Consider the following 59703-nt stretch of genomic DNA (forward strand, 5'->3'; position numbering starts at 1 on the left):
CGAACAGGAAACTCAAGAGCCCAAACCCCGTTCTCACAGCTGTGAAAGGACAAGCTGGTGAGAAATCACGTCCGCTCTACAGAGTACACAGCATTTCTCAGTGGAACTCATAACGCAGGTGAGCAAAGGAGAAACCCCCGCCCGCCTCACTGGAGAGTTTCCCTAGCAAGGGCCCTGGAGCAAGTGGGGCTACAGAAGTTTCCCACAGGGCTGTGCGCGGCGCGGAAGGCTCAAACACTCACGCTACCGCTGGTTGCCAGGGGACACTTCACAGCCACCTCCTCCAATCAGAACTCATCTCTCTGTGCCCAATCACAGAAGCCAAGAGAGCTGTAGTCGGAGGTGAAAGGTCACGCTGCTGTTTGGCGGCCATTTCTCTGGAGGCTCCGCGATTCGCGCCTAACTGTAGCTACTCCAGTCACGAGGGACGGACGACAGCTGGGTCGGCGGCGAGTGGCCTGCAGCATTTGCTTATAGTCGCGATGGTAAGCAGGAAGAAAGCGACCGGAGTCGAAGAGCCAAGGGAGAGCGGGTGACCGGCCTCGCCGGGCCCGGGGCTTGGTTCGCTCGGTTCCCATTCATCCGCGTGGGGAGCCGCGCACCCGTCGCCTGCCTCTTTTTCCCTGCTCTGCGAATCTGAGGCGCGCGCTCTCCTTCCGATGCCCTTCCCTCCCCAGAAGTGCCCCTGACCCTATGCCCCTGTTCGTTTGAATGTGAGCCTGAGGTACCTTGCTGTCTGGGACCACAGGGTCGAGGTAAAGATGAAGCGGTCTTTATGCCCCACTTATCCCACTCCAAAATCGGCTTTAATTTCATCATGTTGGGATTCCTGGCCCTGCAGCCCACTGGAACACAGAGTGCAGGCTTTGGAGCATTCATTTGTTTGTTTAGCAAAAAAAATTTTTGAGCGCGCGCTACCAGATACTGTTCTAGGCGCTAGAGTATAAGGTGAAAAGTACTGAGGTGGACCCTGCCCTAGCTTTACTCAGCCGGGTGTGAGAGATAGACTTTAATCAAATAACATAAACATGTAATTACAAATAATGTGAAGTACTGAGAAGAGAGCAAACAGGATGCTGAGAGGGTGCAAGATGGTACATTAGAAGACAGGTCAGGGATGGCATCCCTGGTAGGATTTCACTAACTAAATAGGAAATAGGAAATCCAGCCCCTTAAAGAGGAAACGTGTACGAAGCACGGGGAACACGAGCATATGGGCCCCAAGGCTGGAAAGAAAGCTTGACCAGTTGGAAAAATTGGCCTAAAGCTACACCGCTTGAAGAACATGGTTATGAGATAGGATGGGGAAGACCCTTAGGTGGTGTTAAGAGGTCTGGATTCTACTTCAAGTGCAATTGAAAGCCATGGAAGCATTTTAAGTAGAGATATCACATGATAAAGATAATACTTACGTGCATAAGTTGGAGAAAGACCAGAGTGAAAACTGGAAACCCATTAGGAGGTCATTGCAGTAGCTCCCATGTTCTTTGGGATTACACTGCATATGCTTATCTTAGAGGGGTTTAGTAGCCAAGTTCCTTGGTTCTTTTCTTTCTTTGAGCTGATGGGTGAGCAGATGAGAGAAGGAAAAATCTGAATTCACTGGGAGATACTACTACTGGTTTGTTGAATAAAAACTATCGATTGCCCATATGTAGCCCGGAGGCTTTACTAAGTCAAATAAGACCCAGCAGACCACCTAGCTCCTGGATTCAAGTGAAAGACTGAAATGTCATCTGCCCCCTCCTTACCTCTGTAGCCTCCTGTTTGGGACTCTGACATCACTGGATTGTTTGTCCCTGAGATCGACTTGTTGCTTCACTCTTTACTCCTTTTACATAGGTAGCCTCTTGTATCTAGAACAGCCCTTTCTCCCTCTAGAAATACCTCTCATCCTTTAGAACGGAAGCATTACTTTGGGCAACCTCTCCTTTTGACTTTGGATTGACTGGTACCCTTACACATGCTATCTCTTCTTACTATATTGCAGTGCAATACCTATTTGTATGTGTTTTGCCTCTCCCCCTCCCAGTGTGAGCTTCTTGAGGACAAGGACTATAGTCTACATTATTTTTTTCGCAGCCTTTGTTTTTTTACAGCCTGGAACAATGAGTGATGTATAGTAGGTATTCATTGTTTAAGGGAATACTGAATGAAATTGTCTAACCGGGTATTTAAATTTCTCATATGCTCTTCAACAAATAAAAGTGAAAATTAATGCAGTAAGCGAGAGTCAAGAGCTTGCTTTATTTCGATACCATAAAATATTGGTGATTTCGGTAGAGGGGAGTAAGTAATGAAAACTGAGCTAAGGAAAAATAACTGATTGAGATCTTTTTTTATTCTTTATGCAGAGTTTGCCCCTCAATCCCAAACCTTTCCTGAATGGATTAACAGGAAAGCCAGTAATGGTGAAACTTAAGTGGGGAATGGAGTACAAAGGCTACCTGGTATCTGTAGATGGCTATATGAACATGCAGGTAAGCTAAGGAGATAAGGATCATTAAATTATATTTATTTTGCTTTACCTTAACTCCTCAAGGGCTTATAAGAATACAGTCAACTAAATTGATAAACATAAAACAAAATTCAAGAAAAAAAAGTCAAGGTCAAGAAGGCTGTTATAATTGTGATAAACTGTGTACAAGACCTGTTAAACCAAAATTCAGCCATAGAATTGACTTCTAGTGGTTAAAATAAAAAGAACTCAGATACTTGATTCATAGTGGTATAAAGGAAACACAAATGGTTTTTTGGTTTTTGGGGGGGGGGGTTTGTTTTTGCAGAACAAACAAAACTCTCCAAGCATTTAGCTCTGAAAGACATTTTTCAAGTGACATTTTTAAGTCTTTTAATGAATGCTAAAGACACAAAATCAAAGTAATTCAATAAAAGTATTTCTTGAGGGAGAGTTTAGGCCAAGCCAAAGGAATTGTTGAACTGACTGCATGTGTGTTAAGCTAGCTTCTGTAAATGTTTAGGACAGGATTTTTTTGTTTTTGTAATTGAGGTAAAACATATGTAACGTAAAATTTACCATTTTAACCATTTTCAAGTATAGAACTCCGTGACATTAAGTACATTCACATTATGGTGCATCCATCACCATTATCCATTTCTAAAATTCTTATATCATCCCCAACTGAAACTATACCCATTAAAAGATAACTCCCCATTTCCTCTAACCCCTGGTAAACATTATTCTTTCTGTTTTCATTCTGGGTACCTCATATAAATAGAATCCTACAACATTTGTCCTTTTGTATCTGGCTTATTTCATTTAGCATAATGTTTTCGAGGTTCATCCATGTTGTAGCATTTATCAGTTTCATTCCTTTTTGTGACTGAAATAATATTCCATTGTATGTATATACCACATGTTAATCCATTCTTCTGTTGATGGACATTTGAATTATTTCCACCTTTTGGCCTTTGTAGTACAATGAACATGGTTATATAAATATCTGTTAGAGGTTCTGCTTTCACTTCTTTTGGATATGTATCCAGAAGTGGAATGATTGGATATAAAGTAATGCTTTGTTTAATTTTTTGAGAAACTGCCATACTATTTTCTATTAGCAAAACATAAAGGATCAATTTCTCCACATCCTCACCAATATTTGTTACTTTCTGTTTTGATAATGGCTATTCTAAAGAGCGTAAAATAATCTCATTGTTTTGATAATCATTTCCCTGATGATTAGTGATATTGTGATCTTTGTGTGCTTATGGCAATTTATACATCTTTGGAGAAATGCTTGTTCATGCCCTTTGCCCATTTAAAAACTGGGGTGTTTTGTTTCTTTGTTACTTTTGTTTCTTTGTTACTCTGTAGTAGTTTACAGCCAGGTTTTTGAGGAAAGAGTTTGAAATTATATTTTCCTGAAGCATAGGTATTTATGTGACTGATTAATGGCAGATGGATTTTAAAGGTAGTTGGTCAGTCCAATCATGACTCTAAGTATTCCAAACTGGTACTTCTTGTAGGAAGAGTATTAACAGGGGCACCTGTAGGCAAAAAGAGCTGAGATTTTCCTTAATTCAAGAGGTTACCACTTGAACAGATGATGCTTAGGTCCCCAAAGTTCTTATAGAACATGGTTTTGGCCTGGATAATTCTTCAGGCAGGAATCATTTACCAAGGCCATAGAAAAATCTGAAGAGTAATACCAGTCTGTTGAAATGTTCCAGACTTAAATAGTGGTAGTGATTACACAACTTTATGAATATATTAAAAACCACTGGGGGCACCTGGGTGATTCAGTACAGGTCACAATCTTAGGGTTTTTGAGTTTGAGCCCTACGTTGAGCTCTCAGCACAGAGCCCACTTTGAAGCCTCTGTCTCCCTCTCTCTCTGCCCCTTCCCACTGTCAAAAAATAAACATTTAAAAAAAATTCGGGGTGGGGGGAAAAAACCCACTGACTTGTATCCTGTAAAAGTGAATTTTATGCTGTGGGCATATATCTCAATAAAAGAAAGAAGTAAAGAATACCCACAGAATATTTGGTTTTAGAAGTAATGTAGTTCCTAGTGAGCCTACCAGAGTTGTGAAGTGTATCTGAATAATTACAACCACGTTAATGAGGCTTTTGAGTTTGTTTATTGAATGAAAATTTATTGACTGCCCATTACGTGCCTGGCTGTGTGAATATACCAATGAACAAAACAAAGTCCCTTCTTTGAAGGAGTTTATGTTTTAGTGTGGGAGATGGTAATATAATGTGATATCAGGTAATGATAGATGCTATGGAGAAACAGAAAGCAGAAACATAGTGTGCAGTGTTAGATAGAGAGCCAGGGAAAGCTCTGAGGAAGTAAATTTAATCCGAAAACAGAATTGAGTGAGGAACTGAAGAGAGTATCTGAAGAAAAAGCACCTCAGTTTGAGGGAACAGCAAGTACCTGGGCTTTGTGGCAGGAACTTATTTGGTGTGTTTCGGGCATGGCAAGAAATCCAAAGCAGAATGACTTAGAATGATAGAAGAATGGAAACGTAGTCATAGAGGACTTTTTACGTGATTGTGATTTGTAAAAGTTACAAATAAAGTTTTTTACCTGTATGTGGAAGGAAATGTAAACTTTTTGACGTAAAGTTGGAAATAATAGTTTCCTGAAATAACTATAAATTATGGTTACTCTGAATTGTTTAACTTTCTCTTAAGAACTTATTTCTGTTTATTAGCACATAATTTTTTAAAATTCTTACTCAGTTCTTTGGTTTGGTTGTTGACTAATATAAAAGTATTAGATATTTTAGCTGTAGATTTTGTACCCATTGGGTTCTTCAATGTGCTGTGGTGTTATTACTCAGTTAATACCTGGTTCCTTAGAACTGAATTTTTGGAAAGCATTTAAATCACAACTTATTCATAAATTGGAGACTGTCTTCCTTGACATGCTGCTTTAATGTCTAATACAAAGGAGTGTTACATAACTGAGAGATTTAAAAACTTACATTGAAACAAGCTTTATTATATATTCTATATCCATCGATGTTAACTTTACTGAATGTTTATATGAAACCCAAAAGTACTACAGTAGTAAAAGAAAGCTAATATCCTGTTAATTATAGATAAATGTGAGTTGTTGGTATAGAAAGGTTTCAGTTAATAAGTTGTCTCACCAGTATTACCTAACATTTTAGGTAGTGTTACACTATTTTTCTCCTGTATTATTATACTAATATACTTTCTTTTTATTTAAAGCTTGCAAACACAGAAGAATACATAGATGGAGCATTGTCTGGACATTTGGGTGAAGTTTTAATAAGGTAACAAGAATAGTAGTATATGTAAGGAGTTACTAGTGAGCACTAGAAATCCGTTTTAAATTAGTGTCTCAATTTCAGAATTACTTTCTTTAAGTCACTATTAACATAATATTCTACAGTTAGACTTAAAGAGTTTTGAAACCCTTAAACTTGTCAAAGAAGATGGAAATTTTTTGGAGTTATCCTTAAGATTTTTCTAGTGTTGATACTAAACTTTCTAGCTCTTGGTGTAACCTTTTTCAGTGGTTTAGGTGGAAGAGCTTGGTTTTGAATTTTAGTTGGGTCTGGCTGCTATTAGGGATTTTCACTATATTCATTTTGAAATAGTTTCACACCTTCAAATTTGAATCATTACCTTTGGAAGGTCATAAAGATACCATTTCATAATATCTACTTGGTAAATAAGTGCCATGTGCTTTTGCAAAACTTTTTTTTAAAAAAGAAAGAAATGATGCATTGTAAATTGTAAATATTGCAAATATCTAGCAATAGTAATTCAGATCTTAATGTGGTTTCCGGTTGGAACAACAAAATGGACTGTTTTTCTATTTACAGGTGTAATAATGTCCTTTATATCAGGGGTGTTGAAGAAGAGGAAGAAGATGGGGAAATGAGAGAATAGCATCTTTTGTGGGGAATTTTTTTTATATATATTTCTAGACAATAAACTTTTTTTTTCAACTTGTCTTGTGAACTATTCCTATTCAGATATTTAAACGCAGAGCTCAAATGTTGAAACAGTTGAAAGATTATTCACAGAATTAATGCTTTAAAAGACACTGAACTTCATTCAAGTTGGTTTTCTTTTATAAGCTCAGTATTCTTTTTTTTTTTTTCTATAGGGAGAAAATTATATGCTTAATAAACACTTATGAAGGTGAATTTCAGTGCTTTTCTTGTAATACTATATTAACTGAGACCTTTTAAAACAACTTTCTTTTAAAGTTATTGAACCACTTTTGTCATGTATAAAGTTAAATATTTCCTTAGAATTAATGTACACTGTTTCATTTTACTTAGTAGTCAACAAATTACCTGTTAATTTAAGTTTTAAACTCCTCAAAACCATTTAGATGTTTTAGAGTTATACACTGTTAAACTGTATACTCCACAGTGATAAAATGTACACTATGAACTGTGGACTGGTTGAGAACAAATTAGATCATTTAAAGTCCTAGATTGTTAGAGAATGCCATTATTGCACTTTAATGGTCATTCACCACATTGTTAATGTAATGTTAAAGGAATGTAACATAAAGTAATGTAAGTTAAAGTACACTTTGGATGTGTAGCTCCAACTGGGATAACCCAAAGACATAAATGTTTAGCTTATGGTATACTACTTAGGATATGGTAATAAAAGCCTTCAACAAAAAGAAAGTAACTCCCATTGCCAATCCTATAACCACGAGAATAAGTGCCTGTCTTCCTTAAATTGGTTAGGCCAGCATATGGGGCAGAATATTGCCATTACTGAAAACCAAAATCTACAAAATGCCTAAAACATTCTGGCAGTAAATGTCTTAGTGCACCTATTCAAGTGAAAAAATATTCTTCCTCTAGTGATTTTGTTCTTGTATCCTTGACCAAAAGTAGTTCATGTTTGTTACCAGATGGAGGTTTTGAACGGTAGGTAAGTCTTCTTCCCAGCTGAAACAAAAGAAACAATACTTACTATTTTTCATCATAACTATTTTCTATTGAATTATAAGTAAAATAATAACATTCACATGATTTTTCCCAGGAATTACATGGCTCAAAATAGTAAAAAAAAAAAAAAATCAGTTACAAAGGGATTGATAACCTAATGGGTGTCCAACATGCTAGGCAAAATTACATAATAAATAGAGCACCATAGTGTGCAAGAGACAGAGCAGTTAGGTTTTATGCGAAGTTGGGTGATTTAGGTAAAGTCATCAAAAAGCATATGTTTCACAATCAGCAAAACTAAAAGGCCACCAATGGAATAGGAGAAGATATTTGCAAGTGACATATCAGATAAAGGGTTAGTATCCAAATCTATAAAGAACTTCTCAAACTCAACACCCAAAAAACAAATAATCCAGTGAAGAAATGGCCAAAAGACATGAATAGACACTTCTCTAAAGAAGACATCTAGATGGCCAACCGACACATGAAAAAATGCTCAACATGACTTATCATCAAGGAAATACAAATCAAAACCATAATGAGATACCACTTCACACCTGTCAGAATGACTAACATTAACAACTCAGGCAAAAACAGATGTTGGCAAGGATGCAGAGAAAGAGGATCTCTTTTGCACTGCTGGTGGGAATGCAAACTGGTGCAGCCATTCTGGAAAACAGTACGGAGTTTCCTCAAAAAATTAATAGAACCACCCTATAACCCAGCAATTGCACTACTAGGTATTTATCCAAGGGATACAGGTATATGCTGTTTCGAAGGGGCACATGCACCCCAAGGTTTATAGCAGCACTATCAACATAGCCAAAGTATGGAAAGAGCCCAAATGTTCATTGATGGATGAAGATGTGGTATATATATATACAATGGAGTATTACTCAGCAATCAAAAAAAATGAAATCTTGGGGTGCCTGCGTGGCTTAGTCAGTTACGCATCCGACTTCAGCTCAGGTCATGATCTCGCGGTTCGTGAGTTTGAGCCCTGCGTTGGGCACTGTGCTGACAGCTCAGAGCCTGGAGCCTACTTCAGATTCTGTGTCTCCCTCTCTCTCTCTGACCCTCCCCTGCTCTCATTGTCTTTCAAAAGTAAATAAACATTAAAAAAAAATTTTTTTTTAAATGAAATCTTGCCATTTGCAACTACATGGATGGAACTAGAGGGTATTATGCTAAGCGAAATTAAAGACAAATATAGGACTTCACTCATATGAGGACTTTAATATACAAAACATGAACATAAGGGAAGGGAAGCAAAAATAATACAAAAGCAGGGAGGGGGACAAAAACATGAAAGACTTAAATATGGAGAACAAACATGGTTACTAGAGGGGTTGTGGGAGGGGGATGGGCTAGATGGGTAAGGGGTATTAAGGAATCCACTGAAACCATGTTGCACTATAAGCTAACGAATGTAAAAAAAATAAAAATTAACAAATTTTAATAATGAGAAAAATCATATGTTTCAGATAGGGCCAGCCTAGAAAAGCACCATATTTGAGGCCAACATTGCACTTCTCAGTACGTGCCATAGCCGGTTTCTCCCCCATTGGTTAGAAGAGATCACTTTCCTTGGCTGAATACCAATTGATTGGCATTTAAAAATCCTGTTAGATAAAAACGTGAGAAAACCATGTACATCTTCTTAAACATTAGTCATCCTGTCGGCTCTTAGATAAACCTTACAAATGCGAGGAGTGTGGGAAGGGCTTCTGTCGGTGTTCCACCAGGAGAAGCTTAGGGAAACCTTCGGTTTGTACCTATTCATTCCTTCTAAGGCATTGACTCAAGTATATCAATTATTCTTCTCTTTTAGTCTCTTTTTTTCCTCCTTTATTTTGTTTTGCTTCTATATCTGAATTTGTGTAAATTAAATGGATGAGAAAACTGTTCTATTGAAGATGAGATTTGATGGGACATCTCCAGTGTCTCAAAAGGGGCACTAACCCTATGTAAGACTGCCTCCTGCATCACAGAATTTGACATTCCTGGCCCAAGGTAACTAACAAGGCAGTCCTCCCCATCATTTTATCAACCAAAGTGTTCTTAGGGTCTAGAATCCCAGAATTCCTCATAACATCAACTTTTTTCTCTGTCCAAACAATTTCTTTTGGTAACCTTTGTCATTAATACTGAGAAAATTGCCAGTGATGAAGTGCCCTGACTGGGTAAGAACTATCAGAGGTCTTTGTACATTATCAACTTATCAGATTGCTATTGTTTTTCCATTTTTCTTCTAGTTTTTGTTCTCTCATTTTTAGCCTGTTAATTCAATTCAATAAGCATTTATTGAGTATCCACTATGTGCTAAGCTTTGGGGGTACAAAGTCATAAAAATTCACAGTTTGGGGTGCCTGGTGGCTCAGTCAGTTAAGCCTCATTGATTTTGGCTCAGGTCATGATCTCAGGCCAGTTGTTGAGATTGAGCCCCATGTTGGGCTTCACACCGACAGTGAGAAGCCTGCTTGGGATTCTCTCTCTCCCTCTGCCTGCACCCCACTCATGCACGTGTGCTCTCTCTCCCAAAATAAAAACCTAAAAACTCAAGGTCTAGAAGGAAAGATGGATATATTAAGAATAATCATTTCAATGTGATGAGTTTAGTGAATAGTGTGTATATGTGGATGGGTGATGAATGGTAAATTCTCCTTTGGGAGAAAGAGGACAAGTCAGGTCTTCATAGGAAAAGCTAAACTAGAGAAGTCAGGCCCTTTTAAAGATGAAATGCTTATTTAAATAAAGTAATTTAAGATCATCACTTTTTGACATATATTAACAGTTACCACACTTCAATTTTTTCAAGTACTTCGCTCAAAAGACTGGTTGTGAGGCACACAATAAACCTTCCCTGTAGGTTAGAGTTACTACTGTGGTAAGAATCAATGTCCATGGTGGCTTTGCAGATAACCATGGAATTGGCTTCTCCGAATATATTTCAGACCCTAACCCAGAGGAAGGAGAGTAGCAGATAGAAACACAAGGCCCTCCATACCCAGTGTGAAGTCATGGACCACATGGACTCAGTGACTACCCAATCCCATACTTATTATTGGACAGGTGATCTTGCAATATAAAGAACCTTGACTTCTGGTCCAGAATCTGCTGCTAAATCTGAAGCGACTCTAGGTAAATCATTTTAACTTAAACTATTAATCTATTTTTACAATATGAAGATTAGAAGACCCATCCAGTTATATGTAATTCTCTGGGTTTGCCGTCCTTGTTGAATGAAAGAAGCAAGGTTCATGGGTACTATTTGTAAGAAGGAGAATATATACAATAACTACATAGAACATTTCCAGAAAGATGCAGATGAAACTTAGGTGGTTGCATCCAGGGAGGGGAACTGAAAATGACTTTCCACTAAATACTCTTCTATCTTTTGAACTTTGAGCCATATGCTTGTTACTATCTAAAAAAATTATTTAAAGAAAAAATTCTCTGGTTTCATGAACCTGGAGCTAAAAGAAGTGAGGCAAAAGGTTTTTACTAAAAAGTGGGTCTAATGGAGAATCGTAGACCCAGATATTTGAATTATCCTAAAAGTAACAAGGAATCAGAGACCAACTGAAGCTGTGACCAGGAAAGACTATTTTGCTAAAGTTCACCCTTGATAAATTAGCTGAATTAGGTATTTCACAGAAGCATTCACATATTAGATGTAGCTGGACCTACTGATAACAAAACACAAACCTTTTTCTTTGGTTGTGCCACTGCCCTTTCCAGAGCAGCTTTTAGCCTTTCCTCTTGGTGTCTTTGTTTTTCTTTCATTTTATCTTCACGTAACCTGTCAAAAAAGGAAAACATTTTTGCAACTATAAATCACAAAAAGTAGAAAAAAGACCTATAGTATTTGGTAATGAACTACCTAAATATTTTATGATTTCCCTTAAAGTTAAATAATACTTTACCTTCACTCATACTATGGCTTTTGAATATTCAGGGGAAATGTCAACAACAGATCCTATTCGTGTTAAAGTGGGAGAAAATGCTTGTCACCATTTTGGAAGGAGTAAATCTATCTACCTAGATCTTGGTCTAAAACAACCACCTCAACAAAGCCTTGTTACTCCACTTCTGTTTTAGCACTTTACAGTTAATGTGGGCAAGGCCACTTGAATTAACACCCAGCCTCCTCCTTTAGTCTGTTTACTAAAGTATAATGTGTAGAAAAATGCATGAATCACAGTGTATATTATATAGTTCAGTGATTACCATAAAAGTGTACTTTTCCAGTTAATCTTTTTGAATGGAATCCTGAAATTAAGACCAAGAAATGCTATTTGTCTTGTTCTCTTTAGAGTTCTTGTAAGGATAAAATTACATAAAATGACCTCTGCATATTGGGCCAATGCCTAATGCAGAATAGGCGCTCAATAAGTGATAGCTATTTTATGGACTCCTATAATTGTAAGTGTAATATTTACTGAACATTTTTTATGCAAAATTAGGTTTATGTGTCTCTAACTCATGGGAAAAATAAAATTCGTTTTGATAAGAATGACAAGCAATTAGCATTAGATTCATGTATCACTATTGAAAATAAGTTGTAATTACAATCCAATGAAAATTATTTCCTATTGTAGAAAAGAGGCAAGTGCTGTTAGTGTAATCATTCATAGAGGTCTTCCCCCCATTTTCATTTTCATTTTCATTTTATTTTTATTTTTTCCATTTTCATTTGAGAGAGAGAGAGTACACAAGCTGGGGAGAGGGGCAGAGGGAGAGAGAAGGAGAATTCCAAGCAGACTCCACACTTGGCACAGAGCCCAAAGCAGGGCTCCATCCCACAACCCTGGGATCATGACCTGGACCAAAATCAAGAGTTGGACCCTCAACTGACTGAGCCACCAGGTACCCTAGTCATAGGTCACCTTATGGAAGGAGTAATCTTTTATTTACAATTTAAAAAAAAAAAATTTGCTTTATATTCAATAAAATCCCACCAAGATCACCTTTATATATACTCTGGACTTCATTTTTATATGGAGGAAACAATATCCCCCAGTAAGCAATAACAAAATATCTAACATTAATGCTAAATATTTGAATACTTATGTGTCAAGCATGCTTTAGTACTTTTACATAGATAATTTAATCCTCACAACAACCCTATGAAATACTATTATTAACTGCCATTTTAAAGAAAACAAAACAGACTTAAGAGAGGTTTTGTGGTCTACCTAAGGTCACAAAAGTTGTAAATGGCAGAACCTGCAGGTCAACTGTAGTGCTCGTCTGCCTCTTAACATGCGTTTTTTTTGCTTTAGCATGAATGTTTTTCCACCTATCAGCATTCTGTACGTGCCACATTATACTAGGGATCATATATTTATAATCATTGCCTGAAAGGTAGTATGTACATAAAATCCTTGGGGCACCTATGTAGCTCAGTTAGTTGAGCGTCCAACTTTGATGACTCAGGTCATGATCTCATGGTTTGAGAGTTGGAGCCTAGAATTGGGCTCTGTACTGGCATTGCAGAGCCTGCTTGGAATTCTCACTCTGTCCTCTCTCTCTGCCCCTCCCCTGCTTGCACTTTCTCTCAAAATAAACTTAAAAAATTAAGATCTTTATTTAACTCGGTATGGAAATTTGTAAATCAGTGCATTCTCCTGGAAAGGCCCCCAGGTAGGCAAGGCTGTGAGGGTGGGAGGGGGTGCTGTTTGAGGGATGATAATCCTCATGTAGTTGTCTTGAGGACCCGAATGAGTTAATATGTAAATGCTGTGTGTGTGAAGTGTTGGCAGTTATGCATTGAGGAAGAGTTATGCCCTCATTGCATGGCTCTTTCAAACAATTCCTTCATATGTAGTCTCCTTCCAGTGAAAGGCTCTAATTCCATGCTTTGGGCCCTCCATGACGAGTGCAATTCCCCTTCCACAAGATAGCTGTTCAAAAATTTTTGTGTAAGTAGTGAATATTCATTCTGAAAATCCATATTTTCGGGGTAAAATGACCCTTCACCCATCCCAAACTGGATCAGTTGCCCAGGTGAACCAGTGCTCATTACCATTGCTAGTGATACATTATTTCATAAGAATATTTGATGACCGTGTCTCCCACATTAAATAATAGCTGTATGAGAAGGACATACTCTACTCATACTCATTGGGTCTACTGCATTTCTATCGCGATCCTTGCCATGTCATAGGGGCTTGTTCAGTGTTTGTGGAATCCCAGCAAAACGTTTCTCAACTCATTAAGTCATTCACTACCCTCATATCATAAGACTTTGACTATACTTTTGCCGCCGTTCTTTCTGTTTTATCCTCTCGATTGTCTCCACATTTTCTTTGGGAATGGATTCAATGAGATCACTCAATTCCACCAGGCGAGACTCTACTTTTACCAGCTTTTGAACTGGGTTGAGACTGCCAACATCAGCATCTCCAATGCAGACCTTGTATACTTGATTAATTTTTTTACTAAGAGATTCTATCAGTTTTTCCTGAGATTGAAAAGGAGAGCAGAAAACATAAGATCTCATCACTATTTCCTTGTTCATTCAATAAATGTAGAATCCCATTTTACTACATTGCAATGAAATATAGTAGCTCTTATATGCTACTAAACATTTCTTTTTAAAAGAAAAACTAATAGAACAGTGAGACGATGTAACAGTGATTATATCATAATTTATAGTCACATTATTACTATAGTAACACCTTGGATTATTTTAAAAATATTTCAGCCTAGGTATAAAAAGCAATTTTAATATGACAATACCTTTTTGCTTGAGTGTTTTCGTGTATCTGATTCCTTAAGCATTCAAGTAGAGGCACCATATGTATGCATTTTAAATCCTTTTTTGGCCACTCCAATGCATTTCCTTGCAACGCAGCATGTGAGCATCCTTTTTTTGCACTTATTACTCTTAATGAAACTGTAATCATCCTGTATGCAAGCTATCTGTATACATGCCTTATCTTCCCTTCTAGACTGTAAACACCTGGAGTTATTTTGTACATTTACACGTATATCTAAAGCAGCACTTTGCATATAACTATGCACTTAATAAATGTTTGCTGAATAAATGAGTGCATTCTCTCTGAGGGGAAAAAGAAAAAAAAAGTTACCAGCAAACAGATTCCCAGGTTGGCCTGCAAAGCCTACTGAATTTAATTTTCATTCATTCCATTGGAAGCCATTGCAGTATTCTGATGCAAGCAGAGGTTTAGGCCAAACCTTGCTGATCCCTGTACCTGGCCACTGCGCTGTTTTAACTGTTGGTAGAGATGCTCGAGCTTGTAGGTAACGTGTTTCAAGACCATAAAATTCTTATTCTTTCTCCACCGTGTACCCGTCATTCGCAGTTAAGAGGACCTCAATAAACTGCTGGGCAAAGTAAATCATTCTCCAGGTAGCATCCTGCCCCCATGCCTGCTTCTGCTCAAGAAGATGAGAATCATCATAAAGCCAAGGACAAATAACACTCAAGACGTGGCTCCAAGCCATGGGACACCCCTCCTGGAATCAGACTCCTTACAGAGCTACCAACACTTCATTGCAAGTCAAGATCTGTTACTAATGGTTTACTTCCAACAGCTTGTCCCTCCCACCTCCTGGTTTAACCACCTTTCTGATGGTCCCATTTACCACTAATCACCCTTTTTTTTTTCTCTAAAGTAACACCGTATTTCCTGTTTATATTACAAACATGTTCCTTTTTACACCTGAAACTAATATAACTGTATGTTATACTATACTGGAACTATACTGGAACTTAAGTTTAAAATTAAAAAAAAAATTATCCTTTTAGAAAATTGGAGAAGCAAAAAGTAATATTAAAGGAAAAAGTAAAAGAAAAAGCAAAAGGCCTATTTGCCATAAAGCTCCTTTTTTCTCTCCCTTTCTAAATAACATTAATTTCCTATTTATATTAACACTTCTAGGAAACTTTAGAAATAGAAAAACTATAAAAGGAAAAATAAAAGTATACCCATCCATCAAGGAGAAGTGTATATTAGGTATGTAAAAACAATTTTGCTGCAAGGGGAGTACATTTAAAAAAATTTTTTTTTAATATTTTGAACACTGATGCTGAGAAAAAGCAACTTTAATATGAGAATGGTTAGTAGTTGATGAAAATTTCTGAAAGAGACCTTTTGAACACTTAGAGTTTCAGAGGTGGATGGACTTTCAGGATGTCTTCTGTTTTTCAGAATTTTTTTTTTTTTTTTTTTTTTTTTTTTTTTTTAAGTTCCCCCTGTGAAACAGGAGAGGAAAAGACAAGGAGAGAGATTTTCTTGACAAGGTAAGAACAGCATAAGAAATAGGATTAGGTAATGAGGTTAAAAAATAAAAACTCACGTATGAGAAAGAGATTGAGGGCCTGGCCCAACAGTGCAGAGAGGCAAAGGAAGTGGGAAGCTCAAGCTACAGGCCTCCTGATGACAGAAGTGAAGTGTCCAATTCCTGGAGCTGCCACTAGATGGCAGGCCCAGCCCAGAGTCCCCCGGAATAGGGGCTACCTGAGAGTCTGCAAGGGATGGGAGGAGTTCCAGCTGCTCCCCGGAGGTGGAGTTGGCCAGGATTGTGGAAGACCAAAACTGGGATTAGGACTTTGTATGCCTTCCAAAAGGGAAAGGGAAATGATCTGACTAGAGCGATGCTTAGGAGTAATAATTACATCAAAATTGGATAGAGGAGCAGGAAGATGTCTTGATGTCAAAGGATTCTGTAATTCTAAGCCCTGTCACATTCTGCTGAGTGCTGACTGTAAACAAGTCTCAGTTGAACTGGATCAGCTCCCTGTTTGGAAGAATAAAACCAGAGATGAATACATTCTGCAAACTGCACAATAGCTTACATTCCATTTCATGTTCAATGAAAATGAACAAGTAACTGCTACACAAAACAACGTGGATGAATCTCACAAACGTAATTTTGAGAGAAAGAAGCCAGGTAAGCCAAATATATTACCTGATTCCATCGATTATCAAGTTCAAAACATGGAAGCTAATTGATGGTAATAGAAGTCAGGATAGTGGTCACCTTTGAGGGATGGTAGAGACTGGAAGGGGGCATGAGGATTTTAGGGGTGCTTATGACAGTCTATTCCCTAATCTAGGGGTTGGTTACATGGGTATGTTCACTTTGAGGAGATTTCTTAAGAGAGAATTTATAATTAGCTTATAATTTGAGCACTTTTCAATATAACTTTATACTTAAATTTAAAATTTTATTTTAAAAGTAAATACTGAATCCATAAAAAATGTTGTTAGGGATTAAATAGGAGTGTGGACATTTTAAAAGAATAAAATCTTGATTTTATAGTTACAGTTCCAAAGTAACTATGATGATTTATGAATATCAAAATTAGATACAACTATGTTTACTCATAAAGGATTATGTTTTGCACATTTTTTTTTAAATTTTTTTTTCAACGTTTATTTATTTTTTGGGGGGACAGAGAGAGACAGAGCATGAACGGGGGAGGGGCAGAGAGAGAGGGAGACACAGAATCGGAAACAGGCTCCAGGCTCTGAGCCATCAGCCCAGAGCCTGACGCGGGGCTCGAACTCACGGACCGTGAGATCGTAACCTGGCTGAAGTCGGACGCTTAACCGACTGCGCCACCCAGGCGCCCCCGTTTTGCACATTTTGAGATCTGAAAGAATGGGAGTGATTCTAAGGATACTTTTTCCCTATCAATTTTCCTGCTCTGTTCCCCCTTTTCCACACTAGCACTTCCCATCTGTAGGAAACACTATGAATTACTGGCCCCATTTTCTCAGAGTGTACAATACACGAATGCCAAAATTATATTTGTGACCAAAATTTATAGATAATCTTTTAAGAAGTAATTTTCAGATCAATCCTACCTTCTCTGTTTAGGGATCTGGTTGCCTCAAAATTTAAGAGTATTGAAAATGTTACTGTTTTTCACAGCCATCCTAAACATGGATGAAAGGGGTTTGGTAAGGGAAGGGTGAAATATCACTGATATTTATCTGACATTTTTTTTTATGTCAGTCAATTTCAGAATTATTTAAAACGATTGAAGAGTGGAAGCAACCCAAATGTTCATCAATGGATGAATGGATAAACAAAATGTGGAATATGAATACAATAGAATACTATTCAGCCATAAGAGGAACTAAGTTCTGACACATGCTATAGCATGGATGAACCTTGAAAGCATTATGCTAAGTGAAATAAACCAGACACAAAAGGACAGCTATTGTATGATTCCATTTATATGACGTACCTAAAAACAGGCAAATTTATAGAGACTGTAGAATAAAAGTTAACTAGAGGCTGATAAGATGGAGGTATGAAGAATAATTGTCTAATGGGTAGAGAGTTTCTATTTGGGATGATGAAAAATTCTATAGTGATGGTTACACAGTATTGCCAATATACTTAATGTCACTGAATCGTACACTTAAAATGGTTAAGTGATAAATTCTATGTTACGTACATTTTAACACACACACACACACACACACACACACACAAGATTTTAAAAAAAAAAGCCAGCATTGAAGAACTGCAAGGTGACTGTCATCACACTTCCTGCTTTAGCAGTGCATGACCCCACCCCCTCCTAACTCAGGGTACTATATACCACCCTAGGAAATGTGTGTGTGTAAACAAGCCATAAGCAACTTTTGCTTTTGTAACCCTGCCCATCTTATGGTTAGAGAGGACAATCATCTGATTGAGTTACCCCAAATCTACCTCTTTGAAAATCAAGTTCATAACCATAAATGTGTTATTAGCTTCACATATGAGATTTGAATTTTTATTTCATTTGAGATTTTTTACATGGAAATCATTGTTAGCTGAAGTTTGTTGTGGGTCTAGAAACTAATCATTCATTCAACAAACATTTATTGAGCACCTACTTAACAGGGACACTTAACATATCTAACTAGGAAGGGTAATACAGTCCCTGCCCTGGAGGGGTTTGCATCCAGCTGGGAGAGACTCATACATAAATAGATCCAATAATGGATCTATGTCAGCAAGAGAGGCTGACATCTGTTAAAAGCTCAGTGCTGGACTGATGTTGCAGTGCTTCATGTGTTAGTTATTTGCTCTTCAAATTACTAACAAAATGATCATAGACAATTAACTACTTCATGTGTATACACTCTTGACTAAAATATATTTATGGGCAGAACAATTTCAACATCATACTTTGTAATAATTAGAGCACATTTTAAGAGAATCCCAATGCCAGTTTGAATGCTTTCTATCTACTATGTAAATTGACTATTACATATGGACAAGATAACTCTAAACTGGTTTTCTACCTCTGTCATCAACCTAGGTCTTGTGGTGTGCTTTAACTCCCCATTCCAATGCTTAGTGGACAGGGAATGCAAATTATTATTAACATGAGCCAAAATAAAATAACCACTGGCAAAGAATGATTACCTGAGCATCTGATTTAAATTCTCCAAAACTAAATAGCCTGGACCTTAATTCCAGGTCTGCAGCTTTTTCCTCTTCTCTCACACAGTTAGCCTTGAGCATTTCCTTGTGCTCCAAAAGAAATGCTATGTTGCTATTTCTATTGCAAAAGAAGAAAGAGACCCATGTCTGTAATTTGTGGTTTAGAAATACACCATCATTCCAGAGCTTCAACACACTTTCCAGGTCATATGTTGGCATCCTATGTCTAGTAAGCCAAATACAAGTTTGTATTTTAAGATGTCAAAGTACATACAACTTTTCAGGTAAAATGAGAAAAATGAATGCACAGATAACTGCTTTTAACTTCCATCAGGAAGAATTTTCTTCCTTTGATTCCCCTGAGACCTCCAAATAGCAAAGTTGACATGTCAGGAACCCAACCAAGTTGTGGTGTGATCTAGAGATAGCTTCTGACCTAGATCCCCTTTTCCTGCGCAATCACACCCACTTCCTTCCCCAAACTCATATTGTCAGCATGCAGGTGCCATATGCTATGAGGATTGGGAGAGAGGAGGCCAGGATTAAAAGGATATACTAGCAGTAAAGGGTAGCTGTGAGATCATGATTTGTAGGGGCTTAACTTTTGAATAAGTTAATTTGCTCCAAAATTCAGTGTCCAAATTCAGACCTACTGTTTGAAAAGATTGCCATCAACTGGCTCAGAAAACTGTTCTGGAAAAGGCTTTACACATCTTTATAATGGGTGGATAAACAGATTTATTCTCTGCTATTTGAAGTTATTTTCCAAAATTATATAAAATTTTAGAGAAGGAATTTTGCGAGGTATCAAATCCAGCCCCCTTCCCCTGACAGAAATCCTTTTTATGAGAGCCCTGATATATCTGTATGTATGTTATAAAATGGTATAATATTTAAGTCACATAACTTTGTGAGAGTCACAGACAAGGAAAATGCATTTATTAGCATTATCATCTAAAGCCTGATTTGATTAGGCAGGTGGCAGAGTGAAAACTGCACCAGGGCAGTTAATGAATGAAAACTGAATGAATTGTGGAATGACTATGTTGTACACCTGAAAGCAATGTAATGTGTGTCAACTATGCTTCAGTATAAAAATAAAAATTAAGGCAGGTGATATTATAATTCTTTTTAATCTTCCAAACTGCCTTTTATTATTGCTAGCTAAGAAAATATTCTGACAAGTGAAAGGATGTAGGGACTAAAATTAAACTAAAGCAAGTCTACTCTATGTAATTATAACTTCTACATTTTACACCCTGCAATGTAAATTATTATTAATAAAAAATCCCACACTAAATCCAGAGAGACCGCGAGGAAGGCTCACACAGGAATAAGTTGGATTCCGTCTCTGGTTAGAGACAGAATTGATTAATAGAATAAATCTTACATACAGAATAAATAAATCTTACAATAGAATAAATAAAACTTACATTTTATCCTGTATAAGTTTTTCTCTTTTATTTATATCTTCAAGACTTTCATCTATATCTTGGGAATATTGTACCAAAGTTAGATTCTGCTCTTCCAGCTCTGTGAGGACTTGAAGTAACTCTTCTGGTTCTTTGAAATAAAGTTCTGGCTCCTAATCAACCAGTAATGAATATGATTTACTTAAAAATGTGCTACTTATGCACATATGACTCATCTAGAAAAATACAGTGGTGATGGTGGTGGGGAGAATACCATTCTGATTATAAGAGAGGCATGGGCAGAGAATGGCAAAGAGGCCTATTTCTATTTGAGAGGTGGCCTTCAAAAAGAGGACATTTGGGGTATTAGGGGAGATGAAAGTTATTAGAGAAGGGAAAAAGGAAGGTGGGGAAAAGAGAAAGGAGGGATGGAGCAGAAGAGGAGACAAAGGCAGGAAAAAGGGAAATATGGGTCTAGGGAAAGGCGGGAGAGAAGGAATAGAAAAAAGAAAAAGGAGGCCAAGTGCAGGTCATTTTCTCCCCCCGTTTTATTTTATATTTTCCCAAAACTTAATAAATACGTATTACTTTAAGTAAATTTAGTTTTTAAAAAGGTGACTTGGGTATTTGCACACCATGTTCATCGTATTTACTATAGCCAAGAGGTGGAAGCAACCTAAAAGTCCATTGATGGATGAATGGATAAAGCAAATGTGGTATATCCATGCAATGGGATATTATTCAGCCTTAAAAAAGAAGGAAATCTTGGCACATGCTACCACATGGATGAACCCGGAAGACATTAGGCTCTGTTACAAGGAGACAAAACACAAAACTTTTAGGATGGAGTTAGCTCAAAGTTAGCCTTATAACATTAAAGGGCTGTTTTGTTGAAGGTTGATTTATCTTACAGTATAGATACCCAGTATATCTCAAACTCCAATAAAATGATAAGCAATCAAAAAGTGGCATTTTTACAGGATGATTGTAGATAATATATATATATATCCTAAATTATTACCTTCTTATAAACATTTATTTTTCATAAAATGATGACAAAGATGAACTATATAGACAACTGGGAAACAGTATCAAAATCATAATTTCTTCTGGAAATATGTGGAATATTTGGAGTATGAAATTTAATTCTTAAAAAAAAATGAGCATTTATACTTTTAACCAAACGCAATATTCAAATCAAGAAAGATAATCTGATTACCAGATCATAGTCCATATCATCATCTAAAAAGAATTCCAAACTATCTTCTGAACTGATACTTTCAGTGAGACTGTAAAAGAAAGAAAATGCCTGGTTTCTGAGCCATTTTCAGAACAGATTTGCTTTTATTTCTAAGTTGTCTTTGGAACCTAACTATAATATAGTTCTTTTTCAATAGCCTTTTTAGCCTTTTAGGAAACTGCTGTTTGCAGGAATCAATGGATTTCACAGGTATGCAAAAGAAAATCCGATTTAGTCCCAGACAAGGCTGACATATGCAAACAAGTGAGACCACAAGGAAGGGCCAAACCATATGGTACCAATTATTTGAGGTGCATCTACAAAAAAATTTTATAAAGAAACACATGACAATGTACATTGCTGCATATGTTTTGTCACTTCTAATGCAGTCTTGACAAACTAAACATGTGCTCCAATGCTCAAAATAAAGCTCATTCCTAGAGTAATACAATATTTGTCTTCTGAAGAGCTGATTTTTTGAAAATATTTTCTGATCAGGCTGAGGAAATGTTGGTTGGTGGGATGGGAGATGAGGTACATTCTTTTTTTCTTTTAATATTTATTTATTTTTGAGAGAGAGAGAGAATGGAGAAGGGGCAGAGAGAGAGGGAGACACAGAATCTGAAGCAGGTTCCAGGCTGTGAGCTGTCAAAGCAGGGCTCCAACTCACAGACTGCGAGATCATGACCTGAGTCGGACACTTAACCTACTGAGCCACCCAGGCACCTTGAGGTACATTCTTAAAGAATAATTATGTGGTTTGCAAAGTGGCTCTGGAAAAGTCCTTTAAGAAGGATAAATTGAAAATGATTGTAAAATTAAAGAGGCATGGGCTAGGGAGAGAAAGCTGGCTATTGGCGTGATCTATGTAATTAAAACTTTTACAAAAAATACTTCAGGCTTCCACAGGGGCAAAGATGATGGAGAACTAGGGGGATCCATACTTCCCACGACTCTCAAACAAAGAAGTGCAGAAGCCAAAGGACTTTGAACACCAGAGTCTGAGAGGAAAAGAGACTGAATCTACTAGGAAGAAAATGGGAAAGCTGGAAAAAAGATAGGTGGGTAACTGCGAACTGGGGGAGATAAAAAACGGCCACGTGGGCACAGAGGGGAGGGACCCCTTTTTACAGAGAGACAAAGGGAAGAGAAAGAGTGGCTAGGGGAAGTGTCTGACCATATCTGGACAGGAGAAAGACCTGGGACTGAGACTGAGAGAGATCCGATCTCTAACTGTGGGGCTTTCTTCGGACTGGAGCTGACTCCCTGTTCACACACCTGGGGAGGAGGGGAGCCAGGCCTGGGTGTGGTGGTATGTCAGGGGCTCAGTCCACAATTGGAAAAAGTGGTTCCCTCCCTGTAAGGCTGTGCGATAGCACTGACCTGCCTGCATCTGCCACTCCCAGGCCCAGTGGCTGGGCTGAGGGCGCAGTCTGCAGGAGGATAACGCTGCTGATTCCCTGTAGTGCTGTGGGAAAAGACAAAGCCTGCCTGTGTCCACCACCCCAGGGGTTCGAAGTAAGGGTGGCGACTCAGTTGAAGTGAGGGCAGCGACTCAGTTCTCGGTAAGAGAAGGGGGTCCTCCCTGAAGTGCAGCCGCACAGACAAAGCCAGCTGGGACCACATATTGTCACACTGAGGGGCACTTCCCCAGTGCCAGAGTGCATGGAGCAGGACTTTGAATCCTAGCCAAGCGCAGGGTCAGGGGAGTTGGCCGAGCAAGAAGGACCACCTCATCTGTGCTTGCGGCACAGTGAGTATGACTCAAATGGAGTCCACCAGGTCCGGTTCCGTGGAGAAGAGACTTGGGGATCACCATTCCGCGACCCACCCCCACCCCTCCCCCCACCCCCCGCCAAGGCTGGGCCTCAGGGATCACTCCCGGGGCCCATAATAGAGATGGGTTCGGACTACGCCAAACCAGGCCCCTTGCACTGGGTAACTGCCTATCCACTGGAGTGACACAGACCCTGCAGACAGCTACTACCTACAAGCGATGCAGCATTGCCTGGATTAACTCTAGGTCAACTCTGGATATATAGATATATTCTTCCCCCTCCCCCATTTCTCCTCCTTATCTCTTCCCTCCCCTAGGCTGGTTACTCTGGTTATTGTTCTGTCAAAATAGACATTTAATCCATTGTCTTGATACATGTTCTACATCTCCTTTTTTACACTCCTTTCTCTCTCTGAAATAATCAAGCCATATAGTTTCTCTGTCTGGGTAACTTTATCTTCGTGTCATTTTCCCCACCTCCTTCTTTATTTTCCTTTCTCCCTCTCTGGATTAAGACTTTTAGTCTCTCTGCCTAATCAATGTTTATGTTTTCTTCCCCCTCCCCACCCCAGTCATTTCTCTCTTTGTATGTGCTCTTCCATCAGCACCACCTCCACCCTCTTCTTTACTTGTAGTCAGTGTTTTGGGTTTTTTGTTTTTAGTCTTTAGCTTTTTGTTTTTGTTTATTTGTTTGTGTTATTTGTTTATGTGTTTGCGTGTTTTGTCTCCAGTTTGTCTTTCTGTTTTCCTTTACAGGGCAACTCCAAGGAACAAATCAAAGCACACCTGGTGGAGGGTCCAAAATATCACTACGAGTAGGGTAATAAAATAACTAAAGTCACAACAACAGAGAGCAAGTAACAATCTCCAAAAAAAACACCTCCTGAAAGGCCAGGCCCTGGACAGTGTATGACCCTCCTTTAATATAGCAGTGCTCACAGGTGCAGAGCACACAACAAGCTTTTAAAACACATAAGGGACAAAAAAAACTAGCTAAAATGACGAAATGGACGAATTCTTCTCAAAAGAAATTCCAGGAAGTAGCTAATGAATTGATCAAAACTGATTTAAGCAATATAACAGAACAAGAATTTAGAATAATAGTTATAAAATTAATACCTGGGCTTGAAAAAAGCATAGAGGAGAGCAGAGACTCTGTTGCTACAGAGATCAAGGGCTAAAAAATAGTCATGATGAATTAAAAAATTCTATCAATGAGGTGCAAAATAAAATGGAGGCAGCTGCAGTACGGATTGAAGAGGCAGAGGGGAGAATAGGTGAATAAGAAGATAAAATTATGGAAAAAGAAGAAGGTGAGATAAAGAGAGATAAAAAAAATCCAGGAGTATGAGGGGAGAATTAGAGAACTAAGTGATACAATCAAATGGAACAATATCTGTATCATAGGAATTCCAGAAGAAGAAGAAGAGAGAGAAAGGGGATGAAAGTGTACTTGGCCAAATCATAGCTGAGAACTTCCCCAATCTGGGGAAGGAAACAGGCATTGAAATCCAAGAGGCACAAGAGAACTCCCTTCAGACATAACTTGAATCAATCTTTTGCATGACATATCATAGTGAAACTGGCAAAATGCAGGGATAAAGAGAGAATTCTGAAAGCAGCTAGGGATAAACGGGCCTTAACATACAAAGGTAGACACATAAGTGTAGTAGCAGACCTATCTACTGAAACTTGGCAGGCCAGAAAGGAATGGCAGGAAATCTTCAATGTGATGAATGGAAAAAACATGCAGCCAAGAATCCTTTACCCAGCAAGTCTGTCATTCAGAATAGAAGGAGAGACAAAGGTTTCCCCAAACAAACAAAAACTGAAGGAATTCATCACCACTAAACCAGCCCTACAAGAGACCCTAAGGGGGACTCTGTGAGTGAAATGTTGCAAGGACCACAAAGTACCAGAGACACCATTACAAGCATGAAACCACCAGATATCACAATGACTCTAAACCCATATATTTCAATAATAACACTGAATGTAAATGGAGTAAATGCTCTAACCAAAAGACATGGGGTATCAGAATGGATTAAAAAAAACAAGACCCATCTATTTGCTGTCTACAAGAGACACATTTTAGACCTGAAGAAACCTTCAGAGTGAACGTGAGGGGACGGAGAACTATCTATCATGCTACTGGAAGTCAAAAGAAAGCTGGAGTAGCCATACTTATATCAGACAAACTAGACTTTAAAGGCTGTAACAAGAGATGAAGAAGGGCATTATATAATAGTTACAAGGTCTATCCATCAGGAAGAGCTAACAATTATAAATGTCTATGCACCGAATACAGGAGCCCCCAAATATATAAAACAATTAATCACAAACATAAACAACCTTATTGATAAGAATGTGGTAATTGCAGGAGACTTTAAATCTCCACTTACAACAATGGACAGATCATCTAGACAGAGAATCAATAATGAAACAAGGGCCCTGAATGATACATTGGATCAGATGGACTTGACAGATATATTTGGAACTCTGCATCCCAAATCAATGGAATATACTTTCTTCTCGAGTGCACATGGAACATTCTCCAAGATAGATCACATACTGGGTCACAAAACAGCCCTTCATAAGTATAAAAGAATTGAGATCATACCATGCATACGTTCAGATCACAATGCTATGAAACTTGAAATCAACCACAGGAAAAATCTGGAAAACCTCCAAAACCATGAAGGTTAAAGAACATCCTACTAAAGAATGAATGGGTCAACCAGGAAATTAGAGAAAAAATTTTTTAAAAATATGGAAACAAATGAAAATGAAAATACAACAATCCAAATGCTTTGGGATGCAGCAAAGGCAGTCCTGAGAGGAAAATACATTGCAATCCACGCCTATCTCAAGAAACAAGAAAAATCCCAAATACAAAATCTAACAGCACACCTAACAGAACTAGAAGCAGAACAGCAAAGACACCCCAAACCCAGGAGAAGGAGACAAATAAGATCAGAGCAGAAATAAACAATATAGAATCTAAAAAACAGTAGAGCAGATCAATGAAACCAAGAGTTGGTTTTTTGAAAAAATAAACAAAATTGATAAACCTCTAGCCAGGCTTCTCAAAAAGAAAAGGGAGAGGACCCAAATAGATAAAATCATGAATGAAAATGGAATTATTACAACCAATATCTTAGAAATACAAGCAATTATCAGGGAATACTATAAAAAATTATATGCCAACAAACTGGACAACCTGGAAGAAATGGACAAATTCCTAAGCACCCACACACTTCCAAAACTCAAACAAGAAGAAAAGAAAATTTGAACAGACCAATAACCAGTGAAGAAATTGAATCAGTTATCAAAAATCTCCCAACAAATAAGAGTCCAGGACCAGATGGCTTCCCTGGGGAATTCTACCAGACATTTAAAGCAGAGATAATACCTATCCATCTCAAGCTGTTCCAAAAAATAGAAAGGGAAGGAAAACTTGAAGCCAGCATTACTTTGATTCCAAAAGCAGACAGAGACCCAGCAAAAAAACAAAAACAAAAACAAAACAAAACAAACCCAACCAACCAACCAAACAAACAAACAAACCCCAACAAACCGGAACTACAGGCCAATATCCCTGATAAATGTGGATGCAAAAATTCTCAACAGGATACTAGGAAATCGAATTCAACCGCATATAAAAAGAATTATTCACCATGATCAAGCAGGATTCATTCCTGGGCTGCAGGGCTTGTTTAATATTCACAAATCAATCAATGTGATACATCACAGTAATAAAAGAAAAGATAAGAACCATATGATTCTGTCAACTGACGCAGAAAAAACATTTGACAAAATTCAGCATTCTTTCTTAGTAAAAACCCTCAAGAAAGTTGGGATAGAAGGAACATACTTAAACATCATAAAAGCCATTTATGAAAAGCCCACAGCTAATATCATCCTCAATGGGGAAAAACTGAGAGCTCTCCCCCTGAGATCAGGAACACGACAGGGATGTCCACTCTCACCGCTGTTGCTTAACATAGTGTTGGAAGTTCTAGCATCAGCAATCAGACACCAAAAGGAAATCAAAGACATCAAAATTGGCAAAGATGGAGTCAAGCTTTCACTTTTTGCAGATGACATGATACTATACATGGAAAACCTGATAGACTCTACCAAAGGTCTGCTAGAACTGGTACATGAATTCAGCAAAGTCACAAAATACAAAATTAATGTACAGAAATCAGTTGTATTCTCATACACTAATAATGAGGCAACAGAAAGACAAATGAAGAAACTGATCCCATTCACAATTGCACCAAGAAGCATAAAATATCTAGGAATAAATCTAACCAAAGATGTAAAAGAGCTGTATGCTAAAAACTATAGAAAGCTTATGAAGGAAATTGAAGAAGATACAAATAAATGGAAGTTTATTCTTCTGATTGGAAGAATAAATATTGTTAAAATGTCAATACTACCCAAAGCGATCTACACATTCAGTGCAATCCCAATCAAAATTGCACCAGCATTCTTCTCAAAGCTGGAACAAGCAATCCTAAAATTTGTATGGAACCACAAGAGACCCTGAATAGCCAAAGTAATATTGAAGAAGAAGACCAAAGCAGGAGGCATCACAACCCCAGACTTTAGACTCTACTACAAAGCTGTAATCATCAAGACAGTATGATATTGTCAAAACAGACACATAGACAAAAACAGACACATAGACCAACGGAATAGAATAGAGACTCTAGAATTGGACCTACAAATCTTTGACAAAGCAGGAAAGAATATCCAATGGAAAAAAGACAGTCTCTTTAACAAATGATGCTGGTAGAACTGGACAGCAACATGCGGAAGAATGAAACTAGAACACTTTGTTACACCATTCACAAAAATAAATTCCAAATGGATGAAGGACCTGAATGTGAGACAGGAAACCATCAAAACCCTAGAGGAGAAAGCAGGAAAAAACCTCTCTGACCTCAGCTGCAGCAATTTCTTACTTGACACATCTCCAAAGGCAAGGGAATTAAAAGCAAAAATGAACTATTGGGACCTCATCAAGATAAAAAAGCTTCTGCGCTGCAAAGGAAACCATTAACAAAATGAAAAGGCAACCAACGGAATGGGAAAAGATATTTGCAAATGACATATCAGATAAAGGGCAAGTATCTAACATCTATAAAGAACTCATCAAACTCCACGCCCCCAAGACAAATAATCCAGTGAAGAAATGGGCAGAAAACATGAATAGACACTTTTCTAAAGAAGACATCCAGATGGCCAACAGGCACATGGAAAAATGCTCAACGTCACTCCTCATCAGGGAAATACAAATCAAAACCACACTGAGATATCATCTCACGCTGGTCAGAGTGGCTAAAATGAACAAATCAGGAGACTATAGATGCTGACGAGGATGTGGAGAAATGGGAACCCTCTTGCACTGTTGGTGGGAATGCAAATTGGGCAGCCACTCTGGAAAACAGTGTGGAGGTTCCTCAAAAAGTTAAAAATAGATCTACCCTATGACCCAGCAATAGCACTGCTAGGAATTTACCCAAAGGATACAAGAGTGCTGATGCATAGGGGCACTTGCACCCCAATGTTGATAGCAGCACTTTCAACAATAGCCAAATTATGGAAAGAGCCTAAATGGCCATCAGCTGACAAACGGATAAAGATGTGGTTATATATACAATGGGATACTAGTTGGCAATGAGAAAGAATGAAATCTGGCCATTTGTAGCAATGTAGATGGAACTGGAGAGTATTATGCTAAGTGAAATAAGTCAGGCAGAGAAAGACAGATACCATATGTTTTCCCTCTTATGTGGATCCCGAGAAAATTAACAGAAGATCAGTAGGGAGGGGAAGGAGGGAAAAAAGTTACAGAGAGGGAAGGAAGCAAACCATAAGAGACTCTTAAATACTGAAAACAAACTACGGGTTGATGGGGGGTGGGGGAGAGGGGAAAGTGGGTGATGGGCATTGAGGAGACCACCTGTTGGGATGAGCACTGGGTGTTGTATGGAAACCAATTTGACAATAACATATATATATATATATATATATATACACACACACACGTATATATATGTATATATATGCATATATAGTATATAGTATACTATATGTATATATGTATATATATGTATACATATGTGTATATATATATGTATATATAGTATATAGTATACATATATAGTATATATATACATATATATGTGTGTGTGTATGTGTGTGTGTATATATATATATATATATATATCGCTTTCAAGTAGAGGGTAGTGATGAAGGGGAAAGTGAATAAGTGGGTTAGGGGAGGGAGGAGATTCTAGAGCTATATGGAAGAATGCAATCATGGGGCCCAAGAGTAGAAAGAGCTACTAGGGCCAAAAGAGAAGAGACAAAGATGACTCCAACATTTGTAATCTGTGAGCCTGGAATGATGGAAGTAGCCCTAACAAGATGGAGAACAGTTTAAGGGTAAGATAAGAAAAAGATTAATATTTTCTTTATTCATGTTGAGTTTGAGGGGACAAAATACCTACCTGGAACTGCCCTTTAAGCCATGGGAAAACAGAGAAAGCCATTGACATAAGCGAATATTTGGGAAATGTCCCCTGAGAAAGCATTTGATAACTATTGTCCTACCCAACTCTTCTCTTGATCCAGTGGTATCATTTTCTTTTCTTTTTCTTTTTTTTTCAATGTTTTATTTCTTTTTGAGAGAGACAGAGCACAAGACGGCTCTGTCAGCACAGAGCCCGACGCAGGATCTCACAAACCATGAGATCATGACCTGAGCTGAAGTTGGATGCTTAATTGGCTGAGCCACTCAGGTACCCCAGTGGAAGTCGGATGCTTAACTGACTGAGCCACTCAGGCGCCCCAGTGGTATCATTTTCTAATTAGTCTTTTCCCGCCTCTCTGAAATTCTTGTTACCTTTTTGGTTTCCTTTCTGACATAAATGTCTGTGGTTTCTCAGCTTTCTTCCTGTCTCATTGTACCCACTCTTTTGGGGTTATTTCGTCCTCTCTCATAGATTCCACTACTGCTAATATACTAGTGGCTCCCACATATCTATCTCTTTCTCTTGAGCTCTAGACTTCAATGTCTAACTTCCAGTGGACATCAATGTCCACTTGGCTGCCCTACAAGGAGCTAAAAATAAGACAATCCAAAATCATACTCCTTATTTTCCTTTTCAGGCCTGCTCCCTTACTGTGATCCCAAAATTATTGAATGACAACACTATATACCCCATTGCCCCCCAGAAATTTGAGAGTTATCTTTGACAAAATTTGTGAGTTTTTTGACCACTCTCTTTTCCTCACACTTCCCCCAATCTTTTATGTGAGCCTTTCAAAGCCTGTCAATACCACTTCCCTGAGGTGTCTCACAGCCTTTCCTTCTTTGTTCCTACGGCCACTATCTTATTGAGGCAGTTCATTATATCTCCCCTGAATTGTGACAACAGGCTCCTAACTGGCCCTTCTTATCTCTAGTTTTGTCTCCCTCCATTTTATTCGATAAAATACTCCCACATCCAATTTGCTAAAATGTAAATCCAATTGAGTCTCTGTTACACTCTTGCTTAAAACACTCAGTGTCTCCCCAGGACCCCTGGGACAAATCCAGGCTCCTTAGGATGGCACCACACTTACCTGCTCATGATACAGTACTTATCTGCCCCTTGAGCCTCTCACTTTCACAGAACCAAGCTCTGCCACCTCTGTGACAAAAGGCTCCAACTTCTCCCAGAGCTTGTCTTCCCCAATGCCTCCTCCTCTCACCAGACTCAGCTTGGATGCCATCTGTTCTGGAGAGTGTTCACTTATCCTGCCCTTGCTCTCTTACTCCCTCACCTGTCATCTGGGTTAAGAGTTCTTCCTTTGCATGCCTGTGGCACTCTGAGCTTATTCTTCCAGTGGTATTATCTATTATATTGTAGCTGACTAATCCCTTGTCTGTTTTCTCACTAGATGATAAGCTTCTTGAGGGTAGAGACTGTGTTTTATTTACTGTTGGGTCTACAGGTCATTCAATAAGTACTGGTTGAATGAATGAAAGAAACTATGAGAGTGGTGAGCTTTCTGAGGAGTGAATGTGGTGTTTGCATGTTACTGTGTGTATTGATAGATTCAGAAAAGGCATTTGACAAAATTCAATGCTCATTTATGATAACTCACAGAGAAATTAGACTAGAGAGGATTTCCTGAAGTTGATAGGTTATCTGTATAAAAATCCTACAGCTAACATTTTACTTAATGGTGAAAACCTGAATCCTCTTAAGACTGGACAAGGCAAGGATGTCTGCTCCCACTACTATTATTCCACATAGAATGTTCTACTCACTGCAGTAAGGCAAGAAAAGGAAATAAAAGGCATACGTATCATAAAGGAAGAAATAAAACTGTTTCTATTTGCAGATGACATGTTGGTCTACATGGAAAATCCAAAGGAATATAAAAAAACCCCAAAGGAACAAACCCAAAATTCCTGGAACTAATAAGTGAGCTCTTCAAAATCAGAGTATATGAAAGTACAACAATCAATTGTATTTCTATATACTAGCAATGAACACAAGAACACTAAAATTAAAAATACAGTTCCATTTACAATTTCTCAAAAAGAAAAAAAATAGGAAAACTATTATGTTTAAATCTGACAAAATATGCACAGGGCCTGTATGCTGAAAACTATGAAAAGCTGATGAACAAAAATCAAAGAAAATCTAAATGAATGGAGAGACATACTATGTTCATGGATTGTAAGAGTTAATATAGTTAAAGATGTCAGTTCTCCCCAAATTGATATACAGGTTCAAATCTGTTTCCTAGGGCTGCTGTAACAAAGTACCACAAACAAGGTGGCTTAAAACAACAGGAACTTATTCTCTCACAGTTCTGGAGGCTAGAAGTCCAAAATCAAGCTGTCAGCAGGGCCATGCTCTCCCTGAAATCTTCAGGGAAGAATCTCTTCCATGCCTTTCTTTTAGCTTCTTGTGTGGTTGGCAATCATTGGTGTACTTTGGCTTGTAGATGCATCACTCCAATTTCTGCCTCTGTTGTCATATGGCGTTCTCCCTGCATCTCTGTGTCTCTTAAGGATACCAGTCATACTGGATTAAGGGACTACCCTCATGGATTCAATTTGCTTATACCTACAAAGATCCTATTTCTAAATAAGGTAACATTCATAGATAGTACCATGGATTAGACTTTAATATATCTTTTATAAAGATATAGGGAGACATAATTCAAACCATAAAAAGGTTTAAACACAATTCTAATGATTCCAGCAAGTGTTTTTTTTTTTTTTGTAGATATAGATAAAATTGTTCTAAAATTTGCATGGAAGCCAAAGGAACTAGAATGGTCAACAAAATTTTGAAAAAGGAATAGAGTAAGAAGAATCAGTCTAAATGATTTCAAGACTAATAGCTTATAGTAATAAAAGACCTTGTGGTATTGGTGTTAGACAGCCACATAGATCAATGGAACAGAATAGAGAATGTGGAAACAGACCTGAACAAATATGCCTGATTTTTGGCACAGATACAAAAACAATTCAGTGGAGAAGCCATTTCAACAAATGGTGCTAGAGCAATGGACATCCATAGGCAAAAAACAAACAAACAAACAAAAAACCTCTCAATCTAAATCTCATACCTTATTCAAAAATAATTAACCTAAAATTGATCACAGACTTACATGTAAAACTATAAAAACCTTTCAGAGAAAACATGAAAAGTAATCCTTGGTATCTAGGACTAGTTTAAAAGTTTTAGACCTGACATGAAAAGCATGATCCACGTTAGAAAAAATTGATAAATTGGACTTCCATCAATATCAAAAACTTTTGTTCTACAAAAGACCCTGGTAAGAGAAAGGACAATCTGCAGACTGAGGGGAAATATTTGCAAGCTACATATCCACAAAGGGCTAATATAGAAATATATAAAGAATTCTCAAACTTCAACAGTAAGAGACAAAACCAGACAATCCAGTTAGAAAACTGGCAAAAGACGTGAACAGACATTTCACAAAACAAGATATAAAGTTATCAAGTACATAAACAGATGTTCAACAACATTAGTTACTAGGGAAATGCAAATAAAAAGCACAAAAGATAGGAAGATTATGCATCCAAAAAAAAAAAAGGATGAGATAATGCCATTTGCAACAAAATGGATGGACATAGAGTATTATGGTAAATGAAATAAATCAGACGAGAAACACAAATACCATGTGATTTCACTCATATGTGGAATCTAAAAGGCAAATGAATAAACAAAAAGGAGAATCAGACCTATAAATACAGAGAACAAATTATTTGTCTTCCAGAGAGGAGGGGGTTGGGGGATAGGCACAATGGGTGAAGGGGAGTGGGAGATACAGGCTCCCAGTTATGGAATGAATAAGTCATGAGAATAAAAGGCACAGCATAGGAATATAGTCAAAGATATCATAATAGTGTTGTATGATCACAGATGGTAACTACACTTGTGATGAGCATAGCATCAAATTACTATACTGTACACCTGAAACTAATGTAACATTGTATGTCAACTATACTCAAATAAAAAAGAACCAGAAATAAGATTTTTTTTTTAGAAAAAGCACAATAAGATATATACATCAATCAGAATAGCTAAAGTTTTTAAAAATCAAAATGGTAAATGTTGGTGAGAATGGAGAGAAACTGGATCCCTTGTTCATTGCTGGTGGGAATGTAAAATGGTATAGCCACTCTGGGAAACAAATTGACAGTTTCTTTAAAAACTGTGCATGCACCTGCGATCCAACTCAACAGTTGCACTCTAGGCATTTATTCCAGAGAAATGCAAATTCTGTGCACACAAAAAAATTGCACAAATATATTTATAGTAATGTTATAGCTCCACTCTAGAAACAATCTGGATGTTGTTCAATGAGTGAATAGTTAATTTGTAGTGTGTACATATCATCTACAGTTGGCTCTGGAACAACACAGGGGTTAGGGGAGCCAACCCCCTATGCAGTCAAAAATCCACACATAACTTTTGACTCCCCCAAAACTTAACTACTAATAGCCTACTATTGACTAGAATCCTTACCAATAACAGTCAATTAATACATATTTTGTATGTTATATGTATTATATACTATATTCTTACAAAGTAGGCTAGATGAAAGAAAATGTTAAGAAAATTATAAGGAAGAGAAAATACATTTACAGTACTGTACTATATTTATTGAAAAAAATTCCACATATAAGGGAATCTTCATAGTTCAAACCCATGTTGTTCAAGGGTTAACTGTAAATACTACTCAGCAATGAAAAGGAACCAACTATTGATAGATCCAACAGCCTGGATGAACCTTCAGAGAATTATCCTCTGTAAAGCATCCAATCCCAAAAGGTTACATAATGTATGATTGCATTTATATAACATTCTTGAAATGACAGAAATCGAAGCAATAGAGAACAGATTAGTGGTTGCCAGGAGTTAGGGAGAGGAGGAGGGAGGGAAGTGGCTATACTGCTAAGGGGCATGATGAAGAATCCTCATGGTGATGTTCTGTATTTGATTGCATCTTGACTGTATCAATGCCAATATCCTGGTTGTGATATTGTACTACAATTTTGCAAGATGTTACCATTGGGGGAAACTGGTTACGGGTACATGGATGTCTGTATTTCCTAAAACTATGTGAATCTACAACTATCTCAAAATAAAAAATTTAATTAAAAACAAAACATTGATTGTTAAATGCCACAGAAGTGGAGCAACTTCAGGGTCCCTAGAATTCAGAGTATGGTATCTGCACTGACTTTTGTCATGTGTGATTGTCATGGCCCAGATCCTTTTCTTGGGGCCAGTGTACCCATCCTGGGCATCAGTATATTTTCTTAAAGCTTCCCTGGGATAGGCAGGGTTGAGAGCTAGCAATTTATTAGAAAAATAATGAGTATAATTGAGTCAACAAACAAATAAGGGGCAAAACAAACAATGCTTTATGGTCCTATTGCAGCTATTTTGAATGACCCTGTGAAACTGCAAACACAGGGGTTGGCAGAGTAGCTTAAGAAACAATTAAGCAATGGTTCTGAGAGGGCCAGACCCAAGATGCAAAGGGTAGGCAATTTCTGCAGATGGCAGTGGCAGGCACTCATGAAAGAATGAGGGGAGCCCTGTGAGAACTCCATCAACTCAGGAGCACCCAGAAATGGCAACCACTACCTCCAGGATCTGTTAGGATGGGTATAGATACATGGTATATTTGTTGAAGAAAGGCTAAAAGGGATATATGCTGCAAAAACATTCAGTTCCCAAGAGAGTTAATCAAGTGTGTACTGTACTTTGATAAGGATGATTTCTTATTCTCTAGGGTGAAGAAGGTCTTCCTGCGGGGTTTTCCTGTTCAAAATGTCCAGGCGAAGTCCATGTCATTGGTGATGGTGGAGGTGAAAAGAAATAACACGTAATTAGAAATGATTCCTTGTTACTTGGTGCAAGATACTCATTTCTCTGCATGGATATGGTTAAGGATAGCCATGGATAAGGTTAGCCCATTACTTCTTTTTATCATTATTAGAATAATGATCACAAAAAGTGGAGTTCTTTTATTCTAGTGAAAGTGGGTTCCAAGCCTAAGAATAAAATCAAAGGCAGTGGTTGTGCAGGGTGCAGGGGTTGCAGAGTACATATTGTCAAAAACATGATACAACTATTGACAGTCACAATCAGGAACATAAATAGTGAAATATTTATGGTTCTATTTCTTACCTAACCATATACATTTCTTGTATAATCACTGATTTTCAATCAAGGTAAAAATTACAAACGATGTGCACTTGTGGAGGGAATGAGTTGTATCAGGTCCTTTGCCCCTGATTTCTCTGCCTGTCTTGTCCATTCATCCACCTCTCCAAGTTTTGTAATAATGTCAGAAAGAAATGGAACTCGTAGCTCCCAAGGATTACGGGTGATGTGGACACCACGTCCTGTTTTCCAGGTTAGCTTATAGGTCCTGGATTTCCACTTTGAGATGGACACCTTCTCTGGTTTTACTTTTGTAAGTGAAGTCTCAAGTCTCTAGTGTTACCTTGGCTACCTCTTCCCATAGAATTGTCGTCTGAAAAAGATGTCTTCCTGGAATCCTCAATACTGCCCTCATTTTTCTTTGTATTTAATTCTAGAAATGGAAAATAAAAGGGAGAGAGAAAGAGGGGGGCGGGAAACACTTCCGGGAATGAAGTTTGTCTCATGGTGAAAACGTACAGAGACAGAAATAGAGGATGGGAGTATTGCGACAAGCAATGAACGATGTAGACGGCAAGCGCTGGTCTCTGAACAGGCAGAATGGATGGGAATGGACCTAGGGGACATGAGGAGGTCTCTCTGCAGAGAGGTCTCTGCGTCAGTTTGTCATAACCTCTGTAATCCCAGTGTCAGCCACTCACTCTGGACTGAGGGACTCACTGGTTTCTGAGCATTCTCCAGATGCTAGGAGCACTGAATTTTAAGCTGCTAAATGCAAATACTACCTGGCTTTCCTTTCTTTTTGTTTTATCTCTTGTTAAACACTGTGTACTGAGTTTAACCAAGTGCCATCACTGTGCTCCGTACTCTGAACAGATGATCTAATTTCATCACAGCACAGGGAGAGATACAGGGAACTGAGTAGAGAAGCCATCCCTGGTGCGCTGGTAAATGTTTAACAGTCAGCTCTCCGGAAAAGACTTCCCCCTGATTTGTAGTTTACTGACTTCTATGGGGTAAATGCTCTTACCCCGGAGTCTCAGGATCAGCTCTCAGCTGAAGACTCTGCCAAGAACTCTCTGTAGCTCTCTCCTCTCCATTACTCTGCTCAGGGAACTCCAGCCTCCCTGAACCTGTACCTCTCTTTTCAATTCATGGGGACTGCTGGGCTCCTCCTCCTGACCTTGCATCCTGGAAAAGCTCCCCAGGCAGTATGTTGAGGCCTTCATTGGGCTCTTCTCATTTGTCTCCCCTCTCTCACGGATTATCTTCTCTCCTTGATGCCTCATACCTGAAACCTGTTGTTTCATATATTTTTCAGGTTTTTTTTTTTTTTTTTTTTTTTAGGCAGAAGGGTGAGTCTGGTCCTTGTTACCCCAATGTTGCTGGAAGAGGTAGTTTTCCTCTTTGATTTGCAACCCCATTTTGATCACTTACTTAATTCTTCTATATAATACATCTATTTCTGGTTCATCAAGCTAATTTCCTAACACCAGTACCAATGCTGTGTTAACTTCCAAGACTTTGTGATATTATTCCTTAAAAGATTAGTAACACCCTATATTCTCTTTTAACTTTAGAAGTATTTATCTTTCTAGATGGACCTCAGAATCATTGTGCAAAGTTCTCCCCAACCAACACTCAATTGCCTGGCAAGTTTTTGGTAACATTCTTATTATAATTCCACAAAACTTATACATTAATTTCAGAAAAATTGGCACCTTTGCAATATCAACCTTCCTCTATAAAAACACGACATATTTCTCTTTTTGTCAAATCTCCAGGTCACACAATTAAGGTTATTGTTGCCTTCTTGAATTTGATTTTCTTGTATATTTTCTGGTTAATAAAGTTAGTCTATCTAAGTTAATATGTGAGGTTAGTAAAGTATAATTGAGTTTGTGTCCATTTACTCTGCAGAAACCTTTAATAAAATCAAATAGCTTTTCAGATTTCGTATAGGAGGGTGAGGGGGTTCTAGGTATGCTATCATATCATCTGCAAATAAATATTTTCTATTTCTCTATGTGTATCTTTTTATTGCTTTATATCTGAAATTAACTTGAGTTTCCAAATTAATAAGTTATAATATCAGAGAGAGTGGGAATCCTTGTTCAGGTTCTGCTTAAAATAGAAATTTTGACTATTTAATAAAGAACAAATAAATATTGAAGCAGAATATTTGAGAATTAGGGATATTTACTTCATTGAAATTAAGAATACATGACTCACTTGTTAATACCGGAAGAGTGACATTCATACTTTCTCTACTTTTTGTCATCTGTGCCTTTTTCAGCGCTTGCTGGATTTGCCAGTGTTTTGGAGACAATTTCAGCAGAAAAAATCCATATTTCGTGTATTCTCTAAGGAGGAATTCTGTTTTTGCTATCTCACTACTCAAAAGAAACAAAGGTATCATTAAAAATATCCATTGAAAGTATGTTCATTTTTTTAAAAGGTTTTATAAAATCTGTTCCTTTGATTATATATTTGAATAATAATTTATTTAATAAAAATTGTAAGTACGGTCATATGATGAGATAAGAAAAAACCACGTAGGAATGCTATTTGAATGAAATATGCCACGGATATGCACTCACAGAATAGACTGATGATAGTTTTACTCTACTTATTTATTTCTGAGGGAAATGTATTCAATTTTAGACATAGGAAAAAATTAGAAGGTAGCTAAAGATGGGACTTATGTAAGAAAAATAAAGAAAACGAACACTCAGTGAGCTCCTACTAGGAAATGGGGGCAATATTCAGGACACACTACAGCTTTAAAATAGGTGTCATTCCTGTCTTTTGGAAGAAGAAATGAATGACGTGCAAAGTCATCTGTCTAGTAAACGGCAGAACCAGTGCTCAAATCCAGGTCTGACGGACTCAGATGCCCAAGCTCTCACCAACAAAATCCAGTGACTTGGACTGAAAACCTTTCCCCTCAGCCTCAGATTACTTTCCCATAATTATGTTACAAAGTGGATTCTCAAGGAATATTTAAACTAACAATGAAGACCCTCATGAAAGGGAGCTTCACAGTTGTCCTTCGAAGCTTCCTTAATCATCCCCTCTTCGATATCTCTATCAATATTACTCCTGTATCAATATCCTCAGCTTCAGTACTTTTCTCAGTCAGTGCCTTCCTTAAGCCCTGATGTGAGAGTGATATTCAAGAGTCAATAAATGGCTGGCTCACATATCACCAGGTGAAAGATGTTGGGAGCCCCTCATTCTACCACCACTTTAGTTTTAGTCTGAAAGCCTCCCAGATGTGCTACAAGAAACAAGATTCAAATGGCTGGAATTGCACAGCTTCCAAGCAAAAGCTTCAGAACAAGCTCTCTTCTGCCTTGTGAACAGATTTCCAGCCCTACCTGCAGTGGAGGAACTTCCTGGGCGATCTCAGGCCCATAAAGAGAGAAAAGGGAGAGGAGGCTGGGTGACTCAATCAGTTGAGCATCTGACTCTTGATATTGGCTTAGGTCACGATCCCAGGGTTATAGAATTGAGCCCCTCATCGGAGGGAGGAGCATGGAACCGGCTTGGGATTCACTCTCTCCCTCTTTCTCTCTCTGCCCCTCCCTCTCCTTGTGTGCTCTCACCTCTCAAAATAAATAAATAAACTTAAAGAAAAAAAGGCAATAAATAGCAGTTGCCTGCCTCCTCTGTGCTGTTACCAGCTTGTTTTTCATTGCCTTTTACACCTTTTTAGGATGAGGAGACACATAAAAAATAAGCAAGTTCTTTTCAATAAGGCCATTTTGCCATTGTGCAAAAATGCAGTACTCTATGCAAACATAGAGGCTGCTACTCTGGTTCTAGAAATAGAACAGAATCTTCTAATTATGTGATGGAGGAAGGAGGGAAGGGAATTCTCCACCTTGGAATGCCTTCAACTTTAGGCTCCTAAAATAGAAGAGGCTTCTGTAGCCAGAATGTGTTTGAAAACACACATTCTGTTAGTAGCAATTGGTTTCAAAGAAACTACCATCCACTTCGTTTATTGTATTTTAGAGAAGGTGTTGTCCTCTTTTCTGAAAAATCTAGGACTTGGTTTTAGAGGAAAGTTAAGCATCAAATCCTCAAAAAGAAAAAAAAAAAAACAAGTTTTAGCATGACTTGATACAAAGGCTAGTGTCTCCTGGGTCATGAAACTACTGTCCAAGAATGATGATAGAAGGAAGCTTCTTTAGATATTTGAAATTAGATCAAATGAGATACACTTGACCACAGAAGAAAACATCTGGGCTTGAAAAAAAAAAAAAAAAAAAAAAAGAGTGTGGTGGGTGGTATAATAGTTTTATCCCAGCTTCTCCCTCCTGTAATTTTTGTCATTATAGATCCCAGTTTTTAATATCGATTCTAGGTTCAACTAAGTGTAAGTATAAATATAAAAAATTTTGCCAATTATAGTTTTAAGATGGCTGTAAAATTGAACCCCAACTTCAGAGATGTTAAAATGTGGGAAGAAAAATGCCTTAGAATGAATGAAAGAGGGCACTGAGAAAATAATTTATGGTTTACTCTTAATGTTGGCTTGCTTCTTTTCAACCAATTTCTAGGCTTTTATATTGACAAGTTAGAGGAACCTTTTCAACCAGAGGTCACTGTACTCTGATACCCAGGCAGAGACAGACGATCCTTGATCAACACGTTACTTATTTTAAAAATGAGGTCATACTTATGGAATCATCAATAGATAAGGAATATTCCCACCCAGGTCTTGCTAGGCACAAGTAGGTTTCAATGGGGCATGGATATTTGAGAAGGAAAAGATGGCAGCCTGGGCTCACCTTTTCACTGCCTGTACCTCCATATTTGCTTTCTTTAGCTCTGCTGTCATTTGGAGTTTGTTTATAGTTTCCTGTGCTGCACTGAAAAGTAACAGAGATTTGTTAGTTTGTTTCGTGTTGTATTGTGTTCTGAGAAACTAAAAAGAAAGACGGAGGCAAAAAGGCAATTTGGCTAGAGTGAAAACACGAACATTTTAAGGGCGTCTACAGATCTCTGGTCATTTTCTCGAAGGAACTCTTCAAAGGCCATGGCGTCTTCTTGGAGCTTTTTTTCTGCTTTTATGACTTGCTGTTCCTTCACTGCTATGAGTTTTTCAAACTTTTTAATTGTATTTCTTTTGGTTGAGAGAGCATACTAGGAATGTTGAAAACAGAAGTGCAACATTATTCCACGTTTCTAGCCCGTTGCTAGTACATTTCTTTCAAAGTAATTTTTTTGTTAAGTGTATTTATTTATTTATTTATTTAGAAAGAGAGAGCAAGCATGAGATGGAGAAAGGCAGAGAAAGAGAGAGAGAGAGAGAAACCCAAGCAGGCTCTGTACCTTCAGCGCAGAGCCCGATGTGGGGCTCGAACTCATGAACCATGAGATCATGACCTGAGCTGAAATCAAGAGTTAGATGCTTAACCGTTTAACCGATGGAGCCACCCAGGTGTTCCCCCATTGCTACTACATTTCAATAGTCTCATAATAAAGGGTAAAATAAATTGCATACTAAGTGATCACTTGTATTAGAAATAAAAGCATGGGGGCTCCCAAGTGGCTGTTGACTGTCAAACTTCAGTTCAGGTCATGATCTCATGCTTCCTGAATTTGAGTCCCACATTGGCTCACTGCTGTCAGCACAGAGCCCACTTCCCGTCCTTTGTCCCCCCCTCTCACTGCCCCTCCCCCACTCATGCTCTCTCCCTCTCAAAAATAAAAATAAAACATTGGAAAAGAAATAAAAGCATGCCAAGTCTTGAGACTATATAGCCTTTATCTCATGAGGGAATTTATTTGGGGACCACCAGGAGACTGTTTCCTTTCTTTCACTTTTATGAAGAGCTCAGTATTGTTCCCAAATGGCTGTGCCCCACAAATCAAAAGTAGCTGCATATCCCCTCAGGCTCTATGCTAAGAAATAAAAATAAAAATGAAAAAAGCTACATGTCCCTCCAAAGAGCAGGTCCATCTGGTATTATCCACAATAGCCCTCCAGTATTTCTGGGCATTGAGAAATTGTGCTGTCTGTAGTCACAAAGTCTCCTCCATTAGGAAGTAGCAGGAAAGAATCAGGTTTCCCTGCCATGCCTATAACACATTTCTCCAAGCTGCCCAAGGGTAGGGGTGTTTAACCAGCCTCCAAGAGCCCTGTTTAGATCCCAAAATAAACTTTGACATCCAGGTTTTATTTTTTTAGTACATAATGTAAGAATTTGCTTGGGTTTTTAATGCCATGCATGAAAAAGAAATTATAAAGTCACATAATAAAAATGAATTTAAAATATTTAAATGAGGAGATTTTAAAGAAATATCAATAATTACCCCAGATTTATAACAAAACAAATTTCATTCATTACTTGACTTGACAAGTATTTATTGAGTGCCTACTGTGTGCTGGGATTGTTTCAAGTGGTGCTAACAGAGCAATGAACAAAATAAACAGATTTGCTTTTATGGGATATACATTCCAGTGGAGCGGGGAGTCCATTACAGGGGGATAAGTGGTCCAATGGGCAAGGGGGGCAAAGGCAGAGGGTTGCCATTATGTAGAGCCAATAAATGCCTCCCTGATTTGGTGAAAATTAAAGAGAAACTGGAAGGAAATAGGAACCAAATCATGGGGATATCTGAGGCAGGAATGTTCCTCCCAGAAGGAAGAGCCTTCTGTGCAAAGGCCCTGAAGCAAGGGCAAGATTGGTGTGTCCTAAGAACAGCAAGGAGGCCAGTGTAGTTAGAGGAGAGTGAGCAAGGTGGGGAGTGGTAGGAATGAGGTCAGAGAGAGAGAGAGAGAGAACAAGCCAGGGACAGATAAGTCACTAGAGGTCTTCAGCAGAGGAGGGGCATGTGTGGAGAAAAGACTCCTACCGCTGTGTGGAGAACAGACTGAGTGTAGGGGCAAAAGCGGAAGCAGGAGACCAGTGTTCAGAAGTTATAACAGTAATTTGCACAAGAGATATTGGTGACGTGGACTACAGTTGCAGCAGGGGAGGTCATGAAAAGTAGTGTGATTATGGATATATTGGGAAAAATATATTTGAAAGTATATTTGGAGCTGGGTTGTAAGTAGGAGAGTTGAGGATAGCTTCAATATTTTTGTCCCAAGCAACTGGAAACGTAAAATTGCTACTCACTGCAATGGGATCACTACATGAGATGGAGATTTTCAGGGGTAGAGAAGAGTATAGAAGGGACAAACTTTTGGAAAGTCTGAGTTTGTGAAGTCTGAGGTGCCTATTGGGCATCCAAATGGAGCCGTTAAGAACCGTAGTTGCCTTTGTAAGTCTGGAGTTCAGGGAAGAGGATCAGGTAGAGAAATAAATTTGCAAGTTGTTAATAGGGAAGCGGAATTTAAAGCCATGGGCCCGGAGGGGTGTAGATAGAGCACAGGGTGAGGAGTGAGCCCTGGGGCACTCCAACATTTGGAGATTGGAGAAAAGAGGAACCGGAAAAGAAAACTGTGAAGGAGTGAGCAGCCAGTGATGAAGAAGAACTAAGAGACAGTGGGTATTGGAAGCCAACCAAAAAAGCATTTCAAGAAAGAAGAAATGACCAAATGACCTAAGTGCTGCTGATGGGAAGTAAAAGGAAGACTGTGAAATGACAAATTGAACTTGGCGATGGGAAGGTCACTGGTAACCTTGACAAAGTAGTTTTGGTGGACTGATGAGGACGAAAGCCCAACTGGAGTTGTTTAGGAAAGGATAGGAGGGACAGTAGCTCTGGAGACTGTAGTGGAAAAATAAAATGTCAAGGTGAAAATTTGGCAATGCTACGCAAGAAGTCTTCTATTTGACTAATGGAAGGAAGAAAGAAATTATTTTTACTACCTCCAGCAGAAACCTGTCTCTCTGGTCATTAATAAATTCATGAATGGTCCTTTTTGCGTCTGCACCTTCAAAGAAAATGGAAATAGACTTAGGTTTAATTCATTACCCCTCAAAAGCCTGTATAAAACAAAAGCCATGTAATTAAATCACTGTATACCGTATGTATCTGACTTTAAAAAATCATTATACCTTCAAATAAACATTTTTCCTAATCACTCAAAAGCTGATTTCATAATAGTAACTATCATTTATTTTATGCCCATCATATTCCAAGAACTTTATTAGACACTTTATTTTTTTAATGTTTATATATTTTGAGAGAGAGAGATTGAATGTGTGTGTGTGTGTGTGTGTGTGTGTGTGTGAGCTGGAGAGGAGCAGAGAGAGAGGAGAGAGAGATACTCCCAAGCAGGCTCTGAACTGTCAGTGAGACCATGACCTGAACCGAAATCAAGAGTGGGATACTTAACCAACTGAGCCACCCATTTGCCCCTCGGCAATTTAAATAGATTACTTTATTTAATTTTAACAATAACCCCAATGAGGTACATATTTCTATCCCCATTCTATATGTGAGCTCAGAGATGTCAAGATACTTGCCCAAGATAATAGAGCTAACATGTGGTGGAATGGGCATATGACTCCTCAGCCTGTGCTAAAGAAGACTGAGCTGTTTTAAATCTTAGTGTTTTGGCCAATCTAGCTATAAAACTGAAGTCCTTTGGCAAAATATTCTTGGGGGTCACAAGCCAAATTTACGGCAGGAAAGAAAAAGATGACTACCTTTACCATCTAGCAATCAAAAAGATCAGTTTCCTTTCAAGGTTTCTTCATTCTAGAAAAATTATACACAGGCTGCATTTCAATAATGTTCACTTCATGAAGAACCACCAGAATGTGGTATAGAACAGTCTTTTGATTAAAATGTAAATAGAAGTAGAAAATAGTGTTTTTCTGTTTGTTTTTAAAGTTTATTTTTGAGAGAGAGAGCCCGAGCTGGGGAGGCAGAGAGAGGGAGAGAGAGAGAATCCCACAGGGCTCAAACCCATGAACCGTGAGATCATAACCTGAGCCAAAGCCAAGAGTCAGACACTTAACCGATTGAACCACACAGATGCTCAAAAAAATCTTGTTTCCCAAATGACCAGTGAGCCTGTACTGCATGCACTAGGAAGGAAGCCCACAGTCTTGGACCGTATTGTGCCTCTGCCTCTTACTAGCTATGAGGATGTGAGTAAATTACTCACCCTCTCCAAGCCTCAGTTTTCCCATCAGCAAAAATGAGGACACTAATTGTGGTAAATTGTATTATTGTTCCAAACTATTTTCTGCCCCCCTCTGTAAGAAGATTATCTCCCCCCTACCACCCCACCCTGCCCCGTATCAAGCTTGACCATTGACTGGATTTGGCTCATGCAATACAAGAGGAAGTGATCTGTGATGCTTCCAAGCACAAGTTTTAAGAACCACCACTGGTTCTCTCTTTCTCCTTTTGCAATAACTCCAGCGACATATCAGACAGGGGTTGTTCCTTCAGTGCAGGACCCAATGAAAAGCACCAAAGTTGAAAGGTGAATGAGAAATAAACTTCTGTTGTTGTCAGCCACTGAAATTTAGAAATGGTTTATGACCACAGCATAAAGTAGCCTAATGGATCATTACTATAATTTCTACCTCATAGTGGTGTTGTGAGAAGGAAGTGAGGCAACATGCTAAGAAACACATCATAGCTTCTTAATCGCTAGCTATTATTAAAAATACAATTAGAACGAGTAATCACTTAATTTTCCCAGGTCAGTAATAATAGCAATTATGATTATTATAATCATTAATAATTCTCTGATTATGGGTAACAAACAACAAGATTTGGAGTCAGACATTGGTTTGAGTTCTGTTCCACCTAGTGACCTTGAATCAGTGATTCAACCTCATTGGGCAATTTTCATCAGAGGAGGAGAGGAAGCAAAAATATCTAACAGCATTTTGTTGAGGATTAAGTAAAATAACATATGTGAAAGGAATAAGCACCTGGTTATAACATAGTTTTCTTTTTAATGCATAAACAAATTGATTATAAAAAATCCTCAACATTCATAAAATTAGAGTCATAAAATGAACTGCCATGTACCTATCACCTACTTCAACACAATCAACATTTTACTAATCTTGTTTCATCTATTGCCACCCCTCACTTTCCCCCTCACTGGAATTTTTAAAAAAATTTTTTTATGTTTATTTACTTTTGAGAGAAAGAGAGAGACAGAGACGTGAGCAGGGGAGGGGCAGAGAGAGAGTGAGACAGAATCTGAAGCAGACTCCAGGCTCTGAGCTGTCAGCACAGAGCCCGATGCGGGGCTGGAACTGAAAGAGTGAGAGATCATGGCCTGAGCTGAAGTGGGCCGCTTAACTACTGAGCCATCCAGGCGCCCCGCCCCTCACTGGAATATTTTAAAACAAATCCAAACCATTGTTACCATTGAATCCATAAACCCTTTCGTATGTAACTCCATCAGATAAAAGAGTCTTAAAACATAGTCATAATACAACTATCATACCAAACAAAATGAACAACTCCTTAGTATCATCTTTCCCTAGTCTGGGTTCAGATTTCTCCAGTTGTCTCAAAAATAACTTTTTAGAATTAAAAAAGTTAAAATATAAACAAAGATCAGTTTTGGTTGGTATAAGTCCTAGTCAATTTTTTATGTATAACTTCCATCCCCATCCCCCCATAAACACTTTATTCCATGCCATTTATTGGCTTAAGAAACCAGATCAATTTCCCTGTAGAGTTTCTTTTATAATGAGATTGCATCCTCATGGTATTATTTAACATGTGCTCAATCTCCCACGTTTGTTTGATTAGATTCAGTCTCAATTTATTTAAAAAACATTTTTAATAGAAAAAAAGCATGAAAGTGCTTACTGTAGCTTTGATTTGGTCACTTGTGATGGGTCAGATGAATTGGAATCAATTTCAACATCAAAAAAAACATCTTATACTGTCCTTTGTTTTTTCACCAATAGAATTTATTAGAAACATTTCAATAGTGTATGACACATCCTATCTTTTCCTTTTGTCCTCGCAGAGCACAGATCACATGAAAGGAATGATTTTTTTTAATCAGGAATTTTGGAGACAAATTCTGTGTATGCTAAACTTATACAGAGACTGATAAATATTGTCTAGAATTCAAAGAGAAATGCCAGAGTATGTAGGAACAGATACTTATTTTCTAGCTGTATTGAGATATAATCGGCATATAACATTGTTTCAGTTTAAAATGTAGAACATGATGATTTGATACACATATATTATAAAATGATTGCCATAATAAGATTAGTTAACACACCTTTTACCTTACATTACTACCATTTTGTTGTGGTGGTGGTGAGAATATTTAAGATGTACTCTTGGCAACTTTAAAGTATATGATGCCGTATTGTTAACTGTAGTCCCCATGCTATACGTCAGATCTTCAGAACTTACTTATCTTATAATTGGAAATTTTTACCCTTTGATCAACATCTTGCCATTTTCCCGACTCCCCAGTCCTTGGCAATAACCAATCCACTCTGTTTCTATGAGTTTGGCTTTTTTAGATAAAAAAAAAATTCTATACAGTCCTTTTAGTAAATATTATAGTCATGCTTACCACCTTAGGCTACTTTAACATGATACTATCTGGCTGACTTGGTGTGATTTTATTCTTCCATGCCTAAATAGACTGGTTGTAGTGGGTTTCCCATTTTGGCTCTTCTAGCTATCTGGAAGGTTTTTGACAAAGAGACCACGTATGATAAAGCCCTCCCGGAAGCACTAGTGTTCCTCAACGCCGGAATACCTCATCACTCACTGGGGATGTGGTCAAGAGGTGTCGCCATTTGAGAGTAAAACCAAAATGAAGCTGCCAGCTGCATTTAGGTGGAAATGACACATCTATTATGCAGCCTAACCAATCTGTCTATGACAGTTTCTGTGTAATTTTTTGAGGTGATCTAGCAGTTGGCTGCTATTGCATACAGAAAAATAAAATAACTGGGCTCCCAAAGCAGGGGTCACTTGCTCATTTCACATCATGTGGGTCTGTTTCTAATGAGGATCCAGGCAGGAAATGTAAGGTTGGGAAATGGGGGTTTCAACCAAATCAACTCTTGATTGGAAAGAGTCAGAGGGGGATTTATTTTCAATGAAAATGTCCAAATTGCTTAACTGTGTAACTGGCAGAAACTGACAACCTGATTTCCATTGTTAACAGAGCCCAAATTGCCTTGGATAATACCAAACAATTGTACCATTTCCTTTTTGAGAGTTTACTGTATGTCATTTACCCTTAAGAGGCCAGTAACTACTCTGTCAACTGGCATGGTGTTAAACAGGGTCATCTGCAAAACCACACTTGCTAGGTGTCTCAGAAGTGGTAGTGTCACAAGGATATTTGAAGGTGGCCACTTTGTGTAGAACTCTAAAACATATCCCATATCATTTTAAGTGCTCTTGATAACTTAAGGATCACCATTCTACAAAGGTAAACTATGAGGCACACTACTGAACCTAGCTATTCCCAACTAGAGGTATAGTCACTGATATCACTATGTTGCCTGTCATTCGCACTTTTTCATACACCTATGTGCAGGACATGTGCCTCTAAGATCTTCTAAAAAGAGATAATGTGGCTTTCTTCTTCTACACTAATTATAGTCTCCAAAGTTCTTTCCTAAGTGGCTGGTTTTTTTGTTTTGTTTTGTTTTTTTTTCCCTAAAGATTTTCTTTTATCACAATTTGGGAAAGTTACCAAAATTTTTAAGTTTCCACAACAAATCCTGGGCATTCAATGTATCTTCCTTCCTTCCTTTTAATTTTAATTTAAAAATTTGGACAAAACTTATTTTGGGGGAAGATTTTATGACCCCCATCATCCTAGCATTAATAAAGCAATGTCATTGGCTTTCAAACTGCTTTCTATGTCATTTGTAGGCACGTCTTGATTCAATAAGTAAGAAATGTCCATGACATTTTGATGAACAAGTTGCCCTTTTTCATAGAGCAAGAATTAAAAGCCTATAATAACAACATGTTGCCTTCAAGTGCCCTTGAAACAGGTTATGTCTTTGCAACAACAGGGCTCTTAGCATCCTGATTCTGGATACATGAGTTTTATGGCCTGGAAAATCAAGACTTCTCTTAGAAAGTTTTCATATATTTCTACATCTAGAAACAAGTTTAAATGGCCCATGCCACAACCTTTAATACTGTATCATTTTGGGAGTAACTTTCTTCCTTAGAACCATGAAAAGGAGTAACAGTCTATTTCTTGGAAAAGTGTGTTTTCTTATTTAAAATAGATTTTTCTCCCAACTCTCAGCCCCCATTTACAAAGGCTTCCCCACCATAGTATGAGATAGTATACTTTTTTTTTTTACCTCCAGAAAAGCCCCCAAACCTGACATTAACAGTAAATATTCAAAACAATGTTCTTAACCAGTAATTTAGACTTACCTTCTGTTAATCTGAGAATAAGAGTGGGATCTAGCCCAAATTTTTCAAATGAGTCACCAGCTGTGTCAGAGTAGAATGCTCTTTGGCCCAGGTGTGAACGACTCTTCATTCGAGATGAAAAAGTAGACTTTTGGTAGACTCTCATGCTGCGGTTTATAAATTTTTCCTGCCCAAGTGGAAAAGCTTAATGGAATCTTTACTATATAAAATGTTGTCTTTAAAAATAGTGATCATATATAAAAATTTCATTTACAACAGGTCTTGTTCTCATTACTGATATATTTCTCAGTAGTGATACATTAAACAAGCAACTTTGAGTTCTTAACTCTGAAGGACTGGGTCTAATTTTTAGTTCCTTCTCTTAGGAAGCTGAGCACAGATATAAAGACATTCAACATTTCCCAAACAGGTACATCACAAATATGAGACTGGAAAGTGCTCTGGCTTTATTTTCATTTTCATTTTTTAATCTTATCTTGCCCAAACTGCAGGTAACTTGGAAATTCCACTATTTTGAAAGGACTGGTTCTGTGGAATTGAATTGAAAACTTGAGAGGAAATGGACCTCTCCAGTAGACAGGAAGAAATCAGCCTTTCAGTTTCAGAATCTTTGCTCAATTTAATTTTGGATTTTCAATAAAACTATACAACTCAAGCATGAAACCATCACCTTACAGATGAATCAGTTAGTGAGCATTTCTAGATACTTTTTCATTCTAATTAGGATTTTAAAAATTCTATAACCAATCTTTACCTCTAGGAATAAGGAAAGCCAACCTTATGAAATCCAAATTGTGTAATATAAGGTACAATAATATAAGTAGTGAGATTAAGTGCAAGGCACACACCACCACCATCACCACCACCGCCCTTCTCTCCAACAAGGATGGGCACTCCTTTCTCTACATTTCTTTTGTATGCCTCTATTACTGTATTTTATCAAGTCTAAGATGTCACTTATTGTAGATGCACTATCACTTTATGCATTGCCAATTATGCATGGCACCCCATCTATATATGCTGGATCCCAATTTCAGGAATGAGAAAATGTGAAAAAAATATGAACATTAGAATCAGTGAAGTGGGGTATACCATACTTGTCATATGCCATTGTCATGGTGCATCTGTCTTCCCCCAGTAGGTGGTGATCCCTAGGTCTTTACTGTTAGATGATGTTCCTTTGGTGTGTGCTTATACTCCAGCACAGTGTGCAATGCATACACAGACATCTGACTCCATGTCTTAACCCAGCAAAATTAATAAAAGTGATAGATAGGAGGATAGGTTTCTAACATTAATTGGGTTTAGGCTTTAACAAAACTTTACCTTTTTCTTTGCTGCCACTTCATTTTCTTTGAAAAGAAAGAGATCTTTGAAAAAGATCTTATATGGCCTTTCCTTTTTGACTGAGCCTTCTTTTCCTTTATCTGTTAAAAAAAAAGGAAAGAGAAACATCTGTCATCCCTGCTCTGTTGACCAGAAGGGCGAGGCTCCCCCTAGCCAGGGCACAGCAAGTGGATAGGTGGGTCTCTGAGGAGGACACAGGCAGCCTTTGCCTCCCCAACTGAGGCAGGGATGCAGGGCCTGGATCTCAAGGGCAGAAGACACAGCTCATCTGTCTGTTTCCCATGGCATCAAGCAGAGTGCTTAGTACTTCAAGGGGGATAAGTCTGTATTTGTTGTGTGAATAGATAAGTGGGCCAATTACAAGATAGTGGGATCATATTTTGAGGCATTAAGATATTGCTTCTTTCCATCACTACAAATACAACTACATTCTCTTATACCACCATGTCAGCAGCAATAGACACAGCCAATATCCTTAGGGACATCCTCAGTCCAGACTCGAGAGTCTTCAAAAAAAAAAAAAAAATCAAAGATAATGATGAGTATTGGTGAGGATCGGAGGAATTGGAATCTCAAACGTTCTGCTAGTGGGAATGCAAAATAGTGCAGCCACTTTGGAAAACTGGCAGTTCCTCAAAAAGCTGAACATCTGGTTGCCATGTGACCCAGTCATTCCACTCCTAGAAATGAAAATGTACGTTCACATGAAACTTGTACATGAATGTTTATAGCAGTATTAGACATAATGGTCAAAAGATAGAAATAATCCAAATATCCATCAACTGATGAATGGCTAAACAAAATGTGGTATATCCATACAATGGAATAATAATCGGCCATAAGAAAGATACATAATACAAGACTGACGAAACTTGGAAATATATTGAGTGACAGAAGACACATTAATTCCCTACATTATAAGATTCCATTATATTTCATGAAATGTCTAGAATAGACACATCCATGGAGCCAAAATGTAGATTAGTGGTTGCTGAGGGCTGGAGACGAGATGGAGGAGGGTAAGAGGTGACGGCTAAGGACGGCAGGGTTTCTTTCTGAGATGATTAAAGTGTTCTAAAATGGACTGTGGTGATGGTTGCAAATATCTGTGAATACAAACCACACACTTGTACACTTAATAAAAAAAGAAGCCTGGCTATAAAGGGGTTGGGGTGGGGGGGGAGATGGAAAGGGAGAGGAAGAGAGGGAGAGAGAAGTCAACTGAATTTCTGAATGGATTTTTTGTTTTTATTTATAAAATCTGAAATGATAAAAGGTATTTCTCTTTTTCTTTCTTTCTTGCTTCCTAATGTTTGGGGGTGGAAATTTTGACTTTAAATACCACTGGCCAGAAACAGGAATACTGGAGCTTGGAACTGTTACCTTAAGTCAGTGAAAAGGAAAGGATAACTGAAGACACATCTCCTCTCTGCCCCAGCCCCTGTACCTACTCTCACCTCCCCAAATATCAGAATGTCTTGAAAGCTACACTCTTCTCCAAGTGGCTAAGAGATTCCCAGCAGGGCTGGGAATTATTGGTCTGGAGTTTATAGGCTCCCTGAGAATTGGCTCTTTGCCCAGGGATTCAGTTGGGAAAGTGGCAGTGTCTGGGATAGAAAACTCAGGCACATTTTTCTGCAGGTAATGGATTAGGAAGAAAGAAAATTACAGAATAGAAGCCTTTGGCTCAACATGGAATGTGGAATTTTCTGATCACCTCCTATTCACCTTGTGGGTAAAGGAAGGATCCCTTGCCCTAAATAGGATGAGATGGATGAACATATGACAGTCAACACTGGACTGATGAGATAGACAGCAGTTTATTAGTCCCTTATATGCCCAGCCCAGGGGAGGAAGACACCGCCTACCATGCAGGATCACATCATGACTGCACTTAGGAGCAGAGTGAAACAGCAGGGATTGCAGGAGACAGGCTTTGTAGTAATAAGAGGATAAGATGCCCCCTGCTTCCCGTAACAGGATGTAATTGACTTATGAAACCCATTAGGTTGAAGACCAGTGGGGTGTAACTGGTCCAGTTGATGGGGAAAATAGCTAGGTGGGGAACCTTTCTCACTGAGTGGAGGTCGAATCTGGCAAGAACAGGGAGACTTACAGTTCGACCTTTGGGGATCTGTGAAACTCAAAGATGTCAATGCAATACATGAAATTTTAGGCTTTGTGATACATGAGCAAAGACAGGTGAGGGTAGGTCCAGACAGCTGGGCTTGGAGACAGCAGGAGTATGGAAGGACAGAGCCAACAGACTGAGGCTCAGGAGGAGACAACAGAAGTCAAGGACCCAAACGGACTTGGGGTTGAGTGGCATTGCCAGTCTATGACCTGTACCCTATACCACCACTCTGAGGCCAGAGCTGGACCTGACATCCCAGGATGGGACCACTGATGTCTTCCAAAGCGTGAGGCATTGGTAGGCTGGACATCTCTCCCTCCACCAACTTTCTCTCCTCCTAAGAAAAACCTTACAAACTTAATGTCCACCTCACCCTAGGTGGCTTAAAATTTTAAATGTCTGATTTAAATCCCCTCCGACCAAGTTTAAGTATCCTGGATTGATAAGATATTTTTTCCCTTCCAACTCCCAAGCCAAATTCTTTTTGGTTATAGAGAAATAGAAAAACTAAAACTCTGAATACCAAGTATATTAATTTTCTTTGGCTGCCCCACTAAATTACCACAAACTTGGCAGCTTAAGACAACAGAACTTTATTCTCTCACAGACCTGGAGTTCAGGAGTCCAAAATCAAGGTGTCGTCAGGACTATAATCCCTCCAAAGGCTCCACCTTAGCTCTTCCAGCTTCTGGTGGCTTCAGCCATTCACTGCCTGTGTAACTCCTGCCTCCATTCACAGGGCCTTCTTCTATTTTTTCCACTTGTCATTGGATTTAGGACTGACCTTATATCCAGGATGATCTCATCTTGAGATACTTCCATTACATTTGCAAAGACCCTTTTTCCAAATAAGGTCACATGGCAGGGACACAGACAGCTACCACCATTCTGGAGGGCCACCTTCAACTTGCTGTAGCAAGTTTCCTGAATTATAAACTCACTATAAGCATTGGCTCTTAGCCAACCTTTCTCCCCACCTGAATTACTTCCTAGTCACATAGAACTAGGGCTGCTATAACAAATCACCACAAATTAAGGGGCTTAAAACATCAGGCATTTATTCTCTCACAGTTCTGGAGGCCTGAACTGAATGCATTGGTTTGGTTTTCTTTGGGAGTTTCTGAGGGAGAATCCATTGTATGACTTTCCCCTAGCCCATGGAAAATGCCTATGGAATGCTTATTACCTGTAACATACTCTTGGCATTACCCAATTTTCAAATCTTTGTCAAATTTGTAAGTGAAAAAGAATTTATTCTTCTCTACCAATAAATACGGATTCCTTGTATATTTGTAAAGAAGCAGGAGGAGGAGAGAAAGGCTGGATAAGGAAAGGAGAGGACAGATTTTGATAAGATGTAGTTATTCATGTCCTTTATTATGACAAATAATTGAGTTAATTGTTTTACGTCATGAAATTCCCTAGCAAACTAGCTAAGTATGACAACTTAATGCCCTTCCGATGTGAAGATTTGTCTTTGCAGAATTAAAAGTGGAAGAGGACTTTCTCAGCAGGCCATTTATAAACTCTTTACATAGAAAGATGCTTGTCTTGTGGCATTCTCCTTTTCCTACTCTCCCAAGTCTACCATGGAGATTGACCATACCAGGCACAAAGCAAGAACTCATTGACAGATTCCTTCTTTACCTTCAGGAGTCAGTGGTATCGGCAAAAAATATGATGACATTTTGTCTCCTGGCCCTGTCCAAAGAAAAGGAAATACATTAAAAATAAATTCTGTAAACCTGTGCACACCGGGTGATGTATGGAAGTGTTGAATCACTAAATAGTACTCCTGAAATTAATATTACACTGCATGTTAACTGGAATTTTTTTTTAACTCACTGGAATTCAGATAAAAACTTAAAAAAAAAATAAATTCCATAAACCTTGTATAAAGAGGCTAAATTCAACAACCAGTGGTTCCAAATAGCCTTCATTGCTTTTAAAAGTAGTATATGCATAAACTCTTTGACCCAGCAATTCCAAATCTAGGAACTTATCCCAAGAAAATAATCAGGTAAGTGGGCAAAAATGTATGTACAATAATATTTGTTGACATGTTATTTAATAAACAGGGAATTGATTAAATAACTATGGGGTACCCATAACATGGATCGCCTTGTGGCCCTTCAAAACGATGCTGTAGTCACTGTTTAGCTCTGTTAACAATATATTAAAAGTAAAAAACAAAATATTTCAAAATGGTGGGAATGGTGTGGGTTTTAAAAAACACAGGCCAAATCAGATGCTTTAAAAGTTGTTCAGCCAAACATTAATAGTTGTTGTCTTTGATTTGGAGCAAACTCTCCTTTCATTTTTATCAGGTGTGGGATTAAGGTTAGGTGCAAAATTTAAGGAAGTAGCCCCCCAAACTCAGTTATCAAGATAAATAACATGTCAATGCAAGTTCTTAAAAAATTCCAAGATAATGCAGGAAAAAAATCTATGGTGAACAAAATATTAAAACTTTAAATACAGACAGGATTCGACTGTGAATTCATGTGACCCTGAGAGTGCGTGCCTCACTTGTCACACTCGCGTCCTGGCCCACAGATCTTGTCTGTATTTACATTTTTGATATTTTGTTCATCGTGGAATTTTTACATTAATTTTTATTTTTAAAAAATAGTGAATTAAAATGTTTGGTTTTGTCCATGCTGAGCATGGAGCCTGCTTGGGATTCTCTGTCTCCCTTTCTCTGCCCCTCCCCTGCTCACGCATGTGCGTGCACTCTCTCTCAAAATAAATAAAATTTAAAAAAAATGTTGTTTTTGCCTTCCCCTTTAGGCTTTGCACCAAAGGCAAATGTTTGGCTTGCTTCACCCTAATCCTGTTCTTGAATTTTTATACTTTTTTGTGTTATTCTCAATGAGTTTGTATAATTTTTACAATGAAAAAAGTATCAATGATATTTTCATCAGGGAGGAAAAAGGATGTTTAGTATTTGATATAAAAACGTGTGCCTGGGGGTGCCTGGGTGGCTCAGTTGGTTGAACATCAGACTTCAGCTCAGGTCATGATCTCATGATCCATGAGTTCTAGCCCCTCATCGGGCTCTGTGCTGACAGCTCAGAGCCTGGAGCCTCCTTCGGATTCTGTGGTTCCTTCTCTCTCTGTCCCCCCTGCCCCCACTCTCTGTCTCTGTCTCTGTCTCTCTCTCTCTCTCAAAAATAAGTAAACATTAAATTTTTTTTTTTTTAAAAAGGTGTGCCCTTGTCAGAATGGCTAACATTAACAACTCAGGCAACAACAGATGTTGGCAAAGATACGGAGAAAGAGGATCTCTTTTGCATTGCTGGTGGGAATGCAAACTGGTGCAGCCACTTTGGAAAACTGTATGGAGGTTTCTCAAAAAATTAAAAATAGAACTACCCTATGACCCAGCAATTGCACTACTAGGTATTTATCCACGGGATACAGGTATGTTGTTTTGAAGGGACACATGCACCCCAATGTTTATAGCAGCACTATCAACAATAGCCAAAGTATGGAAAGAGCCCAAATGTCCATCGATGGATAAATAGATATAGAAGATGTGGCATATATATAATGGAGTATTTCTCTGCAATTAAATAGAATGAAATCTTGCCATTTGCAACCATGTGGATGGAACTAGAGGGTATTATGCTAAGCAAAATCAGAGAAAGACAAATATCATATGACTTCACTCATATGAGGACTTTAAGAGACAAAACAGATGAACTTAAGGGAAGGGAAGCAAAAATAATATAAAAATAGGGAGGGGGACAAATATAAAAGACTCATAAATATGGAGAACAAACAGAGGGTTACTGGAGGGGTTGTGGGGGGGGTAGGGTAAATGGGTAAGGGGCTTAAGGAATCTACTACTGAAGTCATTGTTGCTCTATATGCTAACTTGGATGTACGTTTAAAAACAAGTAAATAAAATGGTAAAAAAAAAAAAAAAGACACTTGTTACGATGAGCACTGGGTGTTGTATGTAAGTGATGATTCACTGAATTATACTCCTGAAACCAATATTGCATTGTATGTTAACTAACTAGAATTTAAATAAAAATTCAAAGAAAAAAAAAAAGGTGTGCCCGCAACAGGAACAATGGGACAAACATCCTGTTTCAGGTTGCCCATTTATTTATTTTTAAATGTTAATTTATTTATTTTGAGAGAGAGAGAGAGAGTTGGTTAAAGAGAGAGGAAGAGAGAGAATCCCAAGCAGGCTCTGAGCTGTCAGTGCAGAGCCCCACTCAGGGCTCCAACTCAAACTCACAGACAGTGAGATCATGACCTGAGCTGAAATCAAGAGTCAGATGCTTAACCAACTGAGCCATCCAGGCACCTGTAGCTCCTTATTTAAATTTTGCCTCAGTTCTCTCAAAGAACCACCTTGAAGAGCTAAGAGTCCCAGGAGCATTTGTAGCAGGTGAATAAAGATACAGACTTTGGAATGGAGAAGCCTGTTGGTTTGACATTTACAGATGTGTGAGCAAGATCACTTAACATTCAAAAAATATTTATTGAGTACCTACTATGTGCCAGGCACTGTTCTGGCTGCCAGAGACAGGACAATTTAAAAACAACAACAGACAAAAAACACAGTTTCTTCATGGAAACTACATTTAATTATTTAGCATCTCTGAGCCTCAGATTCCTATTCCAAAAAATGGGGATATAATCTCACCCCTTAAAGCTTTCATGAGGATGCAATGTATATGAACAACCAAGCAGGGTGCCTAGCATACAGACCAAACTCAGTAAGTGGGAGAAATTTTGCACTAATATTTGCTCATTAGAATGTGATTTTACTTTCAGTGATTATGAAAATGAAAAAGAGAAAAGAAATTACATTAAAGCTTAAAAAAAATTTTTTTTAATGTTTATTTTTGAGAGAGAGAGAGAAAGCAGAGTGTGAGCAGAGGCGGGGAGGGGGAGAGAGAGAGGGAGACACAGAATCTGAAGCAGGCTCCAGGCTCTGAGCTGTCAGCACAGAGCCCGATGCGGGGCTTGAACTCACAAACCGTGAGATCATGACCTGAGCCAAAGTTGGATGCTTAACTGACTGAGCCACCCAGGTGCCCCATATGTTAAAGCTTATAATAGAGAAAAGATTAACAAAAACCTACATCACTGATATTATACTTTTCAGATTACTGAAGATTTTTTAAATGTTTGTTTATTTGTATGAGAGAGAGAGAGTGCACAAGTGAGGGAAGGGCAGAGAGAGAGGGAGACAGGATCCAAAGAGGTTCTGCATTGGCAGTAAAGAGCCCCATGCAGGGCTCAAACTCACAAACTGTGAGATCATGGCCTGAGCTGAAGTCAGACACTTAACCAACTGAGGCAGCCAGGCATCCCTGAAGACATTTTTCACAGGCAGTGGATTCATTCTGATAGTGGAAATTTCATGGGCCCATAAAAAAATTGATTTACTATTGGATGGCCAATAGTTAAGATTTGTAGGGGATTTTCTTATATTTGTATACTCAGCACTCCTCCAAATCCCTAAGATTTGGTTCTGTTCACTTCTCTCTTGACATACTTTAATCTTTTAATTCTTCTATCTACATTCACTCCCCTATCCATCCCCACTTTCATTCACTTCTCCCAAGTCTACCTGCAATAAAAATCTTTATCCATGGGTTCTGGCACTTTCTCACTCAGAAAAACCAGAAGTTCCCAGTCATCTAAGCCAACCATAGCAGGTATCTGCTCTGATTCCATCTTTCTAGTAACTCATAGAACATTGAATGGAATCAGTAGTCTCTAAAAGCTGTTATACCTCTGTACTCCTGTACATATTAATCTCCCTATTGATCAATGAAGGGTTGGTAAAGAACATGAGAGAGAAGAAGAGAACTGGCTATTCCTAGAAGGGATTATAAAGTTCTCTGAACTAAACCAATATGATGTGTCAACCAGGAAAGGGAAGCCAACGCCATGAATGTCTTTGTTGTGCAAAATAAAAATAGCACGATGACTAAACAAAAGCTCTGTACTGAAATCGAGGGAAAATGTCATTGGACTGCATAGCAAATACCTGCAAGTTCACATCTAAAGTATTTGTTCAAATCCAACTTCCGACAGACGAAAAAGATGAAGAACTCAGAAAAAACTAAGGCTTCAAAATAGTGGTGTGTGTGTGTGTGTGTGTGTGTGTGTGTGTGTGTGTGTGTTGGGGGTCACCCACATGGCTCAATCAGTTAAGTGTCCAACTTCAGCTCAGGTCATGATCTCACGGTTCATGAGTTTGAGCCCCGCGTTGGACTCTGTGCTGACAGCTCAGAGCCTGGAGCCCGCTTCGGATTTTGTGTCTCTCTGCCCCTCCCCCGCTCATGCGCTGTTTCTCTCCTTCAAAAATAAACATTAAAAAATGGTGGTGTGTGATTTCAAGCCATCATTTTTAGAGGTGGCATAAGCTAGTGATTAAGCATAATGAGAGCATGGACTTTCATTGTGCTCCTTAATTCTCACACTTCAATTTCCCCATCTTTCATTTCTTTCTCTTTCTTTCTTTCTTTCTTTCTTTCTTTCTTTCTTTCTTTCTTTCTTTCTTTCTTTCACTTTAGGGAGAGAGAGCATGAGCAGGGGAGAGGAACAGAGGGAGAGAGAAAGAATCCCAAGCAGGCTCCGAGCTGTCAGTGTGAAGCCTGACACAGGGCTTGATCCTGCGGCCCTGGGATCATGATCTGAGCTGAAATGAAGAGTCAGATGCTCAATTGACTGAGCCACCCAGGCGCTCCTCAATTTCCCTATCTTTCAAAAGGACTGATAAGAATAACACCTACTTCATGAGATAGTTAGGTGAGTTAACATGTGTCCCTCACTTTGGACAGCATCAGATGCACAGTAAGTACCATAGCAGTACTTGGAGAAAGCATTCCAAAGAGGAAGGATACCCGGTGTGTTTGAGG

The 59703-nt window shown here is 38.3% G+C and overlaps 2 protein-coding genes across 2 annotated transcripts; one reads left to right on the top strand and one right to left on the bottom strand.

Moving 5' to 3' along the window:
• The first annotated feature begins 344 nt into the window (after window positions 1-344).
• SNRPF (small nuclear ribonucleoprotein polypeptide F) lies at window positions 345-6458 on the top strand. The gene is made up of 4 exons (XM_030323437.1): window positions 345-485; window positions 2355-2480; window positions 5708-5772; window positions 6328-6458. Exons 1-4 carry the CDS (start codon window positions 483-485, stop codon window positions 6392-6394), a joined length of 261 nt encoding a protein of 86 aa, XP_030179297.1. The 5' UTR covers window positions 345-482; the 3' UTR covers window positions 6395-6458.
• Window positions 6459-7308: 850 nt separating this feature from the next.
• Window positions 7309-54497, bottom strand: CCDC38 (coiled-coil domain containing 38). The gene is given in 15 exon segments (XM_032593797.1): window positions 7309-7422; window positions 11131-11224; window positions 13683-13888; window positions 18826-18961; window positions 20277-20428; window positions 21475-21571; window positions 22879-22963; window positions 36341-36430; window positions 38221-38390; window positions 40797-40877; window positions 40988-41151; window positions 43830-43894; window positions 49330-49495; window positions 50656-50756; window positions 54458-54497. Coding segments are annotated over 15 exon segments (1761 nt in total).
• Between the last annotated feature and the right edge of the window lie 5206 nt (window positions 54498-59703).

The sequence above is a fragment of the Lynx canadensis genome, chromosome B4 (genome assembly GCF_007474595.2).
Source record: "Lynx canadensis isolate LIC74 chromosome B4, mLynCan4.pri.v2, whole genome shotgun sequence".
Classification (NCBI taxonomy): Eukaryota; Metazoa; Chordata; class Mammalia; order Carnivora; family Felidae; genus Lynx; species Lynx canadensis.

Bases quoted from the DNA above. Each gene is read 5' to 3' on its own strand.
- SNRPF (XM_030323437.1), top strand. The intron at 2,481-5,707 runs GTAAGCTAAGGA...TTTTATTTAAAG, and splicing joins ATGGCTATATGAACATGCAG to CTTGCAAACACAGAAGAATA. The intron at 5,773-6,327 runs GTAACAAGAATA...TTCTATTTACAG, and splicing joins TTGGGTGAAGTTTTAATAAG to GTGTAATAATGTCCTTTATA.